The sequence below is a fragment of the Papio anubis genome, chromosome 2 (genome assembly GCF_008728515.1).
Source record: "Papio anubis isolate 15944 chromosome 2, Panubis1.0, whole genome shotgun sequence".
In the NCBI taxonomy this organism is placed as follows: domain Eukaryota; kingdom Metazoa; phylum Chordata; class Mammalia; order Primates; family Cercopithecidae; genus Papio; species Papio anubis.
In genome coordinates this window covers 35,017,224-35,089,312 of record NC_044977.1, presented here as the reverse complement: position 1 = coordinate 35,089,312, position 72,089 = coordinate 35,017,224, and the positions used below count along the sequence as shown (strand labels likewise).

Sequence of the window (72,089 nt, the reverse complement as noted above, 5' to 3'; positions counted from 1 at the left end):
ATGGAAATACTTGTAAAAGAGTATTTCTGTCATTCTTTAGTATTTCTCAGACTATTACCGTGTCTGATTACTAAGGAACAAAAATGTTTATTTTTATAGTTAAGGACATATACATTAATTTTTTTGTACATTGTATTTGCTTTCAACATCAAACTGTTTATGCATCCATGTATGGCAGAAATTGTTGTGCTTTGTATGAATGTTTTTATACTCCTTAAAAAATAATGGATGCAATATCTGTGGTAGCCTGACACTTTAAACAATGTTCCATTGCTCATTTTATTCAACAAATTTCCATTCAGCAGTTCTTACTGGTATCTACAATATATGTCCAGATCAATGAATTTCTATGAGAGATTCAAAAGAAATATAAGACAAAATTCCTTCTCTCGTGAAACTTATAATCTAATATTTACTTTTATAAATAAAGGAGAGATTGAGAGACAGAGTGAGACAGAGAGAGAGAGAGAGTGTGTGTGTGTGTGTGGTGTGTGTGCGTGTGTTAGGGGAGAGAGGGTTGACTTGTAACCCTCCCCCAGGAGTGCAGCTTCAAGTAATAACAGTCTGTATTAGGGCAAGGTGGGTACTGTGGCAAACTGGAGAGCCACTTGCCCCTTCTAATGGCAGTAACAGCTCCTCAACTCCCACCAATGGGGTTACCATTTAGGTCGAGTCTCTAGATGTTCTCTTGTTCAAAGGATGCTGTAAACTGGGACAGTTACATGAAAATTCCCATTTAAAAAATATGCACGGAGTGGGCCCGGCCCGGTGGCTCACACCTGTAATCCCAGCACTTTGGGAAGCCGAGGCAGGCGGATCACCTGAGGGCAGGAGTTTGAGACCAACCTGGTCAACATGGTGAAAACTTGGTCTCTACTAAAAATACAAAAATTTTCTACAGAACTCTCCACCCCAAATCAACAGAATATACATTCTTCTCAGCACCACATCACACTTATTCCAAAATTGACCACATAATTGGAAGTAAAGCACTCCTCAGCAAATGTACAAGAACAGAAATTATAACAAACAGTCTCTCAGACCACAGTGCAATCAAACTAGAACTCAGGACTAAGAAACTCAATCAAAACCGCTCAACTACATGGAAACTGAATAACCTGCTCCTGAATGACTACTGGGTACACAATGAAATGAAGGCAGAAATAAAGATATTCTTTGAAACCAATGAGAACAAAGATACAACATACCAGAATCTCTGGGACACATTTAAAGCAGTGTGTAGAGGGAAATGTATAGCACTAAATGCCCACAAGAGAAAGCAGGAAAGATCTAAAATTGACACTCTAACATCACAATTAAAAGAACTAGAGAAGCAAGAGCAAACACATTCAAAAGCTAGCAGAAGGCAAAAAATAACTAAGATCAGAGCAGAACTGAAGGAGATAGAGACATAAAAAACCCTCCAAAAAATCAATGAATCCAGGAGTTGGTTTTTTGAAAAGATCAACAAAATTCATAGACCGCTAGCAAGACTAATAAAGAAGAAAAGAGAGAAGAATCAAATAGACACAATAAAAAACGATAATGGGGATATCACCACCGACCCCACAGAAATACAAACTACCATCAGAGAATACTATAAACACCTCTATGCAAATAAACTAGAAAATCTAGAAGAAATGGATAATTTCCTGGACACTTACACTCTCCCAAGACTAAACCAGGAAGAAGCTGAATCCCTGAATAGACCAATAGCAGGCTCTGAAATTGAGGCAATAATTAATAGCCTACTAACCAAAAAAAGTCCAGGACCAGATGGATTCGCAGCTGAAGTCTACCAGAGGTACAAGGAGGAGCTGGTACCATTCCTTCTGAAACTATTCCAATCAATAGAAAAAGAGGGAATCCTCCCTAATCATTTTATGAGGCCAACATCATCCTGATAGCAAAGCCTGGCAGAGACACAACAAAAAAAGAGAATTTTAGACCAATATCCCTGATGAACATCGATGCAAAAATCCTCAATAAAATACTGGCAAACCGGATCCAGCAGCACATCAAAAAGCTTATCCACCCTGATCAAGTGGGCTTCATCCCTGGGATGCAAGGCTGGTTCAACATACGCAAATCAATAAACATAATCCAGCATATAAACAGAACCAAAGACAAAAACCACATGATTATCTCAATAGATGCAGAAAAGGCCTTTGACAAAATTCAACAGCCCTTCATGCTGAAAACTCTCAATAAATTCGGTATTGATGGAACGTATCTCAAAATCATAAGAGCTATTTATGAGAAACCCACAGCCAATATCATACTGAATGGGCAAAAACTGGAAAAATTCCCTTTGAAAACTGGCACAAGACAGGGATGCCCTCTCTCACCACTCCTATTCAACATAGTGTTGGAAGTTCTGCTAGGGCAATCAGGCAAGAGAAAGAAATCAATGGTATTAGGAAAAGAAGAAGTCAAATTGTCCCTGTTTGCAGATGACATGATTGTATATTTAGAAAACCCCATTGTCTCAGCCCCAAATCTCCTTAAGCTGATAAGCAACTTCAGCAAAGTCTCAGGATACAAAATTAATGTGCAAAAATCACAAGCATTCTTATACACCAGTAACAGACAGAGAGCCAAATCATGAATGAACTTCCATTCACAATTGCTTCAAAGAGAATAAAATACCTAGGAATCCAACTTACAAGGGATGTAAAGGACCTCTTCAAGGAGAACTACAAACCACTGCTCAGTGAAATAAAAGAGGACACAAGCAAATGGAAGAAAATACCATGCTCATGGATAAGAAGAATCAATATCGTGAAAATGGCCATACACTCCAAGGTAATTTATAGATTCAATGCCATCCCCATCAAGCTACCAATGAATTTCTTCACAGAATTGGAAAAAACTGCTTTAAAGTTCATATGGAACCAAAAAAGAGCCCGCATCTCCAAGACAATCCTACGTCAAAAGAACAAAGCTGGAGGCATCACGCTACCTGACTTCAAACTATACTACAAGGCTACAGTAACCAAAACAGCATGGTACTGGTACCAAAACAGATATATAGACCAATGGAACAGAACAGAGGCCTCAGAAATAATACCACACATCTACAGCCATCTGATCTTTGATAAACCTGAGAAAAACAAGAAATGGGGAAAGGATTCCCTATTTAATAAATGGTGCTGGGATAATTGGCTAGCCATAAGTAGAAAGCTGAAACTGGATCCTTTCCTGACTCCTTATACAAAAATTAATTCAAGATGGATTAGAGACTTAAATGTTAGACCTAATACCATAAAAACCCTAGAAGAACACCTAGGTAATACCATTCAGGACATAGGCATGGGCAAGGACTTCATGTCTAAAACACCAAAAGCAATGGCAACAAAAGCCAAAATTGACAAATGGGATCTCATTAAACTAAAGAGCTTCTGCACAGCAAAAGAAACTACCATCAGAGTGAACAGGCAACCTACAGAATGGGAGAAAATTTTTGCAATCTACTCATCAGACAAAGGGCTAATATCCCGAACCTACAAAGAACTCAAACAAATTTACAAGAAAAAAACAAACAACCCCATCAAAAAGTGGGCAAAGGATATGAATAGACATTTCTCAAAAGAGGACATTCATACAGCCAACAGACACATGAAAAAATGCTCATCATCACTGGCCATCAGAGAAATGCAAATCAAAACCACAATGAGATACCATCTCACACCAGATAGAATGGCAATCATTAAAAAGTCAGGAAACAACAGGTGCTGGAGAGGATGTGGAGAAATAGGAACACTTTTACACTGTTGGTGGGATTGTAAACTAGTTCAACCATTATGGAAAACAGTATGGCGATTCCTCAAGGATCTAGAACTAGATGTACCATATGACCCAGCCATCCCATTACTGGGTATATACCCAATGGATTATGAATCATGCTGCTATAAAGACACATGCATACGTCTGTTTATTGCGGCACTATTCACAACAGCAAAGACTTGGAATCAACCCAAATGTCCATCAGTGACAGATTGGATTAAGAAAATGTGGCACATATACACCATGGAATACTATGCAGCCATAAAAAAGGATGAGTTTGTGTCCTTTGTAGGGACATGGATGCAGCTGGAAACCATCATTCTCAGCAAACTATCACAAGAACAGAAAACCAAACACCGCATGTTCTCACTCATAGGTGGGAACTGAACAATGAAATCACTTGGACTCGGGAAGGGGAACATCACACACCCGGGCCTATCACGGGGAGGGGGGAGGGGGGAGGGATTGCATTGGGAGTTATACCTGATGTAAATGACGAGTTGATGGGTGCTGATGAGTTGATGGTTGCAGCACACCAACATGGCACAAGTATACAAATGTAACAAACCTGCACGTTATGCACATGTACCCTAGAACTTAAAGTATACTTAAAAAAATAAATTAATTAATTAAATTAAATTAAATTAAATTAAATAAATAAATTTGCCCAGCGTGGTGGTGTATGCCTGTAGTAGCAGCTACTCAGGAGGCTGAGGCGGGAGAATCACTTGAACCTGGGAAGGCTGAGGCGGGAGAATCGCTTGAACCTGGGAAGGCTGAGGCGGGAGAATCGCTTGAACCTGGGAAGCAGAGGTTGCAGTGAGCCTATATTACGCCAATTCACTCCAGCCTGGGCAACAAGAGCGAAACTCCGTCTCAAAAGAAAAAAAAAAAAAATACATGGAGGGAAAACAGCCTGGAGCCTGAATTCTGTCCAACGGCAGTTATAACCCTAGTTTTTCCAACATAAATATAAAGGCATCTTGCTCCTCTGGAAATAGGGAGAACCAGACCTATCTTCTTGAAAAAGAAAAATATACTTCTGCATCCTCTCAACTTATAACGAAGGAAATAAGATAGTTAATCAATCAGCATCACTTGGGCATATTGCTATTATTTACTATCACTTTATTAAAATTAATAATTAATAAATTTACTGTAAAAACAGAGCCTGCCTGGCGCGTAGCACTCGATAAACGCTTTTTATTATTCTGCTTGTTGACGATGTTACCCCTCTTTTGGAGTACAAGGGGGCGGAATCGCAACGAGACCCCAGGACCCCGCGTGTGCGCGAGTCGGGGGAGCTGACCTGTGACAAACGTGCAGAGCTCTAGTCCCCAGCCACGCGGAGGCTGCGGGTTCACAGAAGCGCTGCCGCCCCCTGCCGCCGCGTTCACCCTGCAGTCACTGCTGGAAGCCGCACCCCCGGGAAGGGCTGCAAACCCACCCTGCCCCCAACACACCCGCGCTCCCTCTCTGCAGGCCGGTTCCATCCCCGCCCCCAGGTGGCCAAGCAAAGCCGCCTTCTTGCTTCCTCCCGACCCGGCGGCGCCTGCAGCTGCCTGGGGAGGGAGCCCTGCGACAGCGCGAGCGGGTGGGCGGGTTGGCGGGTGGTCCGGGAGGCGCGCGGGCCGCAGGGCAGGAGGAGGCCGCCGGTAGGCGGGCGGGGAGAAGCTCCGCGGCGGGGCCCGAGCGGGCGCGCCCAGCCCTGCCTCTCTCCCTTCTCGAATCACAGACGGCCTGACTCACTCCTTTGTTTCTGGAAAGGATCTATCTGTACTAGCCCGAGGCGGAATTCACCCCGCCCGCACTCATCAGAAATCGTTTGCTTATTCTCTGCGCCCCTCCGTGCTCGCCTGGGACGCGGGCGGAATCCTGACGCAGGCTGTCAGCCGCAGTGACGGGTGACACCGGGTGAGCAGACCTCCGCGCCGCCTTCCCTGCGCGGACTGGCAGCAGGGCGTTCGGCGCGCACCGCTGCCCCCTCGTGGCAGGAGCAAGCATCGCAGCAGCGCCGACCCCACCGCCCACCTGCAGCACGGGGAGCGTCTCTTCTGGGTGTTTTTCAAAGGGAGCATTTTTACAGCTCCATTCAACTACTGGGATTAGGAGATGTGACTCCTAGGTTGATTACTAATGAATAAGAAGGGGTGTGGTCTGTGCGTGTATGTTCGTGTGTGCGTGTATGTTCGTGTGTGCGTGTATGCGTGTGAGAGAGAGAGGGAAGGGAGAACAACTGTAAGAGCATGTTTGTGGTGACAGGATAATGGAGAGGGGAGGAAGGAAGGGGTAAGATGAAAGAGATTAAAAAGCAAGAGAGGCAAAGTGACAGTGACGAGGGAAGAGAGTGACAGGGAAGGATGCAGAAAGAATGCAGGGAGCAACAGTTTGATGGGAAATGGGAGGGGACTTTTGCATGACAGAGAGGGGAGGGTTTGACATCCTTGAGAGGTAAAGTTTCATTTTGGTGAAGTGAACCTTGTGAACATTCCAATATACCTCTCTCCTGTTTTACATCCCATTTTGTTTGGCAGCTGCTAGAAATGAGTTTCCATTTTTCTGTCTTGTTTTAATATTCTCATGTCTCCCACATCACTAAGATCATTAGAGGCAGAAACAATTACGCCATACATCCCCTGCATCTGACAGAACCCTCTGTGCGCGCTGGTTTATTAACTCCAGCCTTGCCCCTCTGCCATTAGCTACATCTGCTTTTGTTATTCTGATCCACGTTTCACCAGCATGCACACACACACTCTCTCCCTCTCTCCACTGACCTCTGTGGGCTCGCTTGTCCTTTGGGAAATAGACCAGTAGCTGCTCAGAATCCAAATGTATGTGACAAACACTCTTGAAAAGGCTTCTGCCACCTACTCATCAACCAACAAGCAAAACAAAGCCCCAACAGCAACAAATAGCCACAAAAAAGGTTCTTCTGGATCGCATCTGTAACTCTTGACCTAATCCTTTCATTTTCCCTAGAAGAACAAAAGAGAGAGAGAGATTTTGCAGGGTCTGTGTTAGGCTATAGCTTGTTATGGTGGCAAAAAGGTTAAAAGGGATTTTCTATACCCCATTCTTAGTTACTATTTTGCCAACATTACCCCACACACAAGTGTGTGTGTGGGGGTCACATTTAGAAAGTCTGGACAGGATGATAAAAATTGTTTTGGCAGAAGATAAATCATTGCATATGGGCGTGGGCAGTAATGCCCAAACTCATTTACCGTAACAAATGGTTTCATGAAAATATTTTGGTCAGTACAGCTTATTTTGGCATACTGAGAGGTGGTTGCCTATCTGTGGGATTGCACAGACAGGATGGACATCTTGTGGGTCAGCATTGCTTAATTCATTCAGAGGGAACTCTCAGGAGAGTGGCCATCCTCGGTGTTTGACCTTCATACTGAGGCATGCCCAGGGATTATTGAGGATAGAAATTCAATTTGGAGATAAACCATTCTTTTGTAATTTTAGTAAATGGATTATGATGCACATAAGCAACAAGAAGAGGAAAATGCATTGGGACTTCCAAATACAAAACCTTTCTCTGACATGGTTATATCAGAGGGGAAGAGTTATAATATTTTTGCCTCAATCAGTTGTTGTGAAGTTCAAAAGAGATAATGTAAGTGGACATGCTTTGCAAACTCAGAGGATGCTCCCTGGAGTAAAGGCAAAACAATGCCATGGAGAAAAAGGATGTTTGCCACAAGTGTTTCCGAACCAATTAACGATGTTATCTCCAAATCATTAAATAATTGTTTAATTATCCTCTTAACATGCGAACATTTACGTTTCACTTCCCTAGTTTCCTTTGTATCCCTCCATTATATGTCTTTCTGCTTGAATCTGTTTAGTGCTTTTGTTTAGGATCCTTCATCAGGGTTTCAGCCAAGGAACCCCTACTCTTAGTTGGGGTTCATTGACGCTGTGACCAAGTTGAGTCTACAGTAGCAGTCAATGAGTGCTGCTCAGTTCCCTGCTCACCTGCTCAGATCCACGCTTGGCTGCTGTGCCCTACAGGGAGCTCATCACAAAGAACTTATATGTGTCTGTGAATCTAGGTCTTTATGGGATGGGGATGGGAATTGCATTTTCTACTGATAGTAGAAATGCAGTGATTATATATATATAATATATATATATCTCATACACATATATGTATACTGCATATATATACACACATATATCCATATATGTATATAAAATCTCACAGTACATATATTCTCCTACCCTGACACACACCTACCAATGTTTCTTACCCCTGCACACAAAATTTATCACTTTATAAGACTCAGTGGTTTGCGTTCATATTTGGAGTGAGAGTAGAATATATGTGTCTGTAGTAACTATCACCGTAGGGTTGAAAAGTGAGAACATTTAACAAAATCTCACATAGAGCTTGCTCTTTGAATTAGTTTGCTAGGACTACCATAACAAAATACCACAGTGCAGCTGCCTTAAACAACAGAAATGTATTTCCCACAGTCCTGTCTGGAGGCTGGAAGTCTAAGATTAAGATGTCAACAGGTTCATTTTCTCCTGAGGCCTCTCTCCCTGGCTTGCAGATGGCCACCTGTTCATGGTGTCCTCACATGGCCTTTCCCTCATGCATGCATATTGCTATGTCTCTTCTTTTCATAAGGACACCAAACAGCATGGATTAGGAACCAGTCTTAATTGATTCATTTAACCTTAATTCCCTCTTTAAAAGGCCCTATCTCCAAATAAGAGTCATAGATTTTGTAAGGTACTAAGGGTTAGGGTTTTGACATACAAATCTGGTGGGACATAATTTACTCCGTAAGATTCTCCAAACATATTCACATGGGCTACTGAGAGTAGTCTTCCAGGTTCCACAGGGATAGAGAAGTCTGTATCAGAAACAGCACTCATATTAGACCCAGAAATCCCAGAGATTGGGTGCTGGAGTTCTATTATTCAGCTGACTGTGTGATCTCGAGTCAGATAGTTAATTTTCTGAGGCTCAATTCACCTTGCCTGTGAAACATGAGCTGTTAGTGTTTTGCCATTATTATTAATTATGATTACATGTAATTATTAGTATTCGGTTGCCTAAGATAGCTGTATGAAGAAGTTCTGTGAAATGATATGTACTGCTTCATTGCACAGCATTTTTATAGTTAATTCTCTGGCAACTTTTCTTAGTGTTTGGGCGACAATGTAGTGTTTAAGAGCAATGTCTGTAAAGGCAACAGATCTGAGTTTGAATTTCAGTCCATTTACTTCTTGTCTTAGTCAATTTTGTTAATGAACAGACATTTTTTGGCTTATTCTTGTGAAGGCTGGGAAGTCCAAGACTGAGGGACTGCACCTGGCAAAGGCCTTCTTGCTGCATCATCCTCCTTTCATAACCAACCCACTCCCACAAAAACTGCACTAATCCATTCAACCTTATGACCTCATCACTACTCATTAGGCCCCACCTCCCAACACTGTTACTTGGGGGATTAAGTTTCCAACACATGCCTTTAGGGGAACAGATTCAAACCATAGCACTTCCTTGGGTAATTATTTAATTTTAAAAGATCCAGTTTTCTTTTGTGTAAAATAGGACCAATAATATAAACAACAGACAGAATTAATATGAAGATTAAGGAAAATAATACAATAAAATGTGAGGGCTTGGGCCCAGCATGGTGGCTCATACCTGTAATCTTAGCACTTTGGGAGGCCAAGGCGGGTGGATCACCTGAGGTCGGGAGTTCAAAACCAGCCTGACCAACGTAGTGAAACCCTGTCTCTACTAAAAATACAAAATTAGTCGGGCATGGTGGCGCATGCCTGTAATCCCCGCACTTTGGGAGTCCAAGGTGAGTGGATCACCTGAAGTCGGAAGTTCGAAACCAGCCTGACCAATATGGCAAAACCCCGTCTGTACTAAAAATACAAAATTAGCCGGGTGTGGTGGCGCGTGCCTGTAATCCCAGCTGCTCGGAGACTGAGGCAGGAGAATCACTTGAATCAGGGAGGCGGAAGTTGCGGTAAGCCGAGATCATGCCATTGTACTCTTGCCTGGGTGACAGAGCAAAACTCCATTTAAAAAAAAAAAAAATGTGAGGGCTTGAAAATAGTTTATCATTATCATTAATTTATTTCTATAAACTCTTTTCCTTTCCTCTTTCCTCTTAGCACAACTGAACTTCCACATGGAGTTCAGTTCTATTCCTGATTTGAGTTTTGTAAATAATCTTTGTGGTATTCTTTTGTGCCAATGACAGCAGTTTATCCTTCATTTGATCTTTTTGCCTCTTCTTCTTTTCCCCCAGCCAGCTTTCAATGGATGGAGCTTTGGCCTTCTGTGAAGATAGGACAAGCATTCATATACTTACTTACTTCCCTTGGCGGATCTCTCATCTCCTTTCCATTAAAGTAATCCCTTGGTATACCACATACTTGAGTCTTAGTCATTTCTTTCAAGATGCAATGGCGACTTGTTGGCATAATTTCATCTCACTTACACATTTTCACACACATTCTTCTCAACCTGAAGTTTGAGTAAGCTGGGTAGAGGACAAAAACAGTATTCGCCTTCAATCACCATGGCGTCCCAGCACCTAGCTCGGTGCCAGCCAAATAATAAGAACCCACAAATATTTGGGTAATGAATGAGTAAATGGGCTGTGTGTTGACAAGAGAGTAGCTGAAACACTAAACCCATTGGTTTTTTAGTGGCAGTTACTAAGTGGGGAGAATTCCAGAGGGAATATTGATGGAGGACAGTGTGAAGCTTAAAAACCAAGGAAACACTGACATGGAGGCAGGTGTGTGTGTGTGTGTGTGTGTGTGTGTGTATGTTTGCGTATGTGTGTGAGAGAGAGAGATGTTGAGAGAGTAGCAGGAAGTGCAGTTCAGAATCAAATAGCTTAAAGGAAAAGGAGGGATAGGGACATCATCCATGTTAAAGGGTTCTGAGAAGCTGCCTTTTGATTCACAGAGGGTGTTCAGAGCCCCATGTTTTAGTGACCCCAGTTCCACCTAGACCCAGCTCTAGGCATAATGTGTTTGGCAAAATGACAGGACAATGAAAGGGTCATTAAAGTACTTTATTTGTATCATGAAAAGATTGACTTACAAGTCTTCATTAAATATTTGCCTTCCTAGACAGACATAAGCTCCATAAAGACAGGAGCTGGCCCGCAGGGAGCAAGTGGACTGGCATGGTACCTGGCCCCTAGCAGTTCCTTCATGAAGATTTCAGAATGACCAAATGAGTGAATGCACAGCACAGGCATCTGTGTATTTGCCCCTCTCCAGGGTCTTTTCCACTATTCACACAGAAAAACGTGTTAACTATTATGAATCAGCCTTGTATCTGTAGCTGCCACACACTTCTCAATGACCTTCCTTTTTCAAGTTGAGTTTTGCACCATGTCAACAAGTAGCAGCTTTCTATCATCAAATTGTTTGTCCAGGGTTATCATCATTACTTTCTTTTCTTGTCCTCAGTACAACACACATGCCCATCTCAAATTAGTTCCATTGTTACTTAGGTAATAATATTTTAGGGTGTCTTTACTTCAGAAAGAATGATGTATTTAGCAAATGTTATAGATATAGGAGGTTTTAAGTGGGACTAAATGCAGCAATTAATGCTAATGAGTCTGCTGTTAGCATGTAATATTCTTGGTGTTATAATCATGCATCACTGAATGTGAAGCCTCAGTTTGTGCAACAGATGCCGATCTTAATGGCTATATTCTCTTCCCATGGATAAGCTAGCTTTAGTTAAATGTACCATTAAGAATAACCATTTAAAATGTTAATGAAAACAGTGATTATAACCACCAAGTTTTTTTTCTTTTTTTAACTTCTGGCTCTCTCACTTTTTATTTTCAAAAGGACTTTGGGAAGGTGAGAAACTTATTGCCTATGTATGTTATTTTAAATAGGGAAAGCCGATACAGTTTCTGTTCACAGCAGCCCTGAGGCTGCATGCCTATGTTATTAACACCAAATGTACTTGGAGACTAACTCTCCTTTGTTCTCATTTGTCATTTCTTCTAAATATTCATTTAGGATGTAAGATAGAATTGGGTAAGTAGGATCCTTGGCAGTCCAACTAGTTGGTAAACAAATATTTTGTCTTCCTGAAAGTATCATTATACTATCACAAATTAAGACTGAAAAGGGAAAAAACACCAGGATGTTGATATTTAAGAATAAATACTTTATCTTTTCAGAACAACAATAAAAAGGCTGGATTAGGCTTTATCGCTGGAAAATGGAGTTTGTGAAACAAAGAAGTAATAGATGCATAGCAAGAGCTCTGTCTCTTTCCACATTGTGTCACTGGTTATAACCTGAGACAGATTCTCCAAGTCTTAGAACATGGATATGCAGTGAGAGTGAGGTTTAGGTAGAGAAGCCTTTGTGTGTTGGGAGTGCCATATGTATTGAATGCCTATGACCCGTGTCTCCCTTTGACTCACTTCTTGGCTGGGCCACATGACTCATTAGGCCTGGTAGGTTCAGGGCAGTGTAGCAGGTGGGGAAGGGCTAAGTGAAGAGGGGCTGACTAGACCTGGGGAGCGTGTTTATAATGAGCTTTTTCAAATGTACAACTCAACTCCCTTGCACCTAGGAAGTGTCTTCATTCAGAAGGAGTTCTCAGTTCTTTCCCTGGGGAGTTGTCCTGATTCTGGGAGTTTTATTTGTTTTGTTTTCCTTTGAGAATTGGCCCAAATATTAATATATCTGGGTAAATCAATGCTACTTCAAGGCTCTGTAATCTCATGATTGTTAATGTAGAGCCTCGGGGTTTATATATTAAGAATAATAAGTGCAGGTAGAGTTAACTGTCTAAGAGCCAGAAAATAGAGAGGAATGTTTGGAGTCCAAGGGTTAATACGATAAAGATTTCTGAATGAGGTCTGTGGTTGCAGCAGCTGAGGTAGTGCTGTATCACTTATTTTTCAGTGACAATTGCCTGGAAGCTTCTGATGACCCTTACTTAGGGCTGCCCAGGGTTGGAACTGCACTATTTCTCTTAACCTGACCAGCATCCTCTCCCACTTCCTGAGTTTCTGATCAAGGTCCATCTCTGATGTTTGTTCCGACTAGTAGACCCATCTTTTTTTGGGCAGGCAGAACCTGAGACAGAGGTTTCTTTGTTTGTTTGTTTGTTTTTGCAATAGGGGGTCTTTGCTGTAAGATTAATTTCTAATTTGATCTAGGAAACCAGGCAGGGGCAGGGTGAGCAGGTAAAATGATAAGGATAGTAAGTAAAGATAACAAGGCTAAGTCAAATTGTTTTACTTCCTGTGATGGTTAATACTGAGTGTCAACTTGATTGGATTGAAAGATACAAAGTGTTGATCCTGGGTGTGTCTGTGAGGGTGTTGCCAAAGGAGATTACCATTTGAGTCAGTGGACTGGGGAAGGCAGACCCGCCCTTTATCTGGGTGGGCACAATCTAATCAGCTGCCAGTGCAGCTGAATATAAGCAGGCAGAAAAATGTGAAAAGAGAGACTAGTCTAGCCTCCCAGGCTACATCTTTCTCCCGTGCTGGATGCTTCCTGACCTTGAACATCAGACTCCAAGTTCTTCAGGTTTGGAACTTGGACTGGCTTTCCTTGCTCTTCAGCCTGCAGATGGCCTATTGTGGGACCTTGTGATCGTGTGAGTTAATAATAAACTTCCTTGTTTTAAAAGCACATGGCAAATCAGTAGCACCTTACATTCTGTGGTAGCACCTGAGAATGGTTGGGTTTGTAAAAGGTGAGTTAGAAGATGTCCCTCAATGAACGTTCTCGGACACAGTCCCCAGTGCTCACCATAGATCCTCAACAGTTTGAAATCCATTGACCAGGACATAGCTTTGACTGATAAAAGGATATCCCAATTGGCCAGTAGCCAGTCTGGAGAACAGTAGAGAATAATTTAGAAAGGAAAGTGAAGAGAAATTCATTTCCTCTTCATACCAACAAACAGTAAGACTTTAGTCTTGGGCTTACAGGCAACCATATTCTCCACGTTTGTGTAATAATTTTCTTTTTAGCAGGTGAGGGAGAGATACACTTTTTGTTTCATAGATTTGGATTCAGGTATCCTCTACAGCTATGGTGAGGTTACAGTGATTGATGATAGAAAAGAATTTCAGGTATAGTGGGTTGGTGTAGTTGGTTGAATTGGATACAACTTAATTCTATATTGACAAATATTTGAAAACTTTTTCCTTTAGAATCACAGACCCATTTTCTTTTGAGCTCTCACATGCTCATTTAGGCGTACTTTAAAATAGATGGATGTAAAGGGAGTATAAAATGGAAGCAGAGCAGAAAGAATTTCTTCTGAGGCACTAATGATAGCAAAGCCTCAAGGTTGTGTTGACTTTGTAACCCTGAAGCTTCTGTGGCTTAAGAGAAATAAAATCTCAGGCCATCTTGGAAAACTTAGAGACTCCAAGTAATTTTTTTATAGATTGGTAATATAAGGTATTGTAGCAGGACGAGCTGCAGACAAGAACCCCTCAGACACCGAATTGTAGAAGGAAAGGGCTTTATTCAGCTGGCAGCATCGGCAGACTCATGTCTCCAAAAACCAAGCTCCCCGAGTGAGCAATTCCTGTTTCTTTTAAGGACTTAAAACTCTAAGGGGGTCTGTGTGAGAGGGTTGTGATCAATTGAGCAAGCAGGCGGTATGTGACTGGAGGCTGCATGCACCTGCACCGGTAATTAGAACGGAACAGAACAGGACAGGGATTTTCACTGTGCTTTTCTATACAATGTCTTTGATCTATAGATTGCATAACCGATTAGGCCAAGGGTGGATCTTTAACTACTAGGCCCAGGGTATGGCGCCGGGCTGTCTGCCTGTCTGCCTTTCATTTCTGCCTTTTAGTTTTTGCTTCTTTTTTTCTTTGGAGGCAGAAATTGGGCATAAGACAATATGAGGGGTGGTCTCCTCCCTTAGTATATGATAAAGAATGGCTGACTTTTGTCCTCAGGTCTTGGGAGATAAGCTGTAATTCCCAAGGATTTTCCAAGTAAAAGTTCTTTTTTTCATTATTCATGTTGAGCTCCTTGGATCACACCTAATAGCGTGTGTCAATAAGATGACTCAGGGTGGGCCGGCCATGGTGGCTCATGCCTGTAATCCCAGCACTTTGGGAGGCTGAGGCAGGTGGATCACGAGGTCAGGAGATGGAGACCATCTTGGCCAACATGGTAAAACCCCCTTCTCTACTAAAATACAAAAAATTAGCCAGGAGTGGTGGCATGTGCCTGTAATCCCAGCTACTCAGGAGGCTGAGGCAGGGGAATTGCTTGAACCTGGGAGGCAGAGGTTGCAGTGAGCTGAGATCACGCCACTGCATTCCAGCCTGGCGACGGAGCAAGACTCTATCTAAATAAAATAAAATAAAATAAATAAAATGACTCAGGGTGGGCCCCTAGATAGTTTATACTAACTCGATGACTCAGGACAGTGGCTGCACATATTAGAAAGACCACCCGTGTAACTCAGTACTGAGGCATTGAATCACATGATATCAGCCTGACCTCTGGGCAGGGGAGGAGACTTGGACATTCAATCAATCATGCCTAGGTAATGAAATCTAGAATCAAAAACAAAAAGTCTAGATGCCTGGTTGGTGATACTGTTTGTTGTCACTTATTAGTGTGCTAGAAGGTTAGTACTTCTTCAGTCCACAGGAAGAGGACAATAGAAACTCCCCCACACTTGGGACTCTCTCAGACCTTACCCTATATGCCTCTCCCTTTGACCGGTTCTGATTTGTATTCTTTGCTATAGTAAGATTGAAATCCTAAGTATAATTCCCTTAGTTCTGTGAGTCATTCTAGCAAATTATTGAATTTAAAGGGTAGTAAGGACCCTGGATTTGAAATGATAGAATGAGAGTGGTTTAAGAACCCCAACCTTGCAGTTGAGGTTTGAAGTGAGAATAGTCTTTGAAGTGAGGCTGTGTCTTTAACTTTGAGTTTGAAAAACTCATTGCAGAAGAACATTTTTAGAGTTTTCTGTTTTTTTGTTTTTGTTTTTTCTTTAATAAAATTCAAAATGTGGAGAGATTGGGCCCTTCATCTGTTTCTTTTGGCCAGAGGGGTCTAGGAATTTTGTTTCTGTTTGAGATCCTTTTCCCATTATTGAAACCCATCATGAGTGCTCATTCTTCCATTCTATCCCCCAGCCACCCCAACTTGGGATTAATTCTCATAGAGGTGTTTCAAATCCACTTTGACTCCTAAGAGTAGAACTTCAGATGCTCCCAGTGACTTCTGATGTATGATTAGCCAATCTCACCTCTTTGGATGATAGATTGCTTATTTCTCATTTTTTTGTGTGTGTGTCCTATGTAATGCAATAGGGATTCTATAGAGATTCAGGAAACATTTCGTGAAGATAATAGCTCTCAGCAGTAAAGAAAACAACCTGCATTTTTGTAAGTAGAAATAATAGGTGGCTGTAGAAGGTACCTTAGTTCCTTCTACTGCTATAGGTAGCATCTCATTAAAACTAACCCTTAAAAATAACCACTACTATGGAGACTTTAAAGAAACAGCATATTTTCTAACATTTTTGGTATCATAACCCAAGGTCGCAGTCAAGTCTAACAAACGTAAGTGTCTTAATACTTTATTTATAGCATTTCAGTGGTAATTTATACTTATTTCTTTTGGTCCCTTAAGGGGGGGGGGGAACACGTTCACAGAACCTCTTTGCTTAGGTGAAGAAAATTCTTGTAAATCCCACATTCGTTTCTGTGACAGAAGACTCATTGTTAGAACGCCTTCAAGTGATTTTTCAGTATTTTTTCTGCCCTTCCCTTACATGATACTCATTATCATAGGCTTCATTTTCTATTTTATTCATGAAAACCTCCAAGAAATAGTGCAGTCAACCACATGATCACTGACTCAGGTCAATGAAGACACATCTCCTTTTCACGTTTATTTCATTTTGTTTGAAGATCACAGAAGAGCAGAGCATTCATACGTGTAAAGTAACAGAAGAGAGAAACAGAATTTAAATACATTTAAAAAGAAAAGAAAAAAAGCATTTTTTAATTTTAATTTTTTTTTTTTTAAACACACACACTGCGCTTTTTATTTCCTTCACAGAGCTAGTACCCAGGGAAAAAAATCCACCCAATAAACAAAAATGAAAATCCTTGAATAAGAAAAAAACCCAAACAAAAAATGGCCATGTGTTTGTTCTGATCTTCAAGGGAAGATCAGTTCATGTCTACAGGGCTGAAAAAAGGAATATATTTATATATATATTTATATGTATATAACACTGTTAATAAGGAGAATTCTAACCAAGAGCAGGATTTATACACCCTTCAGTAGAGCAGTGATAAGGAAGGTGGGGAGCGTTGGGAGATGGGGGAGGGAGTTGGAAGTGTTCTCCTTTGCTTCTCTCCCCCTGAATTTCTTCCCTTTGACCTCCCCACTGCAAGTAAATACTTAGGGAGCAGAACTTGGCCACAGTTCACCAGGATGAACAATTTCCATTCTCTGGTGAAGAGCAAATACCTAGGGAAGTGGGTTCAAAAGAGGCTCCTGGTAGCTTGGGATTGCTGCAGCGTGCCATGAAGCTAGGACTTCCATGGGTTTTCTTCACTTGCAGGAAGCATATTTGTACTGTGCCTGGCTTTACATAGGGAGGGCTTGTGCAGAGAAGAATGTGGCTGTAGAAGTAGATCTAGGAGCACTGCCCAAAAAGAGGTACTTCTGAAATGACCATGAAAACAGGGAGTTTTCCCATGGACAGGTCATTCTCCCACTTAGAGAGAGCTTCATAAGTACTGTAAGCACGTCATATATCCTTACCTACACAAAGTGATGTGATGCTGGGAAGTGATGAACGAACCCTAGTCTTTAGTGCCTGGAAACTCCAATGCCTTCTGTTCTTTCAGACAATAAAATCAAAGGACAACTTTGGATAGATGCTAACCTGAGCCTCTAGGACAGCTTGGGACAAGAGGATCTGTGCTCAAATGCATCCAGAACATGGCACAAGAAAATCATTCCTTATTAATTGCTTGAGAAATCATCCTTTCTGCTTACCCTCTTCTCAGAGAACCTAACTTTCACATTTGGTTTTGGCCTTCACAACAATTCATACTGTCTTCAACTCTGTAACCTCCTAAATTGTGTTTATTTTTGTTTTATTTTCAGCTTGTCTTCTTTAAATAGAACTGACTTGTACTTTTTGAAAACAGTACTTGTTTTCTCTCCATCTATTTGCTTTATTTCATAGCCTATAATTCAAGCTTTGGGAAACTTATCCCATGAGAAATTCCTTCCAAAACAAAATGTATTGTCTTGCCCATTTCTCACAGATCAGCCTTTGAACCTGCCTGGGACCACATGCTTACCGCCATCAGCACAAGCAAAGAGTTTCCAAGGACACACATTTACTGTAATGAGGTACTTGGCCCAGGATGAGAGAAAACTAATGTTTCCTTTCTTATGCACAACGTCCTCATTTGTTACATGCATAATACCCAGTCTGGCTATTTTCCTTCCTATGAAAGATTATTAGAATATAGGTCCACATTTAGGTTTTACAATATTATAAACAAGGAAACAACCCCAGCTATGTCAGTGTCCTTAGTGTAATTTGAATGTGTCCCTTCTCTACACTGCTATGAAGTTTTGATCAGAAGAAATTTACAGACCCAGTCCAGAGTCCCTGTATTCTAGCAGTTTTGGGTTTAGAAATGAAGACAGTAGAATGATAGTTCTGAGAAGTGATGAGAATACAGAGACCAAACGAGAGATAACAAACAGCTGCTATTTACAAACAGTGCTGGGCACAGCACTAAGTGAATATTAAATTCTTATTCAGAATAAAGGTTAGAGTTGAAAGAGATTTTAGAGAGGTCAACCAAATCCCTCACTTTCAGGATGAGAAAAACAAGACTCAGGAAGGTTAAATGACTTGCCAATGTCTCACAGCTTTATTTGTGGCCGAACTTGGGGTTCGAACCCAATTCTCCTGACTCCCAATTCAATACACCTTCTACCCCCCTTTAAGTTGTCATTTATCTTAGATGATGAGGAAGCAGGACCAAGAAGACACTTGGGAGTTGATACAACAGACACATGAGCCCTTAAAACTCCTTCCTCTCTGTTTTTTTTTTTTTTTTTTCTTCCTCTTAGGTAGATTAGTGCATTTAAAGCCTGAAGTTAATTTGACCTAAATTTTTTCTAAGTCTTTGCAGAAAGTTCACTTGTTTCCTGAAATTATCTCCTTGATGATTTTTTATGTAACAGTTGTTCATATTGTAGGAATGATATATATGTCATCCTGTTACACGCATCAGGCACTTCAAAAAGACTCCAAGAGAACATGCCTGAGAGAGATAACTCCCAATTAAAAATGATTCAGTCCCTCATTTGCAATATTCAGGATAAATATGTGGAAACATTAGGCTACCAGATAAAGTAAAGGTAGTTATTTCCTAGGGTGACTCAGCAAGATATTTCTCGAGGATATCACATTTTTTATATCGCACAATTTCTTAGAATCCAGATGGCAAGCTGTCTCACTGCTTTTGTTGAATGGAAAATAAAAACTGAGTAATATTTTGCTCATCAAGGTTTAGGTCACTTCCTTGGAGCTATTTCAATAAGACATCTTAGATGGTGAGAAAGGATTTAAAAAGAAGATATCTGGGAGTGGATACAGCAGGCACATAGCCCTTAAAACCCTTCCCTCTCTTTTTCCCTTTATTTCCTTTGCTTTGGGGTCGGGTGAGACAACTACAGCAACAGTTGGGACAATCTCCACTTAGATCCTGAAAGACCAGAGAGGTGACTTGAGCAGGATATAAACCTTCAACTGTTCCTGTGGGTCTGCTTCCTTTTCTAAGGCAACCTCGTATTTGGAGCTTTAGTCATAATTCTTCCCATTCTGAACTGTGAAACATTTCGGTTTTTATTTATTTTTATTTGATTTTTTTTTTCCTTAAGAATCATAGGATTAGCAGTAGTTGGGCACTGCATGAAAAATGAAGTTTACATAGTTTATATTATGTACATAAACTAGTGATTTACATTGATTTACACATGATTGGTGCCTAATTTATTAATCAGCACGCAGTATGTAAATGTGCTGAAAAGAAATCAAGGTTTAAAATAAGTTTTCCATAATATTCATAAACATTTTCGCTGGTGTAAATGTTAAACCTAAACCCAACGTTAACACCAGCTTCCTTGCCAAGAGAAAAGTGATGTACATTGCTGGGTGAAAACAAATTCTTTCCTAAATTTTGGTTGGCGACATTTGAACAGCATAGCTACATGCAAATGAGAATAGTTTACTTCTTTTCTGCTAGTATGCACATAAATGTAAACTCCATTTTGCATTTAGTGAGATGTTTACAGATATTATGCCAACCATGATGGAAAATTTACATCACTGAGGCAAATGCAGTCTTTGGAGAAGAAATATTCTAAACATTTAAGCAAGGGAGGAGGCTTCCTAAACTGCACTTTTGTTTCTTAATTCAGGGCCTTATCTCACCATTTTTGTGGTATGTTTCACATTTGTCTTCAAAATATTAATAGTTTATGTAGGTCAGATATAGCATTGTACTTTCATTTCTCTTAAAAATTGATACTGGTAACCAAGACTAAATGCAGGCTAAAAGTTTATGAGGATGAAAAGAAAAATGAGGACATGGTTAATCCCGTTATACATGTTTGATAAGCAAATTTCTTTTTGGCAAATAATTACAAAATGGAAAAAGTGGGGTTCTATGTCTTTCTACATGAGCATAGATTTTTTTTTTCTAAACAATCAAATTCAGTACTTTTCTTCCTTTTAAGTTCAAAACATTATTCTTAATTTGTCTTATAATACACACATTATTGTAAATATAACATCTATAAAGATAAGATAAAAAAAACACACACACATATATATTATTGTTTTCCACAAATAATTCGAGCCCTGCAAAGAACAAAATGAAAAATTCAGGGAGACTAGCCAATAGAAACAGTGAAACCACAACCAACTCAGGGATGGAATCTGTGACTCTGGAGGATTCAAGAAGCTCACAACTTGGCAAAGTAATAACTCAAATAATTTCATGCTGAGGAGTTTAGCTTTTGTGTGCAAAGGAGGTAAGTCCATTTTTGAAGGAGAAACAGATTTTTGTTTGGTCCTCCAAGAACGTGAAAATCACGAGTACTTTTACAAGGTCTCTATGAATAGTCCCAGTAGTCTGACTACGTAGTAAAAAAATGCCCATGGCAAGCGAGAAGTCTGTCTGACTTGGAAGAGAAGGCAAAGGTCAATGGGGCAGTCTTTCCTGACAGAAAACACATATGGTTTTCTATAAGCCTTAGTTCTTTTAAGACAGGGGAATTTTATGTCTCAAAACAAGCAAGACTTTTTATCCAACAAGGCAAAACCTTTGCTCAACAATTGCACAGAGCATGATTACAATCCTGCTGTTGTAAAACCCTGGATGGTTCTCGTTCTTCAGGAAGCGCCCTGGGTCAAAGTCATTTCTGTTTTTGTCAACTGAAAGTTGGGTCTAAGGATTTTGTTTTACGAATGGTGGAGTTTTACTTTGTATACAAAGGATATTAAATATATTAGCCACTCAGATTGATGAATTTCACTCCTCTCAGTATATTATTTCCAACCAGTTGGTGCTTTTCAGTGCAGGGTTTCAAGCTTTGATTACCAAGGGACAAGATTCTTGAAGGAATTAATTCCAATATGATTAACTAAATTCCAAGAAGTCTTACGTTGAGACTCAGTGATTTCTTGGTGTCAGTCTTCTGGCCCTACCTTTTCCTGACCTTTCTCTAAACTATATTTTCCTCCATTGTTCACATTGCTTAGGGAACACTTTCAATCCTATGAGATTTCTGGGGACAATGTTTTCTCTGAAACAGGAGCCAGAAGCAAATTTTTAAAATTCCCAGATCCTGCTAGAGATATAGGCAAACACCACATTTAAATATTTGTTTAGTTATGTTTAATATATGGTTCATTATATTAAAACCGAGGGAACAAATGGTGCTGACATGGCAGAGACATTTATTTCAATGGAGAAGTTCCTCTCATGAAACCAAGACCTTGTTCTCATGATAAAGTGGAGACAATAAGCAAGCCAGGTATATAATTAAGGCCTGTGACATGCCATGGGGATCTGTTCCTGAAGCTAATACTAACATCCAACTTCTAACAACATCCAACTTAACTCTTCTACTTTTCTCTTCCTGTATATCTTTAAATTAGCATGCACTTTTCTAAAGCCACACACTTAAGCGTGTGACTGCCTCTTCAATTTATGGGGAATGCTTATTATTAAAGATGATACCCTTTATTCTTGAACTAAGAAGACCAAACTGTTAAGAGAAATACCTGATTGTCAATAAATTGATGCTGCATAGGAATATGGCTCACCTTCCCTATATTTTACTAGCTACCTTCTTGGTTGAGAATTTGTTTTCTCCCCTATGTCAGAATCTGCTATAAACACTCTTAACTATCCCCAAGCTGAATTTTTCCTTGTTTCAAGTCTAAACTGCCAAATCATGAAAGAAGGCTGTGATAAGCTTCTAAAACAAACAATACAATCCCTTAGAAGAAATTAACAATGCTACTTAGATCTTTCTCCCTCCTTCCTTCCTTTTTCCTCCCTCCCTCCCTCCCTCCCTCCTTTCCTTCCTTCCTTCCTTCCTTCCTTCCTTCCTTCCTTCCTTCCTTCCTTCCTTCCTTCCTTCTTTTCCAGTTACAAAGTTTCTCATTTTATATCATGTAACAGCTATTTACAAGGTTCCAACTTAACGACAAACCATATTTGGCTCTACAAGATTACATTCAAATATAATCTCAAAATAATCCTCTGTCCTCTCATGAACTGAACCACTTTCAATGCCTACTATTGTGTAAGTGAGAGCAAGGGTTGCTTTTCTGACAAAGATATCTACATGCAGAGAGCCAGCTCTCTCTGCAAGACATTTCCTAAGAAATCCTTCTGGTGATGTGGTAACACCAAGCTTTGTGGTACTCATAAAATTTCTGTCTAAATTTATTACAAGTTGCCCAGCAATTTTGGTTAAGGACCTAGATCACATTTCAGTGTTAATGTCAAGATGACTCTTACAGATATAAATTTAAATAGATCAGGGAAGGTGAATATCATGCAATTTTTAGCACCCTGGCATAGGATAACAGTGGACCACCATGAACAGTGGTGCTGCAAACACCATCAGTGAAACAGAACAGGGATTATGCAGGCAACCAAATAAAATGTTAACCTAGAACACTGGGAAAAACATCTGCAGAGGAGCATAAGGAGTGGACTGCTTTTCATTATGGCCAATGCTCTGTATTAGAGCTCTGACAGTATCTCCAGAATACGGTAGGAGCCTGGGCATCTGTTGACTTTTTCTGCCTTGCTCACTTTCACTGTGTTTTATCTGAAATAGGAAACAATCTCTGCTCAGGGGAATTCATGGGACAAATGTTATTTGAAGATTAGGGAGGAGGTAAAACAGGGCTGCTTAGGATCTCCAAGTGGTTCATCATTCTTCCACTGGGAGTTGACACTTGGAGACCTTCCTGTTTCTGGGGATTTACTCAACACATGCTGCTCATTTTCACAGCAGAGCAGGGCCCACCCTGTTAAAAGCCAGGAAATATATGAATCCCTCAGACTCATGAAACGAGAGTAAAATCTGAAATTTTCTCTCCTAGGGCACCTCATCCTTATATTGTTTGCTTACCCCATCGATAGTAGGCACTTTCATTTACAGTGATATTCTGAGTGACTCCCCACTCGGTTCTGATGATGGGACTAGGAGGAATATGGGGTCCTGCCCTTGGAAGGGGCACAGCTTGGTTTGAATACACACTGATGCCATGTGACAGCCATGGATGAGAGGAGGACCCTGCTCCTTGCCTCTTTCCCCGCCATCTCCCCCAGCAACTTGTTACAGCCGCATCTCACAATTACAATGCAGGACAGTATCTACAGCACAATGAGTCTATGTACACATGGACCATTCCCTTGGCATGCTTTAGAGAGAGACACACACACACGCTCACACACATGTACACCCACATGAGAGCGAAAGACTTGAGCACACACGCACAGTGGAGAAAATTAAAATGACACTTCCTAGCATTTGCGGCATGACTAGTGCTCCGGGGAGGGAGTGGGGGTGAGGAGAGGTGAGGGAGGAAAGGTGGGTAAAAAGGGAGTATCTAGGGTGGGTGTGGGGGAGATAGAACACACTGGAGGGAGAGGGGATATCTCTAAAGTTGGAGAGATAGTGGAGGAAGGAAAGCCAGAGAAAGGCTCAACATAAGATTCCATTGATAGTCTGAAGTGGCTACAAGTCAGCTCAAATGAAAAACAGAATTAAAAGGTTATGGAAATATAAACACCAAAGGCAAGACCTTATTTTTTTCCCCACAGATGAAAAAAGATGAAGGAAGGAAGGATAAAGTGTGTGTTGGGGGCTTAATATCCATCTGGTTCTTCTCTTATTTTTACAGCATCTGGATGTCCTTAGTGCAGTGTAGTCTTTACACAGCATACATTTGCTTAGTAGATATAAACATATCCTGGTAGAACCTTCTCCATCCTGAATGATACATAAATTTTTAATGATGGACTGTAAAATTATTTTAAATGTTGCATTTTCTTCTTCATTTTCTTATTTCCCCCTTCATGTATAAACACACAAAGTTGTGAAATAAACGGTCTCCCCCCATCTCTCTCTCTCTGTCTCTCTCTCTCTCTGTATTCTGTGTGACGCATTTTTGTGTGTTTTTTAAATTATTTTTAAATTTTTATTCTATTAACATTTGCTGAGAAGGCAGAGCAGAGATGCTGCCAGCAGCCACAGTGGTACGGCCAGACTGATGGATCCATTTATTCCTCTCACCGACCCAGGTCCTGCAGAGCAAAAAAGGAGAGAGAGAGAAAGAGAATGAGTTACATGGGCCCACTCTGAGTTATAGCTGACTGCTGACGGAATCAGAGGTAAGACCTAGCCGGGTACTAGCGTCTCAAAGTAACTGACTTACGTGCAGCCCAAGAAAGGCTCAAAACCTTCCTAAATCCTTCTCCTCCTCAGGCTACAAGTATCCTAAGGGGCATCATGGGCTGAAACATTTCTAAATACAAAATGCTCTTGCCAGATAAGTCCTTAAACTGGCTATCACTAATGTGTCTCATGGTGCAGCAGGCTCCGGTTCACCCAGCCTCCTCCTGTTGGCCCTGCCCTCAGTAGTCCTCTGGTGCCAGCACTCATTAAGGTTCTAAGCATTGGTAAGGGTCCTTCAGCAGTCAGACATGGGTCTTCCGGCCAATTCATCACAGCATCTCCACCAATAAAGCATGGAACCAAACCATGACTCCCTCTGTCCCCGGGGAGAGGCAGCCATTACTTATTTGCTAATGGGGAGGGGAACTGTTTTAAAGTAATGCTTATGGCTAGATGGTACCTTAGCAAGGGATAAAATAAGTCAATACATCTTAAAATCTTAAGAGGCAGCAAAGGATCAACTCCTCCAAACTCTTCATTTGTCACTTTAAAAATCAAAAACAAAAACAAAGACGATAACAACAACAACAAAAATAAACAAACACACCTAGAGAGGTTGAGAGACAAGTCCCAACCATGAGCAGAACTGAGATTTGAACTCACCCAGATTAACCTGGAATGGCAATCCATGTTTCCTGCTGCCATCTTAGTCTTCCCAATGTGGACACAATTTGGGGGATGTGGGTGTGGGTCTGAGAGGGGAAATAGGATGGATAGGCAGCTGGAGAAGGGGCTTGTGTGTTCATAAAAGAGAGGATTGGGGAGGAGGCAATCAGTGGTCTGGCAGAAGAGCTTATCATCTGTGCTTTGCTTGTTCCACTTTTCTCCTTTTGTATAGTTCTGCTCATACTCCATTAAAGCCAAAAAAATAGTATTTTTCACTACAGGGACTTTTGGATTTAAGACTACATACTTAAACAATGATGTTCAAAAGAGAAACTTGTGTGACTGTAATTGTCAGTCACTTTAAAATTTTGAAGGTGCATATGCAGATGGATTATGTGTGAGTGAGTGTGTGTGTGTGTGAAACTATGATGGTTTGCAGGTATGATGGAAGCATCCTCTGGTACGTGAATTTTTCCAAAACTGTTTACAAACATACCCAATCGGAGATAGGATAACAGGGAAAAATGCCAAATTCCATGGTCTCCTAATCTATGCTTTATGTAAATAATAAAAGTAACAACAACAATAAAAACAAAACCAGAAACACTTATACAGCACTTACAACACGATTTTGTCACACCTGCCCTATAAATATAAGCACACAACCATGCTATAAGGTGGATACTATGATGAAACCTGTTTTACAGTGAAATGATCGAGGCACAGGGAGGTTGGATCCACTGTACAAGTTTACACAACTTGCAAGCAGAGGAACTGGGGTTTTTACCCAGGTATCTAGCTCCAGAGTCTTTGCCTGTCACTACTACACAGTAAAGGGGTACCTGTAAGTCTTCGGTCAACATTCAGCAAATTAAACTTGGGTTTGATTAAAATGGCCAGAACAAACAAAAACAAGGAGACAACTATTATCGTTGCAAAGAAGATTTTTGATAGGAGGGTTTTGACTGGAATACCTTCTTGAGAATATTAAAAACATCACCTAATATAAAAATATGAACATATACAAACTTTGATCAGCATACGGTATAAAATGAGCTTTATTACGTGTAAATCTATGGAAACAGAATAGAGATTCGATGAATTAATTATCTAATTTTCTGAATTGTTATAGGATCATATTAGCAAAAGACACCTTAGCTACCTTCAGGTTCATGCATTTATTTCATGAGGAATTAAGTTCAATGAGATGCTGTATCTTGCATGAAAGCACCCGATTAGTAATTGTTGACCGGGGCTTAATTCAAGTGTCTTAAGTCAGCTCAAGGCCTTTCCTAATCTACTTCTATGTCTCCTGCTCCCACCCTTTTTGGACTTTTGGGACCTTCAAGCTTTCTTAGTGGCAACTTCCCCCAGGGCTTTTGGGCTGGTAGGAATGTTACTTTCCTAACCTTTTAGTCTCTCTATGTACACTAGATGGCAAGAGCTCCTTGGCAGGTTTGGTTGTATTTGTGTATTGATGAGGTTTTCAAAACAGAGAAAAACTACACAAAAATTAAAGCCATAGAGGGTTAGGCAAAAAATACTTGTGTTTGCACCAGAGATAGTGTAAAACAAGAGATTTTCAGAAAGAGTCCAATTCTGCTGATTGCCTTAATCTCATTTTTGGTGCAAGGACAGGCTAGATTATCTTGTAGACATCCTGGAGCTGAGTGATATCTTGGCAAGGTTAAGACTAATCTTATCATTTATTTGACGGTGGTAAGTATTCTAGAAAGCCAAAATTCCATTATTGAAAAATATATTACAGAATAAATGAACCTAGATAAACACATTCACATATAACATTCTTGATAATACATGTATACATACACATACACACAAAGTATATATGTTATATACTTATATATACACATGATATGCACACATATTATTGATCTTTTACAAATAATTCAGAATTAACTGCTATTTTCACATGCTATTCTACGTTATAATGGGGAATCCCAGTATAACTATGTTAATAATCTTTAATTTTATCTTTTATATTATTATATACAGTCATGTGCTACATTATATTTCAGTCAAAGATGAATCATGTATACAAAGCCTATAAAGTTATAGCACTGCATTTTTACTATACCTTTGCTATGTCTAGATAAGTTTATATACACAAATACTTACCATTGCCCATAGTATTCGGTATAGTAACAATGCTTACAGGTTTTTAGCCTGGGAGTAGGCTATACCACATACACTAGGTGTGTAGTAAGCTATACCATGAAGGTTTGTGTAAGTATATTCTATGATGCTCACAAGAATGAATTCACATAATACTGCATTTCTCAGAATGTATCCCAGTCATTAACTGATGTACAAGTATATTTGAAACTTACTTTGTGCATCAGTTAAAGATATCTTCATCTCTATCAATTATTATTTATTAAGTGCTCTCATATAGCTATTCAGTCTACTTATATGACTTACTCCTTTCATAATTGGGTTTGAGAGTAAATAAATAGGCTTAAAAATACAAGGGTAAATGGGTGGTAGTTGGGAAATCATCACAAGTGTGTATGCAATTATAGATATATGTGACTGCATAGGAGACTACTTCAGTTAATGGCTATTTCAGGGAAGAATAATCAGCAAAATCATTAATTATGTTTTACTTCAGAGTTATGAAATTTCTGCTTATTTGTGGAAATGCAAATGATAAATCTTATTTCCCACGCCAGATGGCCAAGCTCAGCAAGTGCTTTCATATACTGACAGATAAAATGAAAGCAAGAGTCTGCAAACATAAATTAGCCTTAAGAATAGATGGGCAAATAGAACCACAATTCAAAAATTTGCGACGTGTTTTTCATATAACAGACAAAAATCATATTTTAGTCTCTAACCACATTGTATATGCGTGTTATATATGTGCACACCCACTAATATATGTGGTATCTGGTAAACATTTAGTAAATTGCATTATTACTAATCCAAATGCAGAAGTTTGGATTACAGAAAGAGATGAAATACCAACCTGAATCAAAGGCATTGATTTGTGAATTGGGTCAAGGTTTTAAATGTTGACTTTAAGGAGCAAAATTCAGCTGCAGCAGGACTGCAAATCGTAAGTCAACATGCCAGGTCAAGGTTCTCAACCCCAAGGTGGATTAAGTGAGATTCTGTGTCCAGGTGAATGCTGGATTGCACTTTCCCATAACAATGAAAGGGAATTTGTGATTAAGGGCAAGATTGATAAAACATTCTGAAATTGAGGGATATGAGAATTTTTCGGCAAGTCTCTAGACTATAAATTTCATTCAGGATCTGGAGCCAATTGATTTGTCTTTCAGTAAAATCTCAAGGAAAGGACCAGATGATTTTTCAACACCTATTTAAGAAAGCGTATGCTTAGAGACACTTTGTAATTCAAATCTGGTCAACAGTTTTCTGTTGCTCCTCCTGAGAGCCCATTTCTTGGATTTAGGACTAAATTCATTCAAAGGGGTTGTTAATTATGCTCTCAGTGATCCTTGGGTATTCCTTTCAGCCACTAAGAAATCATAGATAAATCATAATTTTATTCCAGTTCGTAGTTCAGCCATACGAGAAAAAAAAGCTAGAGGAGTTAAAGTTTGAATTCTCTCAGAATTATTAAGGGCTGATTGAGTGACTGAAAATAGAACAAAATTGTAAACAATTTGTAAAACACTTGTTTAACAAAGGAGAACACGAATCTACAAAGTCTCCTAAGAATCTGCCTCCCGTAACATCTAGCGCAGCCGACTAAGGCATGCTCGCATCCTGGGAAGACATATTTAAAAGGAAGCCTGATAAAATTGACTTTGGTGCCACCTACTGTCCATTTTCTGCCAGTACAGCTTCCTCTGGGTGAATGAGGATTAAAGCTCAGACTGCAGCAAATTAGAGGAGAGGAAATACGGTAGTCCTCCCTTAACAGTGGCTTTGTTTTCCGCCGTTTCACTTACCTGAGGTACATACAGTATAATAAGATATTCAGAGAGACAGAGAAAGAGAGAGATAACGTTCACATAACTTTTATTACAGTATATTGTTAGAATTGTTTTATTGTTATTGTAGTTAATCCCTTACTGGGCCTAATTTATAAATTAAACTTCATCATAGGTATGTATATGAAAACACATAGTGTGTATAGGTAGGGTTCTGTACTATCTGCAGTTTCAGATATCCACTGGGGTCCTGAGGCCATATCCCCTGAGGATAAGGGGGAACTACTATGTCGATGTTTTCTTTGAGTAATGGGTCTTAAAATCAATACAATGTGAGCTCTTCCTACATTTTCTTTAGCTCTTTATGCATTTTCTCTACTCTCTATAAAGTGAGATTTTGGTAACACTCTCACAGTAAAGTCAGAATCATCACATCTTTTTCATCAACACAGCAGCAAGTATTTTGGCATACAATTTTTTAAAATTTTAGTCTAATACGTAGAACTTCTGGTGACACTGGCAGTTTATCTTGTCTTTGAAATTAAAAAAAAAAAGCTATGCCCTATTTCTTCAACCACATATCAAATCCATAATGTATCACATATAATACTAGCCACTTAAGATTAAAACATAATTGGTAATCGTGGCATTGGGAAGTAAAGAAGGGCTCAAAGGGACAATATTTTATGCCTTCTTGAAGGCCTCAAATGATCCTGTTTCCGAGTATATATTCATGGCCGCCTCTTCCCTGTTGCCTTCAGGGAGGACCTTGTAGCACTGACCATAAACACGGTGCTGGCCCTTTCTTGGGAGTAAGCAACAAAGTGTCCATAATCTCTGTGGCTCTTGATCACGGGTGGACATAAGTTCCACAAGAATAGGTTTCCACAATTGAGAGTGATCTTGGTTGTCTCACCCCTCTGACACTCACAGAGGAAGATGCCTTCATATGAGACAATTATAATCATGTAGGTGACCTTCAGGAAGTGAAGAGGGTGGGTTCTGGCCACATAGGTGCCTCTGTGGCTCTGGTCTGGAGATAGACACTGTTAGGGACTATGATTTATTGGACTTGTAAAGACAGCACCTCAGAATTAGTAACTACTTGCATTTTAGGGTCTGTTTTATGAAGTCAACAAGTGAATGTAAATTAGGCTCTGCATCTCTTCTGAGAGCCCTGTCACTGGGCAATGAGCATTTCCAAAATTGCAGCTCTGTCAGAATGAACCATGAATACTTAAGAAAGGGAAGGTAGGAACAGGGAGTAGGGGAAAGCGTAACTTGCTCTGTTTCAGGGATTTAAAAATAAATTACTGTCAAGAGCAATGTAAGGGTCATGGGTTTGATCAGGAACTATTTGTAAATGAAAAAGTTCACAATTTGGAAAAAATAATGCCAGTTGTGTTAAGGAAATCGTTATCACAAATTATTCCACTGAAACTCAAGTATATAAGACAACAATATATTGCTGTGAAACCTTAATTTTGACATATGGAAGGTAACCAAAAATAAGAACCATACCTTTTTGCTTGAAGTGCACGGTGGTACCAATTTCTAAAATAAGGAACATTAAGCAAAACAAAAACAAATAAAAAATCTTTATCAATTAAGAAGAAACACAAAGGTAGTCTGATACTCTCCACTGAAAGGAGAATAAGAGAAAAGGAGGAAAGAACATTTTAATAGGAAAGAATATTGGTAGAGACAGAAAGAAAGGCAAATGGAAAGAGATTGTTTTATTGGAACAGATATTGTGCAGTTGGAGGTGGCAAAAATAATTTGCAGCTTCAAATACCTTGTATGCATGTAGACAGGTTCAAGAACTCTGAGTATGGAATGTAAAGGTACTCTTGACTGCAACTCAGTGGAACAATAGAATGTGTCTGATCCATAACCTCGTCCTACCATTTTGCAGTGGTTTATTCCACTCAAGCCAACTGGCCGTCCTGCTCTTCTTCCAACAGATCAAATCTATTCCAACTTAAAACCTTCACAGTCGCTTTTCATTTGCTTGGAATATTCTTCCCCTAGATCTTTGTATTGATCACTTAGTCACTTCCTTCAGATTTCTGCCTAAATGACACCAACTTGCAAAGGACTCCTCTCACCATCTTGTTAAAAATAGCATTTTCTGTTATTTTCTCTATTCCTTTACCCTGCTTTACTAATATACATAGCACTTACCTCTAACCTGACATCATGTTATGTGTATACTTTTTGCCTGTTTATAGTTTATCTTCTCCATTAGAATATACGCGCCACGAGGGCAGCAACTGTGTATGCCTTCTCAAATAATGTATCCCTAGTGCTTAGATTACAGCTTGGCAGGTAGTGGATATTCAATAAATATTTGTTTAATTTATAAATAAGTCTCAGGGTCGGAAGAGCTCAGGTAGGTTAAATATTTGGTTTCTCTTTTAAGTATCTTTATCAAGTAAACCACAATGCTCTTAGGTCTTTAGAAGCAAGCATGTCAAATTTCTATAGGATACCACTTTGAAGCTCAGGAACAACTTAGTGGGTGCTCAGATAGAAGAGCCCAAACTGCTGGTGGAATACAGAACCTGTCCTTTGTCCTTGAAGCCCATCACTTCCAGTTATTTCTATTTAACAAATGCAACATGCTGCAAGTCCATACAGAAAGATGGAGTAAGAATTCTCCTCTCCTAGCAGAAGCCAGCACTCACCCTGGAAGTGAAGCCAGGTTCTATTAATACATGAAACAATAGTCTCCAGCTGTTGTCTCTAGTCGTTCTGTATATGTCTCATCATCTAACCACTGCTGTTTTAAGTTGTATATTAAACATACTGCCACTTGCTTCCTTTCATAATACCAGCTTTGACATCTTTTCTTTTGGATCTACATATTGCATTAAAAAATATTGAAAGGCAGTGTGGAGAATGTGTTCATGAAAACATGAGGAAACTGAGGCCCAAAGAGGTCATTTGCAAAGTGAGAGGCAAAGCTGAGACTGAAATTTAGGGCTCCCACTTCTCTAGACAGAACCTAGCCCATTATTCCACAATACCCCTTCAGCAGTTTTTGTGAAAGCAATGCCTGTATGACTCAAGAGGTATCACTGGGACATTTAAATGATTCAATACTGGCTGGAAAGGCACGACTTTTGTGCAAAGTGCAACTTTCCTTCTTTCTTGCATTAAGCCTCATAGCTTATTATGATAAGAATTTTTAAGAACCCCTTAAGGCTACAGAGCGATGCTCTTTCCTAAAAGAGGCCTCAATCCTCAATGAGGCCATCCTCAGTTAAAGAACACTAAGTTTCTGGTACACAGGCTTCATGGGAATGATTTCAAGCGATTGTTCAGAAATCCAGACAGGTAGGAAGCCCAGTGATTCTGCTGAAAGCTTTCTCTTACCCTCTGTTTGTGTCAGTTTCATCATCTCTAAAATGAGTTTTACATGCGCCTTATAAATTTGTGCTCTGAATTAAATCAATTAATCTACATACTATACTTACAATGGTGCCAGACACACAATAAATGCTCAATAAATGAAAGTTGTCAATTTTGTGGTAAAATCCTTTCTACACAATTTTAGTGGATTTTACACAATATTAGTGCAATTTTAGTGGAGAGAGAAAAATATATCTTAACAAGTAAGTAATGGCATTACAAGTCCAAATAATTTATATATATACATAATTGCAACAACATGATGAACAAACACTGGGATATTGTAGCACAAAAAAGGTGATCGGAGGCCGGGTGTGGCTCACGCCTGTAATCCCTGCACTTCGGGAGGCTGAGGAAGGTGGATCACCTGAGGTTGGGAGTTTGAGGCCAGCCTGGCCAGCATAGTGAAACCCCGTCTCTACTAAATTAGCCTGGCGTGGTGGCACGCACCTGTAATCCCAGCTACTTGGGAAACTGAGGCAGGGGAATCACTTGAACCGGGGAGTCGGAGATTGCAGTGAGCCGAGATCAGGCCCTTGCACTCCAGTCTGGGCAACAGAGCGAGACTCCATCTCAAAAAAAAAAAAAAAAAAAGTAGCCGGGCTCAGTGGCTCATGCCTGTAATCCCAGCATTTTTGGAGGCCAAGGTGGGCGGATCACGAGGTCAGGAGTTCGACCAACACGGTGAAACCCCGTCTCTACTAAAAATACAAAAAATTAGCTGGGTGTGGTGGTGCATGTCTGTAATCCCAGCTACTCGGGAAGCTGAAGCAGGAGAATCACTTGAACCTGGGTGGGGGTGGAGGTTGCAGTGAGATGGCACCATTGCACTCCAGCCTGGCGACAGAGTCAGACTCTGTCAAAAAAAAAAAAAAAAAAAAAAAGTGACAGGAAAGCAGATTGATTAGAGTACATTTTGATCAGGAAAAGTCTAGCAATGTGCCTGCATTAACCTATCACTGGCCTAGGTGTGGGTAAGAATCCACATGTTCTAATGGATTCTAATGGATCTCTTAGGAAACAGATTCTCCCCTATGAATCAACTAGAGACAGTTGATTGCAAGAAGCATATAAAAAACATTCCCAAATATTCTCTGTGAAGCTAATATCAGAAAAATTCAGATATCAAATATACATTTGCTTGAAATATCTTTAAAAAGCAAAATAAGTTGCCAGTTAAATGTTAAGTACTCCTCCCTATGCCTGTAATAAATCAACTTCTTTGTGGAATCCTAAAGATCTTAACACTTGGAATTCCATTTTTCTTTAGGAAAAGGGAACGGAATGCTTATTTTGGACTATTATTTCCTAACCACCACCTTCTGTAGGAGCAGAACAGTCTGAGCACATTTTTGAAAATGTGGTTATGTGTTGCCATCTTGTGGTAATACTAAGACATGCTCCTATGTGCTGTCCAAATAAATCACCTTTGTCCACGAGGTGGCAATAATGAGAGAAATAAACACTTTTTTTTTTTTTCCAGTGTCAGGCCAGGCATGAAATATTACTCTTCAAGAGGGGACTTTTCTGTCGTTATAGACAGAATTCTTTTTGCATTTAACACCTAAACATTATTGTTGCTTTTCTAGTGAAAATGCAATCTCATGTTTGTGAATCAAACTGCATTGCCAGGGATATAATTTTTACAGAGATTTCCAGGGCACTGTGCTTAGAACATAACCTGGAACCTATGATTTTTATGCCTTTCAGGAAAACTTCTAACTACATATTAATCTTGCTTCAGCAAATACACTTAACAAGTGTTAAGTGTGGCAGTGAAGGTACAAGGCATAATAGAGAAAGGTAAATCGACTGAAGCAATGCAAAACACAACACTGGGGGATTCTAGTATAGAGAATGTACTAGGCTTTCTCTTAAGAGCCTTACCATCATATGCTTAGATCTTAGCTCCTGATGAGGTAGTAGAAGGCGGCAGTGGGGAAATAATTTAATATTAGGAAAGGCGAGTGCCTTGAGACATTTATTTAAGCTAATCTGTCCTTGATTTTTGACTTTCGGATTCATTACACCCAGCCACATTAGCCTGCACCATTAAAAACATTGATTCAAGCTCTCTTATTGGCATAGACAATATATCTGCCTTGTTCCCTACTGTATCCTCAGCTTGGTATTTCTCTAGCACAGAAGAAGGATCCAGTAGATATGCTGAACAAATACCTGAATGCCTAAAGAAATAAGTGAATGAGAGACTGAATGAATCAATTAATACCTCAAGTGTTACCCTAGTTAAGATTCTAGAGAGGGGAGATTCTATTTTCTTTTTAGAACCGCAGTGTCCGAACCCACGGTGAGATTATTGTTGGGAATTCACAGTTATTTGAAGAGCCACATGGGGACAAGAGGTCCTTGTATTATTTCCCAAATCCTGGCAGGTAGAACATTTTTTGGAGGGCTGAGTTTTATTTTCAAATACCTTCATGACTAATAAAAATGTAAACCTTAACAAATAAAACTCCAAGTTTCTTTTGAAGATATATTCTTCCTCTTACCCTTTACTATAATCTCTTACTCTTATCTCTCACTATGTGACATGATTTTTTTTTCTGTTTCTCTGTCTCTCTTTCTCCCCTTCCCTCCATCCACATCCCTGAAAAAATTCAAGTGAGTGTTGCAAAGATGAAAGATGCTCCATTGGAAACTACAGTTTATAGTTCGGGAACTCCCTCATTATCTTAGGAAATCTTCATATCTTTATGTGTGGAAAATTTTGGCATTTTGCTTTCTTTGAGTTCTATCTGGGAGATGAAGTGAGGGTACAACACATTTATAAGGAAAAGAATTGACATTTAGTACTTTGAATCTTGACTTTGGACAACTTTTCTCCAATCCTCTACTCATAAGAGTTCATTCACATTCGCATGTAGGTAACATAGAGTTTGGGGAGTTTATATTGTTTGCACAGTTGTTCTAATTCTAGGGTATTTACTTGAACACAAATGTCTTAGTTTTCAACCTGCTGCAGCCATTTGTAAAAGAAAACATTATCTCTATGTGTGTGACGTAAGTCTTTCTATAAGGCCAACCCTCTGATGTGCTGCAGGTTTTGAAAATGACATAAGAATAATTAATGGCACTTTAAAAATTCTGGGCCAGAGTTAGTAAGAGTGTGTCTTTGCAGAAGTGGGACAGGAAAAGGTCCAAATTCAATAGGGATTTTATTCTCCAGTTCCTGGAAATTGCAGAAAGGGGTAGGGTTAAAATTATTAAGAAATGTAATAAAAGCGCCGGGCGCGGTGGCTCAAGCCTGTAATCCCAGCACTTTGGGAGGCCGAGACGGGCGGATTACGAGGCCAGGAGATCGAGACCATCCTGGCTAACACGTGAAACCCCGTCTCTACTAAAAAAATACAAAAAAACTAGCCGGGCGAGGTGGCGGGCGCCTGTAGTCCCAGCTACTCGGGAGGCTGAGGCAGGAGAATGGCGTGAACCCGGGAGGCGGAGCTTGCAGTGAGCTGAGATCCGGCCACTGTACTCCAGCCCGGGCAACAGAGTGAGACTCCGTCTCAAAAAAAAAAAAGAAATGTAATAAAAGAAACAGAAGAGGAGGTCGCACCTGCTACTGCTTCCTCACTGACGCCAAGGACCTGAGGCATCACATTTGTAAGATTCTGCCATGGAAATTTATGGATTTTGCCCTCTGACCTTTGTTTATTTATTTATTTATTGGCCACCATTTTGAAAAATAAAACCTTTATAATTATAGTGGCTTAAAGGGGGGCAATTTTTATTAATTCAATTTTCAAGTCACACTTTGAAAGCTATCAATGTCTTTCTCACAGATTTCTTCACTCAGAGGCTTTAGGGACTAGCAGCTTGTACTTACAAATATTATTTTTTTCTTTTGCCATAGAAAAGTATTTGTCTTGTGATTCCTATTTGAATTATTAGAGCTTTTGATTTTCTCCCATGTATGATATTCATGTTGTATAAACCTCAACGCCTAATATTTCTAGAATAATGTTTTCTGAGATCAGAGTATTCATTCTGGGTCTAGTGAAGTGGGAAAAGAGTCAAAATAGAGAAATGGATCTGAATCCCAACCTTAAGATTCTTCCTATTTTCTTTTCTTTCTTTTTTTTTTTTTTGAGACAGAGTTTCGCTCTTTTTGCCCAGGCTGGAGTGCAATGGCACAATCTCTGCTCACCGCAAACTCCATCTCCTAGGTTCAAGCGACTCTCCTGCCTCAGCCTCCCGAGTAGTAACAGGCATACACCACCACGCCTAGCTACTTTTGTATTTTCAGTAGAGACGGAGTTTCTCCATGTTGGTCAGGCTGGTCTCAAACTCCCGACCTCAGGTGATCTGCCTGCCTTGGCTTCCCAAAGAGCTGGGATTACAGGTGTGAGCCAACATCCCCGGCCTTCCTATTTTCTTAGTTAATAGGTGGACCATTGTCCTCATGACTAAGAGAATATATCAAACCAGCTGAGAAAACTAAGCAAGCTTAGCATGTCATCAATATTCGAGAAAGGAAGTTGGCCTCCCTTAGCCAGATTTGGGCCAGCAAGGAATGCTACACTTTACTTTCAAATAGCGCTAAAGGCTTTTCTTCTTTATAGTTGTCTGTGACTGGAAATGGACTTCAGTTTGATGCTCTGTCAGAGTAAATAATGACATAGGCATGAGTAGACAGTACCAGAATACTGCAGCCCTAGACAAATGGTGTTAATTCTTCACTGAATGAATAAATGAAACCAAACTAAAATGATGCTGGTATAATTTCTTGTTAAAAAATGTGAATAAAATATTTGGGCCTCACTTCTTATATCAAATATTCTATAGTGAATAGAATGTGAAAAATAGATTAAATTGTCATTGCATTAAAAAGAACACATCTATTAAATGGACAATATTAATATGACAACTTGGAGAGAGAACAGATGAGCCCCCACATCTGAAAGGAGGACCCTTACTGGGGATCCTGGAGGTGCATGAAGGAAATCCCTTGTGAGTCAAGATTTGACTTAGACCTGAAAGCACTTTGGGTGTGCACATCACTGTGGAGAGCACCCTGGCCCAGGTAGGAGGGTGGCTCCTGGGCCTGCCTCTGCTATAACCTTGAACAAGTAACAGAAACATGCCCAGCTTCTGAGAGCATGGAAAATAGAAGACTTTTTAGGTTTTAAACTTCAACATTCTGTAGTACACTGGCAGCTCAAACATTCAGACAAAACATTTGTTTATATTGCATTAATGGTGTTATCTCTAAGGATAGGGATAACACATGAGCTTTATTTTCTTCATTATAGTTTCATATTTTTCAAATTCTTCCATAATGAGAATGCATAACATTTATCATCAGAATAGAAAACTATTTATAAAAACAAATCAATGCATTCTTTTTTAAAAAAACCTTTAAATGTGGAGAAAAGGAATTAATCACTTTCTGATTATTTGGCATTGGCATTGGGTGAACCCAATGTGAGATTATTGTTGGGAATTCACAACATTACAAGGAGAATAAAATTTTTTCTCCATTTTTCAGTTGGGAGATACCATATAGTAAAGCAAAAGAGAAGCTAAGATGGGTGAGTCCTAATTTCCAAAGCAACATGGTCTTAACAGTATGAAATGGCAATGCAATAAAAAAAAGTTATCATCCAGGTTGATGAGGTCCTACTGACCAGAGGCTTGATATACTAGGTAATTGTCCTATAAAGTAAGTATAGGTATATGATTTGACTTTAACCATTATGGGCTTTGCTCAGTGGTGATACGGATTGTTACAGAAAGAGCAGTCTCACTAAACACTCTCAACATAAAGAAAATACTTTCTTAAGTCTCTTGCACTAAGTCAGCTTTCTTACATTTTGAAAGTTTCTTATTTAGCCTGAGAGGTTTAGTGTTTAATAATCAATGAATTAAATGTTCCAGAATGCCAAAGAGGCTAAGTTTAATAAAGGGGTTTCTCTGGGCTATGCCACCTGAAAATATGTATAAGATTAGAAATCCCAGAAGTAAATTTATTTGGATCAGCTGTCAGTAAGGTACTCAGGACTACACATGCAGCTTCTGTCTTAAAGAAGAAACAGGTTTCTCTGCTCTTGTGCCTAAAACGCACCTTGGCACTTGTCTATGGGTGCAACCTGGCCCTTTGACCTTTGTAATTAAGAGACCAGCCAACTCATTTAATAAAGAACTATATTCCAGGCCAGTTGCTGCAGCTCACACCTGTAATCCCAGCACTTTGGGAGGCCAAGGCGTGTGGATCACGAGGTCAGGAGTTTGAGACCAGCCTGGCCAACATGGTGAAAACCCGTCTGTACTAAAGATACAAAAAATTAGCTGGGCATGGTGGCGGGCGCCTGTAATCCCAGCTACTCGGGAGGCTGAGGCAGGAGAATCACTTGAACCCAGGAGGCAGAGGTTGCAGTGAGCAGAGATTGCACCATTGAGTCATTGCACTCCAGTCTGGGTGACAGGGCGAGACACTGTCTCAAAAAAAAAAAAAAAAAAGAACTAGCTTCCGGACCAAAATCTACTCAGTTGTTTATTCTACTTAGTTGTTGAAACATAAAATAGATTATATATGTCTTATTTGTGTTTAAAAACATAAACTTTATGTGTACTCTAAAGCCTTTTGTACTTTCATGTATCTGATTTGGTAAGAAAGAGTAAAACTACAGGTTCGGATAGGTCTCCAGAGATTTACACTCTTTCTGGTCTTACTCCTCACTTTCTATTTTCCAGCCCCAAATTGTGAATTTCTGATTTATTTTAGAATGCATTTTACATTCAAAATCCTAAGGCATGCAAGACCATCTTTAATCAATGTAATATGCATTTTGATTTTGTATGTGTTAAAATCAAAACCATTCAAATACCATGAAACGAGGTAACTGGCCTGCGGAATTTGAATGCAAAGATAACAAGTGAGTTTGTGAGATTTCCCAGGGTTTTTAAAGCTCCTGGAAATAAGGAGATAAGGGATTAAAAAATGTTGGTATGCTCTGAGTCACCCTTGGACCTACCTCTATTGCACTAACCACCGCAGTGCAGAACTTGGTAAATGTAGTTCTGCTTTGGACTACTTCCAGCAACATTATTCCTTGCAGTTCCAGAATGCTTCAATAACAAGTTTGGTTATCTGTAACTCCTGCTATGTCAGTGACTCCAAATATAACATTATAACCAGGTTCTTGTGCAACTCTCTGAAAATACTGATGACTCCTTACAACCTATTTCTACAACTAAAAATAAAAACCTACCATCAAACCTCCTTACTGAAAGGCTGCAAGTTTTCTCTAGACATTCTGCTAGATAACAGGCTGTCAGTATCCTCCAGAAAGCTTAACCTAAATACTGCTACCTGCCACACAGTACATAATATCAATGTGTGTCTATACAATTAAGCCCACAAGTGCTCTTCCTGGTCCTGAGTGCAATACAGGTGAAAATGCCCAATCTCTAATCTTTATTTGTATTTTTCTAGAAATTATCTTTTTTTAAAAAAACTTGATATATTCATATAAGGTATAAAGATCAAATCAGGGTAATTGGGATATCCATCACCTTAAATATTTACATTTTCTTTTTGCTAGAAATATTTGAAGTATTCTAGCTATTCTGAAATGTACATACATTGTTGTTAATTATAGAAATTCCTCACCTTTAACTCCACTAGGTTTATCATGTTTATTTCTTTTTGTAAACAGGCCAGACGGAAGAGAGAATAAACTATTAGGTAAAAACTATTATTTTTCTAGATTTAAAAAATGTATTAGGCTTTATAGTGGATCCCTGTGAGTTAAGTTCTTTCTGGATTCTGGACCTTTGCAGGTACTGGGTTGTCCTTCTCTTCCCCCGCTTCTCCTCTTTCTGTCTTTTAAACTTCACTTTGACCCGGAAGTCTTCCCTGACCAGCCCAGACTAGCTAATGTGCCCTCAAACACCTCACAGTTATCTTTACATGGACTTAAAGTTTACTGTGGTTGCTTAGTTCATTAAGTGCTTCTTCTCCATTTGATCTGTAAATCCTCTTAGTGCAGAAGCTGTACCTGCTTCATTCTCCTTTGTCATCCCCAAAACCCAGCTCAGAGTAAATACTAAGATATTTCTTTGAGTAAATGAATGATGTCATCAAGATATTGAGCATGTTATGTTAACTTGATCTGTGCCAAAAAATGAGTTTTAACTGCCTATCAAGAATGAAACCTCTTTCTTGTGCTCCTAATGATTAGAAATCATAATGAAAAGAAAACGTGACCTCTAAGAGAAATTCTACAAAGCAAAGGCAAGAGCAAGTGGAGAGTACCTCTAAATACAGAACAAAAAATCCTACTATTTATGAGTTAGAATGGGAAGATTGATCCCCCAACGGAAGACCAGTGTCTCCAATGAATGGGATAATTCCGTCTTTTTGTTGTTGTTTTCTTTTAGCACTGCTGCACTTAACAGCTGTCAGCGATAAACTTACCTGTGTTCTGGAACTCAAGGGAGAAAAAGAAAACACATTTCCCAAGTTACTCTAGCTTGCAATTCAACGGAGAAGTGCAAGTTACTGCTTGGTTTCATTTTGTTTGGTTTGTTTTGTTTCTAGCTATTTCTGCTCTCCAAACATCCCCAGCTTCCAACTCATACAAAACCCACACGTATAGTTGAAAAACCATTGTAGAATGGCCAAGCAAGTTTCCAACATAAAACATGGCTGGGAATGCTTGCTGCTGGGTGAGCTAAAGAGCATAGGATGGTAAACAGAATGGACACTCAGCCAAGGTATGGCTACCTTCTACTGCTTTTTTTTTCCTACAGGATGCTACTATTGCCCCCAAATGTCTTTTTAGGCTTTTTAGGCAGTTTAAAAAAGTCATGCTGAGATTCCGAGGTTTAGAAGGTGGGTGCTTAAGTCAGAATCTGTATTGCGAGTATGGGGCAGATAAAAAGTAGAATGAACTATTAGCTGTAATTGACAGTAAAGATACTATGTTAGTGGTAATGTCTGGGTGCTAATCATACATACGTGTTACAGACATGTGGGAAGCATTTTCTTTTACAATCAGCTCAGTGATAAGCGAAACTGTAGAGTAAACTATGGCAGTGCTTGGCTCCCCAGGGTCCAATTAGGAAGCATGATAAATGACTTGTAAGGTCTCTCCCCCACTGATCTGTGGTGGATATAAGCTGACATTCTCTGTGGAGTCCTAGTGAGTAGTCTGCCTACTCCCATCATACATCTCAGTACGTAGGAAAACCTTAAATTGGAATTCCAAACGCATTATGCCATGCTGTGTTCTTACTTGGCAGGTGTGTTTCTTCACAGCAGTATACAAGGGGAGGTGTAAGGTGGGATCTCGTACAATGATTTTTTTTTCCCCATAAAGGTGCTTGTTTAGTTTAATAGCTACAAATAAGTTGTGATGATGAAAGAATATCATGAGGCTGGAATGACTGTATAAGGGAAATTGTTACTAAGCTTAATTTGTATCTTGCCTCTTCAGAAGTTGATGCTTTCTCCAGATAGATGGGATAATGGCTTTGTGGTGCTTGCATGGCTAGTAATCAGTGTTTAGAAGTGAATGTCAATACTATCAAAACATTTTCTTTGGTTTTGTTTGAAAGACGTCAAAGAGAACATGCATAGGTAATGCCTGGTAAATACAGTGGAAAATGTAGAGAAAGGAGCCAAGGAACAGATTAAAATTAAGGTTTATACTTTTTGGGTTATGATAAGACATTTTTCAGGGGCTGGGACTATCTTGATGATTTAATACTTAGAGGAGTTTTTTTGCTGTTTTTTTTTTTTGTTTGTTTTCTTTATGTACTATCACTTTTTAAAAAAGACTCTCGCTCCATAGAGTCTCTGTACCCAGAACTCAGTTCCCAAAGGAAGGACTTCCTTCCTGTCTACACACAGCGATGTTTCTCACAGTTGACTGCTATGCTCATGTTAACTGGCACGTGAGGCAGACTCGAGAGCAAGCAGTGCCGCTGTGCACTCTGAAGACCAGAGGAGCCTATGTCAGTTTTCTGTCCATCAAGATCCTGGTCTTCTCACCGGTGCTTTGGGGCAGCATGCCAACATTTTCTGCTGCAAATCTCATTGAGCTCCTCTTAGGCAGCTTTATTCCTTTTAATTAAAAAGACAAGACTGCCAATTACTTAAACCTAATCCCCAAATGTAACTGTTACTTTGAAATATTTTTTTTCTATAAAGCTCATAGAAGAGCAATATTTCTGTCAAATTAAAATTTAGTGGAAGCTTGGATTTTTTTTTTTTTTTTAAATACTCATTTTCAAATCCCTGCTGGCTCTAGACATCTAAATAGCACAGCAAGGCATTAAGGACAGGGAGATCACCAGGAAAGGCTGACTGGTACAGGCAGATCCAGAGTCGAAAAGCAGGAAAAGGCATTAGGAAGGAGTTCTAGGACTAAACATTCTCCTATCTTTAAATTGACTCTGTAGGATTTTTAGTCATTTAGCTTGAAGCTAAATGTAAATTTTGAGAGAAATAACACTTCCAAGCTCTTGTTGAACATTTAAATAATGGTGTGAATAAATTTTGGATTTATTCTTGATAGAAACTTTTAGCAGGGGAGAGAACAACAGTTTAGGAAACAGAGTAGAAGGAAGAGTAAAGAGGTGGGGGAGATAAGACATAGAAATGGGGAGAAAACTTCACCTATTACACGGTGTCAAAATCATTGGATTGATGAGTGAACTATTGATTCCACATGAAATATTGGTACAATTATCCCACTTGAGTCTCTAACCACTAAAGCAAATCAGAAGGAAATCAGACTATTGTTCCCATAAAGGAGCCAGGGAATGAGGTATGAAGGTCAATTCAATAATTTTCATGTGTATTAATCAGAGTCAATCACTTTGTTGTAAATTGGTGCTGACATGGCTGCCTAAATTCTATTTGTAGAAACAAAATCCTTGTTTCTGCCAGCCAGTGGGAAGGAGAGAAGTATCTAAAAAGGGAAATCCTTCCTAGGGCATACTTTATACCCTTGACCAGCAAAAACGGCAGGTCTTTTAGGCTGATGGTTTGGCAGTCTTGTGGTAGTATGTATAAAGGGCATCCACTGGGCCGGGCGCGGTGGCTCAAGCCTGTAATCCCAGCACTTTGGGAGGCGAGACAGGCCGGATCCGCGAGGTCAGGAGATGAGACCATCCTGGCCCCAACGGTGAAACCCGTCTCTATTAAGAAATACAAAAAACTAGCCCGGTGAGGTGGTGAGCCTGTAGTCCCAGCTATTCAGGAGGCTGAGGCAGGAAGAATAAGCTGGAGCCAGGAGGCGGAGCTTGCAGTGAGCTGAGAATCCAGCCACTGCACTCCAGCCCTGAGTGACAGAAGCGAGACTCGTCTCAAAAAAAAGGGCATCCACTGAAAGTGTGTGAGTGTCTATGTGTGTGCCACACAACAAGGGACTGTGCAATTTTGCAGCTCTTCTTAAATGTAATATTATGATATTGGTAACAAAACAGTGAAAAATATTTTTTATTTGGCCTTAGGATGCTTCTACATTAAAACTTTAGCAGTGTGGGGATTTCAGAAATCCTTAGAATCCGTAACACATCAAAATATAATAAGAGCACGTTGAACTTATATCTAGCTTACGTCCATGTAATATGATATGACCCTTTTGCAATATCAATTAGCGCAAAAATTATAAGACACATGTGTATCCGAATACGATTATTTTAAATTCAATATGCCTTCTTTCTAGGAACTTGAAGCTCTCTTTTGTATATTATTTAAAATACCACTTTGAGCTTGTAGGCATGAAAAGTATAATTTCTTTCCCATTTCACAGTTGGAAACACTGAATTACAGGAACAATGCTAGTAATTATCCATGATTAATAGAGGTGTATATGTAAATCAACCTGAATAAGTGTGTGAAATTAGATGTGCCGATGCCAGATAGCTCTGCTCATGTTTTTAAAAGATGAATGCTTTCATATAAATCTGTGTAAGTTGGGCATAAGTGTGTGCTCACTGTGCTAAGCATATTTGAAAATAGATTTTGTAAAACTGTGTAGACAAAGTAACTGAGTGTTATAAGCATTGTAATACATAAAACAAATTACATGAACATTTAAAATTCATTGGAAAGATGCATATCTAATGAACATGAATGTATACATAAGGGTGATTATTAATATACTATAGATTTGTTTATGTGCCTGGGTGCAATAAGGGGTAGGTTGAAATTTAGGTGTCCTTTGATCATTAAAAAGTGTGGGAGAAAGTTGCACGTCTCTTTCTCAGGGTTTTGGGAGTTAATATAGGCAAAAGCCCTTAAAACTCTAATGGTACATTAGAAGGCCATTATGTATGTTAACTATTGTTATTATTATCATTACCATTATTAAACAAAGAAAAATACTGTTGTATTAAGGAGCTGAAAAGAAGCTTTTTCTTTTTAATACTAAGGATGGTATTCTACAGAAAATAAATGAAACTGGAAATTATTCAGTGATCTTCACAGCATGGGATATGTTCAAAATTTTTCTCCCATTTTACCTTTCATCTTTTTGGAATTTGATTTCAAGAACCTATTACTGGGAATGCCAGGTGAGGGCAGGTGTACCCACTCCTCTGACTGTAGCTAGGATATAGCTGTTCTGATGCCAGGCCTGCCTGTAGGAACATCAGTCTCCCTTAGGGAGAAGACATGCCAGGCCGACTTCAGATTTCTGCAAGCCTCGCTTGTTTGTGGTTTGGATTTTAATTTCTTTCGAAACTTTAATTTTTGGAGGGGGGGTTTGTTTTGTTTTCTGAAAAAGCTTTGGACAGCTGTATTAATCATGCAAACCCAGCCATGTGCAATGCATTTTATCAATGGAAAAACAGGGATGGAATGGCAAGCAGCTGTGAACAAACCCGGTGCCATGCCTGAACCTGGAAGATAATCTCAACATTTCCCAAACCCACTTGCCACACGGGGTTAGTGAATGGAAAGGCTGTTCACTTGGGAGAAATAATCAGATGGGAGGCAAACAAGTGAGACACATTCCAGAATTTGTTTTGTTTTGTTTCAAAGTGGCAGTGATCAGAAAGGGATAGGCTGATTGAGTCCAGAGAGCCCCACGCTCAAGGGAATTTTTCGCTTGAGAGTTACATAAACAAAAACGTTGTTTGCCCTTGTCCTTGCCCCTTGTTTCACTTCTTTTTAATTTTCTGAGGCGGTTTCAACACTTCATTCTGAACCTATGGTCCTCAATGTGAGAGTGTCTCTGGGTGCACTTCCATTATGAAGAAGAGCTAGGCACAAGTAAACTGATGGGGAGAAATGTTATCATTGCTCAGTACCCAGAAACCTCAGGAAACAATGTCAACCTCACAAAGTGAGAAAAGTTCCCCCAGACATTGAGAGCTGACTCTTTCCTCATTTTGCAAATCAGTGGACTTTCTGCAGCAATATAGTCGGAGGTATTTATGCAAATTTATGCAATTCAGGACTCATTTCAGAATAAAGCTAAATTAAAATTAATGGAAGAAAACACCTATCAGAAACAAATCAAGGATAAAACACTATTTTATTTACATGTTTTAAACGAAGGAGCAGGGAAGCAACTGGTTTTATATTTTGTTTTGTTTTTGGCAGATGGGGGAAGGACATTCGGAAATTTCTGATTGGCCACAGCCAATGTAAATTACCCGTTGGTGGAATTCCAGTATTATTATTATCACTGCAGAAAATCAAGCAATATGATGAAGGAAACCCAAGGGAAATGCATTTGATTTATTGAGCCTTGTTTTTGTTTAATCACAGCTTGAAGGGGTTTAGGACTGCATTCCTGCTGCGACTCTGCTGTGCATCCCCAGTCAGCTTGATGAGCCATGTAGAGTGGGGATAGGAGGGAAGATCCTCCAATGAGAGATATTAACAATAAAGCAGCTGAAATGAAACATATATCTTTGTGAGGTTGGAAATTAGGAAAGAAAGTTCTCCTTTTTATAATGGGAACGCAGAAAAAAATCTTTGTAACTTTTGAAACACCCACTTTCAAAACACCTTAAGGAAATTAATTGTCTTAAAAATTTTAGGCTATTTTACATCAACCAATTTCTAAGAGACAATTGATATTTTAGGAATGAAATTTAAGAGTTCACAAAGATGGTGACAATATATGATATTCAATTAAATGAAGATACCTTGCATTATAGCTACGACCACAGTGAGGCATGCTTCTCATAGATATTTGGGTACTTAATTGGCACCATAAAAAGGCTTAAGCATCCTATTGTTAGTATTTCTTTCAATGGGAAGCTGCATTTCACTTGGGTTAACCTCGATTGGAAAGACGAGAAGAACAGTGATTCAATCCCTAGGAAGTTACAGTCCTTGTAAAGAACAGAAAACTTAAGAGGGGACTATCTTTGTATAGCAAACTCTCACACCAGCCATCCCAAGTCTTAATGAACAGCTTTTCAATTTCCACTAGCAGAGGACCAAAGTATTAGTATAAGATAAACTATATTCTCTAAAAACTATTGGATCTAAGAAAGCTAACTACAGTCTACCTACAATGTAAAATCAAACTAGGGTCATTCTCCAATCAACAGTTCAGTTTGTGGGAAATATGAAGTTCAACAAAATCCCTTGTGCTCCATCCCTAGTCCAGACTGTTTTTCAGTATCTGACAGCTGCCCTTTGTGAACGGTGTCTGGCTTCACTTTGTTTAAAGTTACATATATCATAATGCGTGATCAGATAAATATTTGAGTTGGTGGCTGCAGAACTGCTCTCACAAAGGATAACTAGAGTCACAGTGATACTATACAAAGCTCATCTCAGATGGGGCATGACCTCTTTGAAAATGCTATCCAATGGTACAAATGCATATGTGTGTGTTTTTCATATCAGGACATTTGCAAGATGGCAACATGATAAAGTGGTGTCAATCTCTGCAGCAACACTAGAACATAAATGTGTTAAAATAATTGTGGCATGTCAGGAATTCAAAATGGGATATTTTCCATTAACAGTAAGTATCATGTCGAGTCTAAAAAACAGGCACATTTTAACAGTCTTATTTTTAGTGGCTGGGATTAGAAACAGATTTCATTGTTTTAGGGAAGTTTTTTTTTGTTTTTGTTGTTTTTTTTTAATTCAACAGTTCTAAGCTTTCACACTAAAAATAGTTTGTCCTCTTTTAAAAATTTGATAATAACCCTTATTAAGCTGTCTTGTTGATCCTTGAAACCTTGCAATCCTTAGTTCAAAAATAATTAAAATACATTTGCATATGTGAATGCATATACATGCAAAACATTGCATTATTGACACTGAATATCTACACACAAGTTTGCAAGAATTTATAGTTTGGACAAATGTTAATGAAACATGATTCATCTTCAAACTTATAAAACAGCAGCCTTCTACCTTTAATTCTGAGCACATTGCCTTTATAGTGTGTATGATAATCTTGCTTAATTGGATTTATTTTTTCCACGCTAGGCCCCGCATGGCCTAGTTTCTGTTTTTTCTCAGGTCTTTGAGTGCTATTTGCAAATCACTTTTCTGGAATTTAATTTCAATGGTAGGTTGGTTTCATTTCAGATTTTTTATATTGTTTTAATTTTATTTGCCAATTTCCCTTTAAATAGCCTTAAGCTAGAAAGTTGTGCCTGCACCTTGCATCTAAATACGATGTAGGAGGCAAAATTTAATTTAAGTGCATAGAAAGTTTATGAAAAGGAATTCAGAATGATTATCTTGTTTTTTCATTTGAGTTTTCTAAGACAGGTATATTTAAAAGGACAGAAAAAAACCCATGAATTGGCCATGATTTTAAGAAAAGATAACATCTTTGTTATAATCCGGTTGAGTTGGTTAACCTTTAGCAGCATATACATTAATTTTTACAAGTAATACCAATGACTTCAGATTTGGATTGTATAGACTTTCAACCATGAGGGTAGTCAGTCAGAGAATCGGTATTTTTGTGGCTAGAGAATTTAACTGGCTGTGTCCCAAATAGATGAGTTCCTAGTTACTTGTAATAAATATTGACTGTAGGAAAAAATTGCTCGCTGAGTTTAGCATTGCCTTCACAGCTACTGACCCGTTTGAAGATGAGTCAGAGTTTGAAGATGAGTCGGGTAATAGTCTTGTTCCATGTCTATTCAACTGGTGTTGGAAGCAACTAATTGGCTTTTCTAAAAAGGTTTAAGGGAAAAAAATGATTTACACTGTATGTGAATTTTATGAATGTGTTTTCCCCGCTTTGTGTGTTTTGCATGTTAAAGATGATGGAGAATGACCCAGGAAGAGAGCTACAGTGATAAAAATCATACTGACCTTGTATGGGGTGGGGGATTGTGGGTAAAACACGTTCTAAAGGGGAAAAAATAGTAATCATCATGGAGATTTTAAATATTATATATATATATTTTTTTCTCATGTTTAGTTATTCAAACAATTATACAACAGACGAATTTCCATGCTTACAGGATCATATCTCTCATAAAACATTTCTCTGTACTTTCTATTAACATTAAACTATCAAAGAAATTTATTAACAAAATTAAAAATGCAGAGCATTTAAAAAGTTTAGCTAGTGTAGGAGGACAACATCAGATTGTGGCAATCCTACATACAGAATCCTACTGGAAAAAATCCACCATCAAGATTTGAGATCTTTTAGAGAGTTGAAGTTGAGGGTGGGTTTATAATCGTGATCAAATTCAAGTGATACATCTTGGTCTTGGTTCTCGTCTCTTTAGCCCATGACATGAACGTGTGTCAGCTACAGATTTCTTTCCTCTCTCTAAGCCCTATAGTTCACATCAGTTTTAGCCAAGCATTTGAAGAATTTACTGTGGGCAATATTAGCTCAACATTTCCCTCAGGTTTTTACTTCCACATTACTGATACCAGTATAGGAGTAATGTCAAGGTAGTACATTTCTTAGCATGATATAATTTTATTTTTAGTCTATTCCTTAATTCCCCCTCTTTTTATAATACAATCTTACCTGAAATTTGATCAACCAATCAAATTTGCTTGGTGATACATCCTGTTGAGTATAATAAGAAGTGCTTTTCTTTTGAACACTGAGGTCTTAGCTTAAAAGTATCTGATAGTCCCATACATAAGCTACTGACCATAAATAGAATGTAGTGACAGAGTTCAGAATTTAGGGTGGCCTTCATTTATCTCATGAAAGACCTAAGCTTAAATCCTTTTCTGAGGCTCTTTCAGAAATATAGAATGGAATATTAGGGATAGGATGTATTGTTTGCTAACTCCAAAATTATGTGATAGTGTAACATAATTATCACACACTTTTCTGTGTTTCTCCTAGCAGCTTGATTAAATAAAGACTAATGGAAAATGAAAATCAACAAAAATCAAAACCACAATGAGAAAAGCATATGTGCATATTCAAATCTGATAGCCTATCATCTTGTGCCATATGCTTAAAAAGAGTAGATTTTACCTGGACTTTGGGCACTGGATACATCTGGACACTGAGAAAACTCAGTCTCCTTGCAGAGTCAGCTTTTCTCTAACTTGGCTGAAGTTGTCACTTAAATATGAAAGTTTCCTAAGTCCATTGAGATGAAGCAGGTCAACAGCAACAACTAACAATTGTATGTTAGTTACACAAGTGTCAAGTAGAAAAATGGTTTAAGCCTCCACTGGTTATTTGGTATTAAGTTTCCAGCTTTGCAAATAAATAGCTAAACTGCTTTTAGCATTTATGTAGCAGTTGGAGACCACTGTCCCATATTATACTCTTTCTACTGAATTTTATTTTTATTATTACTATTATTATTCAGACTGTTTAAATGACTCCATTTAATATTTTCTCATCATGCTGTTCACAGCTGGGAAAATGCACTCTGCCCTTATTTCCACATGACCATTTATATTGCTAAAGCATCTCACCCACCCTCCTTTCAGTGCCTTTCAACTGCTTCTCAGCTTATTATCACCGTCTTAGCTCCACCTTGTTATCATCGTCTTAGGCTTATCACGCCCCATTAGTTATTCTCATTCTCTTAATTCCATCCTATTCACGTATCTTTCCTTAGATGCTTCTCTTTCCCAGTTTTCATTCTTATTCTTTGCGCATTTTTCTGCTGCTGTTTTATACTTCATGCTAGGGTTTGCAGGATCCTGTAAGAGTGTAATGTGAAGTAAATACCACTTTATAAGGAAAAAGAAATTTTCCAACTTTTGATTTTCAAAACTAAGGGTGGGCAGAACCCTTGGTGCTATGCACTTCTCCTTTGGCTGCTGCTACTTGAGGAGGATAACATGCTTAGCAGCTGATTGGGAGACAGTGGGAACAGAACTATAAGGTTGGCCCTAGTACTATATGATATGGCTCTTAGCAAGGTCTCTTAACTCTGAGCTTTGGTTTCTTACCTGCTAAGTGGGTGGGCGAGGGGAGGAGAAATGTATCCACAGAGAACTCATTTAAGGAGTTTGCATCTAGTGTTTCAAACTACATGTCGGTAAATAGCAGCTCAAGCTGTTTTATTGTGTGGCATCTTAAAGTAGCTGGTTAAAACGCTTTGCCAAATCTTCACTCTGTTAACCAGGTTAGAGTGCAGTGGCCTGATCTTGGCTCACTGCCTTCTGCCTCCCAGGCTCAAGCAATCCCCCCACTTCAGCCTCCTGAGTAGGTGGGACCACGGGTGCACACCACCATACCTGGATAATTTTTTGTATTTTTGGTAGAGATGGGGTTTTGCCATGTTGCCCAGGCTGGTCTCGAACTCCTGAACTCAAGAAATCCACCCCCCTCAGCCTCAGCTGGGATTACGGGCTTGAGCCACTGTGCTTGGCCTAGGCTTTGCCAAGTCTTGACTGGTATCATCAAATGCTGTATGTTTAAACAGCAAGTCTTTCCGATAACAAAATACTTTTTAAAGAAAACGGGGAGGCCCTCATTATAAAGACACCCTCTAGGGCTGGATTACTCTGGTAGTACTTGAAATGTAGTCAACTACGGCTTTACAACTTAATGATATTTTAAAGTTTAAAAAGAAAATTAAAAACACCTCCTACACATGGATGCAGCAAAGCCCAGTGTAGATTTTTTTTTTTTTTTGTATTTTTATTCTTTTGTACTCAAAAGCCTCAAAAGACCTTTATAATCCATACATTTCTCTAAGGCACAAGGTAATCAATCAGTGGGATTGTTCTTTAATGTGTGGGAAAATTCTCCTCCTTATTCTCCTCCTAGACCAAACGCTGACTACTAGGCTGGAATATTCACTGAGAACGTCAACATGCCAAAGAGAAGCCAATCATCGAACTAACCTGGTGGTAGCAGGCTATTGGGGGTTAATGAAAACGGAAGTGGGAGGCAACACAAGCAGTGCCCTTGGGTGGGAAGGGATGGAGCAGTATAAAGACAGTGGAAAGACCTCGTTGAGTGAAAAAAGGAGAAAAACAAATAGATTCTGCTCACCTCCTAACTTACAAGATATATCTCCTAGTATTTATGCCCACACACACCAATGCAGATAATGTGTTGATTTAGGGCCTGGACTCTCGAAATAGACTACCTGAATTTAAATCTCAAGCTCAGCCTTACTTAGTTGCACTGGTCACTTAACTTTTCTATGTAATGGAGAAACACAAGTACACAGTAGGGTTGTTGTGATGCGTGCCTGTAGTCCTAGCTGCTCAGGAGGCTGAAGTGGGAAGATTGCTTTAGCTCAGGACTTCTGGGCTGTAGTGTGCTATGCTGATTGGGTGTCTGCACTAAATTTCACAAGGTGGCCTCCCAGAAGTCGGGGACCAACAGGTTGCTTAAGGAGGGTCGAACTGGCCCAAGTCAGAAATGCAGCAGATCAAAACTCCTATGCTCATCAGCAGTGGAATCGTGCCTATGAATAGCCACTGCACTCCAGCCTGGGCAACATAGCAAGACCCGTTTCTGACACAAAAATATAATTTTTAAAAATCAGATCATGCATGTGAAACATTTAGCACAGTGCATACTGCAGAGTACATTGCACTCACTTAATAAGAAGTGACAACATTTAAATTATCACCCATCACCCTTTCTTCCTTCATGTCGGTTATTTTAAATCTAACTCAACAAGAGCATGAAACAAGATACACCTATCACCTTTGGGGGTGAATTTTAGTTATCAGTCTGGAAACACAGTCTGTAGAGTTACTTATGCAGATGATGGAACTTGTCTTGGCATCACTTGAAGTCCAAGTTTTCATCCATGTCATACATATCCCCCTGTCTGACAAAGACTAGGGAGCCGAATCCTTGCCCATACATTGTGCCATTGGATTAATGTATTCAAAACGTTAGAAAAGGTAATGCTTAGCCCAAGGATGAAGAAAAAGATATACAGGGCATTACTTGGTTATACCGACTGAGGTAGTGTGGATCTTTGACAGACACGGTGCTAGAATGTGTGGAGAACTAGATGAATGAGAAAGGAATGCTTCCACCAGCTTGGGGAAAAATTACTATGAATGCAATGTATTCTTACACTCTCATTCCATGGCTTTGACCCCTCTGGAGATCAGTATTTGAATAGAGAGTGGGGAAGTATATGTATGCATGTGACCGCAAGTTGACACTGTGTGAAAAGTCAGCTCATCACTGTGGTGGATACGACTGAAAATGCGCTGACACACCAATGAAGATGAATAATCGCTAACTCTTCAGGGGCTCTGGCTCTGGGTCTCTACCTGCTGCTGCCGCTGGCTGGCAGAGGCTCACCAGCTGCCTGTTATTCTCTGGACTGGCTTGGTCAGCAGAGCACCCCACTGCCCACACAGTGCTTCCATCAGGGTTGCGGCCACAGACACCTGCCCCCGAGCATTTCTCCCCTCCTGACTCTGTTCTGTGGAAAATTACCTCTGCTGACACTCACACAGTGTCTTCCTTTCCCCATTAATCCCATTTATTTGAACGTAAGTAGCAGACAATTGACCCACACATGTACTGTTATTTTTTTCCCCTCCCTTCCTCCCTCCCTCCCTCCCTCCCTTCCTTCCTTCCTTCCTTCCTTCCTTCCTTCCTTCCTTCCTTCCTTCCTTCCTTCCTTCCTTCCTTCCTTCCTTCTTTCCTTTCTTTTATCTCCCTCCCTCTCTTTTTCTTTCTTTTCTTTTAGAACTCTGTGAAATACAAGGTTCTAACTATGCAGGTTGTAACAATGGACCTCCCAAAACTAACTGGTGGTGGGTGGGTGGGTGGGTGGAGGGACTGCCAGTCCTGCTACAAAAGAAGGAGAGCTTCTCCCCCAAAATGTTTGTTCTTAGGCCTTGGATCTAAGAAATAGTGCAATAGATTTGACAATATTCTGCAATTCGAATAGTTCCTTTTTACCTCAAAGCCTAATGATCTTTCATATTCTATTTTTCAGTAAGGATTATACCTCCTAACTTTCCCGTAAAAGTGGGACATCCATTCTAAACCAAATGCTGATGCATGTGGTGCCTCTGCATGCTGCCAAAGACACAACTATGGTAGTGCCTATGAGGGACCACCAGGAAGTACTACATCATTAATCACTGCACCACAAAATCCTCAAATGTATAATGGAGGGTGACTTCTACTAAATCATAAAGGGCAGTGTGATAGGATACACTTGTCTGATTATTCCCTGATTTTCAGCTTACAAACAGAAACTCTGTAAGATTTTTGACATTTCTCAATTTTACTGGGTTAAGGGCATTGGTATTGTAGGGCTTGATGTTACCTTCCATGAACTCTAGCAGGATCTCATTGCCTTTGACCTAGTCTATGCTCACTTTCCCTCCTCCCTCAAGTATTCCATCCTTCCAGCCTCTTTCCCTTTCCTCTCTCTCAGGCTATAGGCGATATTTTATTTATTATTTGAAATATATCATTAGCATAGTTCTTAGTCTAGGTTAAATAGAAAGAAAATATACTTTAATGCAAATGTATAATTGCTCGCTTTCTGTAACTCATCCAGTTGTTCTACCTTCTCTTCACTAATCTCTAAACAATCTTCTTTTTAAGTTTTTAAGTGTATGTTGTTCTACTTAGCCAGGTCAACTTAGATTTGGTAAATCTTAAATTCCCAGTTGAGGCTGGTTTCCCCCGGCTACCATTTATGGAATCCTTAATGTTAGGAATGAATCAGGTAACTACAGTTCTTAAGAAGTATATTCTCAAATGTCTTAGGGATATTGATGTCTCTAGTTGTGGCAAAGAATACTGATGTTTGCTCTTTGGAGACAAGTAAACATGTTGTGAATTTTAAATTTCGTGTGGAGGTAGCATTTGTATAACTGTATCTCATCAAACTGTCACAGACTGAAGTCAATGAGAGTTATGAATGAGAAACTAAAGGCCAAAGTTAGAGTCATTTGTGGTTGTTGCTTTTATAAATGGAGTTGGATCTTGAACAGTTTTAAAATGGCTTTAACACTACATTTCAAGAGAACTCTCTCTTAAGTTGATTTTTTCCTAAAAATATTTTTTTTTCTCGAAGGCTCATCTAAATGGAATATAGCAAGATAGAAAGATTTCTTCTGGTCATAATATTTCCAGTTTTTCCAATAGAATCTGTGCAGGAAAAAAAAACAACTTAGTGGTTTGTTATTCCAAAATAATAACAGTACTTTTTTTGGACTTTTCCCTTTAGTCCAAATGAACTTTCTGATTCAGCATGAGCTAACTTTTTGATTTGTTTTGCTTATTCTGATAAATGTGTCTGTATTCCAAACGTTATCATTTTCTTGTGACTCCATTTAGCCTCCTTCTGTTTCTCAGAGGGTGTCTTCTTCTGTGCTCATAGTCACCTGCCCAGCAAAGCTGGGAGTGAGAGACTTCACTCTAACTTGCTGCTAAAGAGCAGGACTCCAAGGTGGGGTCTCCTATTAACATCAGTGACTTTAGAATGACTGCGCCTTCCTTGGTCTACTTTCAGGGTCTTCTCTGGTCTTCAGAAATGTTCCTCTTTCCTACCATTCCATCTCTGTTCCAAAAATATATCAGAAAAGTAATGTCTCTTACTATCATACAGAAAACTTTCTGCAACCATTTTTCCTCCTTTAGATTTTACGTTTGAATCATTTATTCCACCCTTCCTCTTGTGTTGTTAAAAATGTACTTTCTTTTTCCAGCCTCTCCCTTCTCTCAGCACCTTATCTATTCTCACTGAATATTTCTTCCTCAATCACTCTTATCACTGCCTTCAGAACACACACACACACACACACACACACACACACACTGTTATCCATTTCCAGGCTTTTACATCACCTCTGCTTCTTAAAGGACCACTGCCAAAGAGACTTGTGTTCTCTGAATATTATTTCAGCTTAACCAGGAAAGAACAAAACAAAACAAAACAAAAAAACAAAAACTAAGGAAAACAAACAACAAGGCCGTTATCAGAAGTAAGAAAGACTATAGAGAGAAGTTGCTCCATTTGTAAATCTCTCCTATGCACAGGGACTGAGAACCTTGCATTTTTGTTTCAGTGCATAGATCCTTATTTGTGTTTAAGGGAACCTTTAATAGATAAGGGAATGGTTTTCACGTTTTTCATGTGAAAAGTCAATTTAATTCCACCAAGTTGGGCCCTGCTTTGGCATACTTACTGAAAAGGACTAGGCTGGCATTGGTGACCCCCAGCTTGTTGGCAGCCACGCAGGTGTAGTTGCCATAGTGCTCCTCAGTGACATTGGTCACCGTCAGGGAAGACTGGCCCTCCGTGCTCTTAATCTCAAGACCATTGGCACTATTTATCCTAAGAGTTCAAAAACAGAAGAATAGAAAGGAACACTGGTGAAGGTTTTAGCTTAGGAATTCTTTCCCCATCCTGACACTGCAGGAAAAGGAGAGAAAGGAAGTAGCTAGGATTTGTGGTTCCATGCCCAATTCCTATTTTAATTGTGCAATGCCATATTATCAGAATCAACGTCCATCAACAGAGAAAACTAGGGAATGGGTTTGAGTTTCTGTTATAGGCAAGAAAGACAAGCAGGTGAAAGCTACCCATTGAACTGTTTTTATATTTTACCTGACTGCTTTTGGGCTTCAGCTTAAGAGCTACAGGCCCCAAAGAATTTGGTAAGAGATATTAAAAAGGAACAGTGTGAGAATATAGTTCTACACAATTACAACGGGCTTGGCTTTGGCTTTGTTGTGGGGCTTCCGGTGTCCCCAGGCCCATGCAGTGGAGTCACGGGGGATGGTAGGTTTGGCACATACCTAGTGTCATCCCGGTACCACTCAAAGTCAGGTGCAGGCACTGCCGAGGCCTCACATTTGAGTGAAGCTTGTCGTCCTGTGGTGGCTTCATTGCTCTTGGATTCTGTGATAGTGGGAGGATCTGTAGGAAGGACAGGCACACGAGTTTATATGAGGGTCGGGGTGCTTAGAATTTCTATTCAGGAAGGAATGAAGAAGGACAATCTGATTAGAGAGAGGCAGGAAGGGAGCCATCTTAAAGCTCTATTTGTATGAATTATATGATCAGCTGAATGGGGTTGATCACCAAAAAACTAAATAAAAATAAGAGATAATTAATGAAAACATAGACTTGGTTTACTTAAATGAGACACTTAGCAGGGTTTTATGGAAATGGAATCTAGAATTTCTTTATCCCTCCTCCAATAGGTCATGGTATACAATTATAGATTATAAATATTTGTATAGCTTTTTCTTTTTATAAATGAAGCAATGATACCAAAGGACTTAGGAATCTCAACATATAGTTTGACCATTTTTTCTTTTTCTTCTTGTCATTATAGTTTGAGATGGCCTTGAGGAGTCTGATGAAAATAATAGCCAGCTAAAGCCTTTCCAACGCAAGTTTGGTCTGATACTGTTGCAGGATTCACAAATAAACAAACAAACAAAACTAATATTAGGTGATTACCTTCTTTTCTTTAATGTGTTCCCTTATCATCACAACCCAGGTAAATTTAGCTTTTATGTGTGGGGGTATGGTTTAAAGCCTATCCTGGTACATAGAAGACTTACTGGTATATCAGCCTTCTATTCTCTCTGGCAGCTGGGCACTTGATTTTTATGCCCAGGAATGGGCCTACAAAACTATCACAGGCTTTAAATCAGCTGGGAAACACACTTGACACTCTAATTTTCCATGACTCATTCAAACAGTCCTACATGGATGGAAAGAGTGTTTGCATGTCCACTTCACTGTGTTAGGATTGTAGACTCAGCCTCCTGCACCGGATGATGCTGTGTTTGTGCAGGTTATGGACCTTCAAGGAGAGGCCTTTCCTGTCCAAAGGTTGTTTGCCAGAAAATGGCAACTTGGCTATGTACACATGGGAAAAACAGACCCAGACACTCTGTTTAGACTCTGTAGAGGAAAAAGCTCATTTAGGAAAATTAGTAAAGTGAACGTTAGTGGGTAAACTCATTTAAACCCTGCCCTTCGGCACCTGGTCTGTCTTCCTTGTTTCTGATTTTTTTTAATGCTAAAAAACTATTGCCTAAGTTTTCTACCTACAGAAGACTGTAATTCTCTGAGTTTAAAAGCGTGTACGAGAAAGCATCTGATTTGTCTTCAATTTCCTTCTTGATTTTACTTTTCCATAAGCTTAGACATTTTTAAATCACTGTCAGAGTTAGAGCACATTTGAATAAACACTTGTATGTAAACAGGCATGCTAAATGGGGTTTTGTTGTTTTACTGCTGCTGGTATTGTTTTGCTTTAGACTTACTGCCTTATTTCCCTATACGCACTAAATGGGAAGATGCTGTCGTAAAACGAAACCTGGATTGGAAACTAGGAGTCCTGGGATTTAGTTTGAGTTTGGCTGTTTGGACTTCCCATCACACATTCTCTTTCTGGGCCTTGGTTTTATTACCTATAAAATGAGGGGATCCTATTTTAATGATGTATAGCATCTTTTCCAACTGTAAACTATCCCAATTCTAGTTAAAACTGCTCATTCTTTACAAATGGGTGGTTGGCATCATTATGATCCAAGCGTATTTTCAAACCCTTAACTAATTTAACTCTTAAATTGCTAACTTTCCCAATTACTCATTTATCTATTCCATGGTTTAAGAACCAGAATTAGCAGTCGAGAAGAGGAAATCTGAGGTCTGATTTTGACTCTACTCTTAAACAGATCTGTGGTCTGGGAAAACATCTGTACCAGTTTGAGCCTTTTTCTTTTTTATCTTTTTAAAAAAGAAGCTAGCTTCTAAAATTGGTTATATAGATCATTAGAGCACATCAGTTCAAAGGATAATGCAATAGTAGTAGTGGTGCTGTGGGGAGATATTAATAAAGGACACAGAATAGAGGTTCTGGGCTTGGATTTAAAGTCTGGTAGACATGAGCTCAAATCCAGGCTCTGTTCCTCCTTGTCCTTCCTCATTTGAGAGTTTAATACTTTGCCCATAGTCATATTGCTTCCGTTTCCTCACTTATAAAATGTTAGGGCTGGGCATGATGACTTATGCCTGTAATCCTAGCACTCTGGGAGGCCCAACCAGGTGGATCACTTGAGGTCAGGAGTTTGAGACCAGCCTGGCCAACATAGCAAAACCCCATCTCTACCAAAATACAAACAACTAGCTGGGTATGGTGGTGTGTACCTGTAGTCCTAGCTACTCGGGAACCTACAGCACAAGAATTGCCTGAGCCCAGGAGATGGAGGTTGCAGTGAGCAGAGATTGAGCCACTGCACTCCAGCCTGGGCGACACAGCAAGACTCTGTCTCAAAAACTAAAAAAAATGATGGAACCCAAGGCAGGGAAGTACATTTGAAGGCTGAGAGATAGTAGGCTTCAGAACTGATGAGATTAGAAATGGATTTCATAAGGGTGAGGAAAAGAAGCAGTGTTGAAAAGGCAACACTGTGATTTCTGACTTGGGCATCTGGGTAACGCCATCCACTGAGATAAGATTCATAAGGAAAGAAATAGACGACCGGCAGTAGAATACTCAATACACATTACTTTCCAGTCCTCATTTCTTCTCACTGTATTGTGTCCTTAAGCTGCCAATGACTCCATCATCTGTAGCACAGTGGCCCATTGACATTGACTGAAGATAATTTTGCTTACGAATTTTGTTTGTTCAATTTCCCAATTTGTAAAATAAAATTTAACCACTGTTTGTGAGTTTCTGGAGCCACATGGTTATAACTGCCAACTGGTGACTATTTACCCTTCATCTCCTACCACTTCAGGACCCAGGGGAAATAAATGATTTTTCTGATTGAAAAATTTGGGAAGAAGAAACTGGGCCTGTTTGACTCATCTATTTCCTTTCTCCCTTTTGGGACCAAGCTTCTGGCCGGTAGCAGAGGTTCTCCTCTGTTTCTCTATGACAGAAGTCTTACTTGGGCTCTCTCCTTTCTGCTTTCATGTGGGCAGGCCCATCCCATCCCAGGGCTGCCATGATTGGGGAGGTAAGTCGACCACACTAACCTATTATCTCTAGCCACCTTGATCTCTAAAAATGGGAACATTTAGGTCTCCTGACCACTCTTTTCCTTACTTGTCAATTTGTTTGGAATCTGAATTACTAAGCAGTAAGCTATTTATTAGCCCTTCAGAGACCCCAGCATGGGGAAGCTGGCAGTAAACTAGGATTGAGCACTTACAAGTGCATTAATCTAGTCAGTTACAAAGGCCAGCTACTTGCTTCTCTCTTTGAAAACTTAGGAATTTTCTTGTGCCAGGGTAAATATATGAATACTGATAAATATACAAAGAGCTCATTGTTTCTAATATTTTTCAAATGACACCATGGTGCAAGTTTATTTTTTCATGGCTTATTGAAATGAACATTTCAAAATTCATTTGTAATGAATTCTGCATAGGTGAGGCTAAGAAAGACTATTACAAATCATACTGCAGCATGCCTTGTGTAGTTAAAATAATAGATGTCCTTATTCAAAATACGGTTATAATAAAAATGTGGCTTCATAAAAATGCTGCACAGAGAGGTCCATTGTTATTCTTTATATGACTTTGGAATAGCTTACAATTGTCAAAGGACTCTTCCAGTTTATATTAATTCAAAATTCCATGTTCTGAAAATATTAATAGGGCCTTTCTTCTTCTGACATCACCAATAACAAGACTCTTTCAATCAGAATGAATAGGGAAACAAAACAGAGGCCTAGGAAATAAAATATCATTCATTTAATCTTACTAATATTGGGAATATTCATATAAAAGAATATTCTGAATAGGAAATTTAATGTATAGTCATTTACTGCATGTCAGCACTCTACTAGGTTTTAGATATCCTCTTTATCCAAACAATTAGCCCTAGGAGGTAAATATGATTAACCCCATTTTATGAAAGAGAAGACAAGCTTACAGAGGGTTACTAAGTTGTCCAAATTCACATGGTCAGTATTTGATGGACCATGGATTTAACCCCAGGTCTGTCATGCTCTGAAACTCATGTTCTGAACCTCTCTGCTCTGGTACATCTATTTGAATGAATTCTTTTGAAGAACAATGAATTTCTAACAGGAAAAAAAATACCATCAGGGGAGGGAGCAGGCCGGTAGATGGAAAGATAAATGCTGCATATTTCTATTATTTATAGGGTACCAACAATGGCACAACATGCGGTGACACAGTGGATATAAACTTGTATTAGGAGTCAGGAAATGCAGATGCAATCTCTGCTAGTGCCACTTAACTCGTTACCATGGGACACAATGCTCCCTTGCAGCCCCTCACCTAGGAATACAGACAATGATGCCTGTCTGTCTATCTCACGGGTTTTATGTAAATATCAGATGAAGTCATTAAAATGAGAGCACTTTAAACACCTAAAGTGATTACATGTATTATTTTATAGTATTATCCACTTGGTATCATGGATAAAGAAAGAACTTTGGAGTTAGACCTGGGTTTGAGTTCCAAGTCCACTACTCACAAAAGCTGTTTGATTTTGTGTCAGAGCATGCTTACGCTCACTGAGCTTTGTTTTCGTCCTCTCTACGTGGGGATGATATAGATCATCTCCCATGGGTAGTGTGCAGCGGTGTAAAAAGCAGCAGAGGCAGAGGGTGTAGGCAATAAAAAACACATTATCTGAGAGAATTTAGAAATGATAATAAGACTGATTTAGAGTTGTTTTTTTTTTTTTTAAGTCACCATGTGCCAGTAATATTAAACAATGCCAGTGATAAAGTAAATACTTCTCACTGGGGCAGACCAGGCCCAATATACCCTCCCATTTGGTTGGTGATATGGTTTGGCTGTGTTCCTACCCAAAATCTCATCTCAAATTGTAATTCCCCATAATCCCCATGCGTCAAGGAAAAGACCAGGTGGAGGTAATTGAATCATGAGGGCAGTTCCCCCATGCTGTTCTCATGATAGTGAATGAGTTCTCATGAGATCTGATGGTTTTATAAAGGTTTGGTGGTTTCTCCTGCACTCATTCCCTTTCCTGCCGCCTTGTGAAGAATGTGCCTTGTTTCCCCTTTGTTTTCTACCATGATTGTAAGTTTCCTGACGCCTCCTCAGCCATGTGGAACTGTGAGTCAATTAAACCTCTTTCCTTTCTAAATATAGTTGGCCACTGTTGGTGTGAAGATTACAGTGAATTGATATGAAATCTCTAGGAGAGTCCGGGTACTCTGAAGGCACTTAGAAAATTATAGTTCCTGTCCATGTTGCAAAATTATAATGAAACATTGTAGTACTCTGTGTTGTCACTGAATATTTCCTCTGAAGACTTCATAATCGATTCATAAGTATTAGGATATATCTTTACCATTACCTACCCAAAGGCAAGAATAAACTAAAGATGAGCATGGAGACTGAATAGGTGTAACTATGAAAAGCTAGAGAAGCTGGCCAGTCTGGTTCCATGTTAAACAGTTATTTTTCTGGCCAAGGCGGGCAGATCTCTTAAAATCAAGAGTTTGAGATCAGCCTGGTCAACACAGTGAATCCCCGTCTCTACTAAAAATACAAAAATTAGTCGGGTGTGGTGGCATGTGCCTGTAATCCCAGCTACTTTGGAGGCTGAGGCACAAGAATTGCTTGAACCCGGGAGGCAGAGGTTGCACTTAGCTGAGATTGGGCCACTGCACTCCAGCCTGGGCAACAGGGTGAGACCTTGCCTCAAAAACAAACAAACAAACAAACAAAAAAGTTATTTTCCTAATGTTTTCTCATTAGGTGATTTTTGAATCAAATCACTGAAGATACCAGTTAAAATATATATACATTATCTTGAGGTCTCTCCAGCCCAATTGTGTATTTTGTGACAACCTTTGCTTCCTCTAAATAAATGGCTCTCAAATGTAAGGCAAGCTCACATTTAAAAATGTCAGCTCCCCAAGTGCCCCAGCATGGGTGTTGATTGAGTTGATTAGCTCTGGACACCAGGGTGGAGGCAGAAACGAATTCAGAGAGAGAGAGACAAATAAAGGGAAAAGGAGTTGTGAGGATGACAATGTGAACCTATTTGGAGAGAGACCTGTGGGAAAGTGGAAGGTGGGAACATCAGCTGGTCAATGGGGCGGGGACAGGCTTGAGAGCTGGGAGCAACTTTTGAGAAAAAATTCTCCAGGAATAGGAAAGGAGTCCAGTATTGCAAGAGTCTAGATAAAATTAACAGTTTGTATTTGTTAAACATTTACTAGGTGCTAGATACTATTCTAGGTGTACTGGGCACTAGGATGAGACAAACTCAAAAATAGTTACATTTAATGCACTGTGAGAACTGAAATTGAGGAACTGCACCTAGAACCTGCAATGAAAGAACAGACTGTCCCTAGGACTGGTATCTGAAAGAAATTAACAGTTACTTTGTTGGGTAAGATACAGAAACCTGGAAGTCCTGTCTGTTGTCTAATTTATACTAAGCTTATTCAGTTGAAGAGATTTTGAGCCAACATTTTAGCTCTCTGTAAATTCCAGGACCTCCTACCACTTAGAAAATAGATTTTGCATATAAAAGTGGCTATGTGTAATGCTGTATGCCTACTGCAGAGAAGTGCTATCCAAAAGAAGTAAAAAGGAGAGACCATAGAATCCAGCTTGTGAGCTCAATAGGAGAGACTGTTAGTCTCTCTTCTTTACTGCTCTAGTCTCTCAGTGCCCTGCAACAAACATCTGTTAACAACTGAGTAAATGAGTCAATGAAGTGCTGGTGGAAGAAAGTTAACAGCCCTGAGATTTTTTTCTTTCTTGTAGTGGTAGTACTCAGGGTCTGTTCATTACAATAATCTATTTGGCCAGTAGTTATCTTAACCATCCTGATCCCCTGACCTAATTCCAAAGCCTGTGTTTTGAAAAGGAAACAGAATCGGTTTAAATAATAAATTTCATGGCCAGCAGGATTAGATGAAGTGATAGAGGTGATCCTGGGCATTTCTCTGTATGCAAGAGTGTTGCTAGGCAGACTTGGTTCCATAATTCAATCTGAGAGACTTCATCTACTTCACACAACTATATTTAAGTTGGATGAATTGTTTGAACAGGACAAGTGCTGTGATGACTAGTTTTGATATAATAAAAACACAGCTCATGAGGTTTTGGTAAAAGGTGATTCCAAAGGAAATTGATAAAATATTTTTCCAGATTTGTGACCATATTATTTGCAAAATTTGGAGAAATGTTAAGAGGGCACAGTTTATCTGTGAGTTTTTCACCTACTTATTCAATACACATTTACTGAGCAATTTTTATAAAGTCAGGCACATGTTAGGTCCTGCTCGTTAGGACATACTGGATGTGTGAGTAAACTCATTATAGTTTTCCATGTAATTTGTTATGAGGTATCTTTTTAGAATCTCAGGTTTCTGTCCATATTCTGTGGTTCACTCATCATTAGCAAAAGCTCACATTTTCATAAAAGTCTTTTCTTGAAAATTGTAAGTATTTTCTTCTGCTTTAAATTACACTTTGGGGACAGTCAAGAAGAAGCAATGTCAGACTAATTGCACCAATAATAATAGGACCCAGGCGGCTAGCTTTGATCTTGGGAACCATCTGCAATCCAGACCACTTTGATGTTTCACACAATGGAAGCATAAATATTTTCTATGTACACCATGATTGGACTTTCACAAATCTAATTAAGATGAAGGTCAATTAAGAGAAAATGAAATCTTAACTCCAAAATTCAGGGAAGAGATGGAAGATGATGGCATGGTTGTGTGTACATAAAAGAAGCTAACCTAATTATAAACTTATACAAACAGCCAGAGAAGTTTCCTTTCATGTGACATAAAGGTCCTAAAGCATTTTATAACATTGCGATCGTTAATGTGTCTTTGAAACACACCCAGCACTAGAAAAGAATAGTAATAACTGGCATTTCAAAACTCTATTACTAAAAAATTTGAAAACAGCTAGGGATAGAAGCACTTCAGAACTCATGAAATGCAGCCCCTTGCTTCTTGGAAATGAGTGCCATAAACTATAGCAGAGTCATTTGTATCTATTGGATTCCTCTAGGTTTGGTGTGAAAGAGATTTTGCTGCTTGTTTCAGAAGTCTGCAAGGCTGGAGCAAGGCCACAGGTAATGGTGCATCCCAGCGCAGGCTGCGTAAACTTTAGCAAGTTTCCTCAGCTCTCCAAGTCTCAGTTTCCAAATTTCTAAAGTAAGACTAATGATGCTTATCTCATAGGTTTAAAATGGCTGTGGGGATTAAACAACAAATGTAAATCAATCAATCAATCTCTCTCTCTCTCTCTCTCTCTTTATTTTGAGACAGAGTTTCACTCTTGTTGCCCATGCTGGAGTGCAGTGGCAGTCTCGGCTCACTGAACCCTCCACCTCCTGGGTTCAAGTGATTCTTCTGCCTCAGCCTCCTGAGTAGCTGGGATTGTAGACACCTGCCACCACACCTGGCTAATTTTTGTATTTTTAGTAGAGACAGGGTTTCATCATGTTGGCCAGGCTGGTCTCAAACTCCTGACCTCAGGTTCCACCCGCCTCGGCCTCCCCAAGTGTTGGGATTACAGGGGTGAGCCACTGTGCCCGACCAATATAAATCTCTTAACTCAATGCTGCACATAGTAGGTATGTGGAACTGAAAATTCCTTATCTTCCTCGTGAGAGTGTGGGCTTCAGAATCAAATGGACCTGAGTCTGAATCCCTTTTCTTACATTTACTTTCTGTGTCATTTTGAAGGGGCAGTTTTACCTCCTTGGGCTGCAGTTTTTCAAACTCTAAAATGGTCTCAATTATATCTACCTTGCTGGGGTTGTTGAGTAGAAAAGAGAATTTATATAAAAAACCTGGTACATAGGAAGACATGAGATGACAGAAAGTACTCATCACAGCCTAAAGGATACTTTCAAATATGGGTTAAGATGTTTGTACATGTATGTCTGTGTGCCTATGTGTGTGTATGTAGGATGTGTGTGCATTCAATGCATAGAAGGGAAGAACTGTCAAAGCTTCCCTTTGTCCCTGCCACTAGCCACAGTTGTGTGATGTGGGGACTTGAATTTGAGTGATGTAGAGTCAGTGCTAACTGAACAGGGTAAACGAATTCTCTTTATTCCTCTGCTGGGTGACACACATCATATAGATCCTCCCTCCGCCCACCCTCTTTTGAACTACATCTAAGAATCCTTTCATCCGAGAAGTTCAAAGTATGCCCACTTACCTATGCATCTTAGTGAAATCTTCCTTTCTAATGCCCATACTTTGGGACAAATAGGTAACGGAAATTAACTTATCAGACATTCCTGTTAGCCATCAGGGACACATGGTATCTGACCACAGTGGCTCTAATTTGTTCCCAAGGCCAATTATTTAAATAGCGGAGGATAAAATATAATCTTGAGGCATTCCCTCCTGACAAACAATGCGTTAAGATGGAAATTCCAGTTAAACCAGATACAAATTGCTGTTTTTTCTTAAGTAGTATGACCTTGATTTCCACGAAGACCAGCATAGTGACCGCCAGCAATGTTAGTGCTGTCTGATCATGTTTTCTTAATCCTGCAGTGTGAGTAAAAAAGGGTATTGTTAAATGTGTTATGGATTACATTTAGAGTTGATTTATCAAATTCAAAGGCCAAGTCCTGCCCTTGGATGTGTTCAATGTATAAATGTGCATTCCTGGCCAGAGGAGCATCTGCTTGAAGTACAATGCTCTTTTGCTAATGGAGTCTTTAGAGCTCACTGGAGGTAGAGGTGCACCCTGGGCACCTAGTACCTGCTGGCTCCTGCTGTACTCACAGTTCACAGTGACCTTGACTTGTTTGACATCCGCTGAGGAGACCTCGTTGGCAGCTTTGCACTCATATTTGCCTGACTGCTCCCTGGTGATGCCGAGGATCTCCAGGTATTCTTCTTCTCCTTCAAATTCCCTTCCTGAAAAACAGAGGTTTTCATGATTCTTTTTTAAAGTCTGAAATAGGCAGCAGATCCTCTCATTATTCTTTTTAAAAGCAATAAATCCATATTTCTTTTCAATGATTTGACAATGTACTTTGTCTGACATCAGATTCCACAGAAGCAGACCTCAAGATAAAAAGTCTTGTGAAAGTGATTGAGTAGAAAATGCTCTCAGGAAAAACCAGAAAGAAAATGGGAAAATGGGACTTGGAAGAGAAAGAAGTCAAGCAAGGGTGCAATGTCAAGCTAAGTCCCACAGAGAGCAACTGTGGCTCAGTCTTTCAGGGAGGCCTGGGGACAGCTCATGTCCCACTTCAAAATGATTCTCATCATGAGGCTGGGAGCTGGGGTGTTTATAGGTGCAGGCACTCACCAGTCACTGGTTAAGGGTTTGGAACAAAGTGGGAGCTGGCAGGAGGTACATGCAAATCATAAAGTGCTCTGAGGGGCTATGGCACCAACATCATCTGTCACACCACGTTGCAAAGCACTCTTTTTTTGTTGTGCAAGGCACTCTTTACACCAACGTTGTTATTAGACAAAGTGGCTTCCTTTTGAGAAGCCACCACTCTTCTCCAGATTCTGTTAAATTCTGTTCATAAGGATTGTATGCTAGACTGTCTTGACAGTTGTGTTCTATATCAAACTACATCATCATAGAGGCTTTTAGGCCATGGGCCAGATCCATGAGAATGTGCTGCTGATGGTGTGTTTGTGATGGACTGTGTCATCTGGGGTTTGGGGTAGGGAGTTAAATATCACTGGCTTAAAAGTTTGGATTAGGAATAGGGAGGTCCTGTTTGGAAAAATCTACATAGTTGAGTGTGTGCATTTTAGTAAAGTAATCTCAACTAAGGAAACCTTGTTTAAATTCCCCTATGTGGAGTATAATTGATTAAACTATTTTCTTCCTGAAGAGATGGAGAGAGAAATAAGGAAGAAGTGGAGGGGGAGAAAAATGAAAAGAAGAAAGAGAAGGTGATGAGGAAATGAGATTGGGCAGCAGGAAGCGCTTAGCCAGAGCTTGGCCAGAAAGGCCCAAGGACTTCAACTCGAGCTAAATTGAACCCCCTTACCCCCAAATTTCAAAACTCCACTGTTACACGAGTTAGGATAGAGCAGCTGGGAAGGGTGTTAAAGAACACAGTCCTGCAACCATGATGCTCCTGGTCACTCCACACTAAATGGTACCGGTCATTAGCTCTGCTCAAATGCCACAAGCTGTTTTCCTTTTCTGGAAAGTCCCCGATGACCAAATCAACATAACAGACAGTTAGCAAGGAGACAAATTTACTCTAAATATGTCAGTTAAACCTGTTAACTAGGCTCCCAACAGAACATGGGGCTTCTTTGCTAACATTCTATAACACAACTCTCTGGATATTCCAAGCTTCAAGTCTTCTCTCAATTGTCAATATCACTAGTTTTGAGGAAACTATACAATCTTGATTTAAAAAACAGGCAAGAGTAATATACCATTATTTGGTTCTGAAGTTCTGCACATTATCTAGCATATGCTTCTACTGAGAATTTTTTTTTTATAAGAGGTTAATTTTTTCCTGTCTACGTTTTTCTCTTCTTCCTTGCTAAAATTTAAAGCAAGTACTTAAATCTGATTTTACATGTTACAGAAGTAGAATGTAGTAGGGAAGAAAAAGTAATCTCAGCAAGGTAACTGGCCACTTTTCTGGATTAATTGGGCAGGATTTGGGATTGAAGGGGTAAAAAAGATCTTTCCTGCATATTGTTTCTATGGACTAAGTGTCATGCCAACTATTTGAAGCTAAGACTCTTCTAGCTGAACATAAATACCCTGAAGGCTAATGGCAACTTTGACAATTAGTTTTTTATTTAGCAGGCAGAAATAGGTGTAAGCTCATTGAAAACCTAGAATGCAGAGGTGGAATAGAAAGTAAGATAGCATTATTTATTTTGAGCATAATGGTAAATTGTAATGAGAAAATAGTTAATAGTAATTTTAGAATGTTTTAGTATTTCTTCCCATCTTGCATATCACCCACCCATAACCTTAATCTTAGTTGGGGACAGAGCTGTCAGTAGAAGGAGAGAACAAGGATAATCTTAGAGATGGTTGGCAACACTGAATTCTTTCCAATTCCCATGAAATACCTAGAAATGGTGGATTATGGGTCCCTACTTTGCTTTTTGAATTTCTAAAACAAAAAGAAAAACAAAACAGTTGCAGGAGAGAGAAAGATTATTTTTAGCTGCACCAACTAAAGCCCTACCGATTCTGGAAGATGGCACCTATGAGAGTAAGTACTAAGATGAATGAGAGAAAATAAAACAATATTGATTGTGTTTGGGGCCTGGCATTCTTACGTTACCAATATAAATATTAATAATCTCGTTTGTTCTTGATAAGCAGATAACAAAACATGTCCTTATCAGATAAACTTTCAATCTCATGTCTCTAGAATTTCCCCTAAACTACCTGAGGATAAAAGGAGAGTTTTCCCTTAAGAGACCCACATGGGAGGCAGAGACACTATTTTTGCTTCTCCTGTGATAGCTCTCCTCCTCTCCAATGGCAGCCTCTGTCTCTAGCACATGATGTGCATAGCTGTCTCAATAAAGTGGGAGCAGGCTCAAGGTGCAAACCAACTACAGGCAGAGGAAACTGCACTGTATTCCATCATCCAACCAATCTCATCCAACAATTCTCTTGCTCCTTTCTTTCTTTTTCCCTGATGTGTCCGTTCTCATGAGAGCAAATTTTCTCCAGTTCTTTCAGTTCTGACTGGCTGCTCTCAACCCAAGAGTCCTGCCAGTATTTCTTTTCATTCTCTCAACCTTAAGAAGACTCTCAGGCCAGAAACTGAATTTAAAACATTGAGAGACATCCCTGGGCCCTCCCTCTTGTCATGCTTCCTTTCCCTATCCCCTGGATCCTCCAGTTGAAACTCTTGCATTCCCTGGCCCTTCCTGATTAGTCTGTTCTAGTCACACCCAGGAGACTTTTCCCATAATGCATTATCTCTATTGCTTCACTTGAGAATTTCTTACCAATTCACAGAAATTTAACAGGAAATGGGAGCTTTTCTGTTGCTGGAAAGCCAAAGCTCCAGATTGTAAGCGCCGCAGGGACCATGCCTTACTCATAATATCCTCATGAACTAGCACAGGGTTTGACTCAGATTAGTCACTCAATAAATGTTTGTTGAGTTAGCTCGCTACAGACTCAATGCTTGTGTTTCTCCAAAATTCATATGTTGAAACTTAATCCTCAAAGTGATGATGGTATTTGGAAGTATACCTCTTTGGAGGTGATTGGGTCAGGAAGATGGAGGCTTCATGAATGAGATTAGTGCACTTATAAAAGAAGCTGCAGGCTGGGTATGGTGACTTATGCCTGTAACCCTAGCACTTTGGGAGGCCGAGGCGGGTGGGTCACTTGAGGTCAAGAGTTCGAAACGAGCCTGGCCAACATGGTGAAACCTCGTTTCTACTAAAAATACAAAAAAATTAGCTGGGCGTGGTGGCATATGCCTGTGATCCCAGCTATTTGGGAGGCTGAGGCAGGAGAATTGCTTCAACCCAGGAGGCGCAGGTTGCAGTGAGCTGAGATTGAGCCACTGTACTCCAGCCTGGGCGACAGAGCAAGACTCCATCTCAAAAAAAAAAAAAAAAAAAAAAAAAAAAAAAAGAAAAGAAAACAGAAACTCCAGAGTTCCTTCGCCTCTTCTGTCATGTAAGGACACAGAGAAAAGACAGCTGTCTCTGAATCAGGAATTGGGCCCTCATCACACAGCAAATTTGCTGGCACCTTGATCTTGGACTTCCCAAGCTCTGAAACTGTGAGAAATACATTTCAGTTGTTTATAAGCTACCCAGTCTATGGTATTTTTGTTATAGTAACCTGAATGGACTGAGCTAAATCCAAACTGAGTTAAGAAACTCAAAGAGATTCTAGAGTTATTGTCAGCACTTCATGTAGTTTAAGAGATAGAGCTAAGTATTGAAAAGTGGCTAAGTATTTCTGTCAGAGAAGTTGGCATAAAACTCCACTGCCTTTTAATGATCCTAATAAGAGTTCTCTTTTACTGGGGAAGAAAGGGTGTGCTGAGTACTCTGTTGCTGAATGACTGCACGGGGGCATATCTGGCCATGTCCCAAGGAATTATCTGCCATGGCGAGTTATCGTTTTGGAAACCAACAGAAATCCCTGTGGACACAGGCACGATACAATCTCAGCAAGTGCCATTTCTTGTTTTAAGGCATGGAATATACCACCTGAATCTTGAGTCACAAAATTCTAAAATGCACTCAGATTCTCCTGTTCCTTTCTTTCCCTTTGTCCCCATGTGCCTGTCCCCAAGAGGGTAACTTTTCTCCATTTCTTTCAGTTCGCCCTGACTGGCTACTCTCAACCCCAGGGTCCTGCCAATATTGTCTTTTATTCTCTCAACCTTAAAAAGACCCTCAGGCCAGAAACAGACACAAAACCTACTGTTCTCTGGTAGACGGGTTCTATGGCCACAATTTGGGTCGTTCTCTTGTTCCTATTATTTTTTGTCCTTACAGAAATGTTTACTTGAAATGCAAATTTCAGTATTTTGGTATTTTAAACATCTCAACCAATTTCCACAAGCCTGCTCACATTGCTGAGTGTTATATTTATTCTGGGATCTAATGTTTAGTTTAAATCTCCCTTTGCTTAATGTGTTTTTGTGTCTCCTGGCAATATTCAGCTACCAGGCTAAATAACTTCTCATCCTCCTCAGTGTATGCACCTTTTAAACTCTTGCACATAATTAGCATATCCCTTCTTAGTCACTGTTTACTGAAGTTGTACATATTAGTTCTTTTAATATTTCTTCATAAGTCAGAAAGAAGGGCCTGGAGCTAATGGCAAGAGAAAAGTGTTCTCTCCTATGTTCCCCAATGTGGAGGCAAATCAGCCAGGAATAACACCAATTAAAGTAAGCCAGGTGCTGCCTTCTGAGTACAGTGCCTTCAGAGTCCCATACTTCAGTGAACCCTGAAGTTC

General features: G+C 39.6%; 1 protein-coding gene across 2 annotated transcripts; it reads right to left on the bottom strand.

The window, feature by feature from the left end:
- Positions 1-16,689: 16,689 nt before the first annotated feature.
- On the bottom strand, positions 16,690-70,459 carry LSAMP (limbic system associated membrane protein). Of its 2 annotated transcripts, XM_031663029.1 has the most exons (6): positions 66,920-70,459; positions 56,960-57,080; positions 56,347-56,495; positions 49,084-49,119; positions 30,912-30,944; positions 16,690-24,710 (listed from the first exon to the last, which is right to left on the bottom strand). In XM_031663029.1, the coding sequence occupies exons 1-6, from the start codon at positions 67,182-67,184 to the stop codon at positions 24,613-24,615; spliced, it is 702 nt and encodes a 233-aa protein (XP_031518889.1). In that variant the 5' UTR covers positions 67,185-70,459; the 3' UTR covers positions 16,690-24,612. The 2 variants fall into 2 exon arrangements, with proteins under 2 accessions (XP_031518889.1, XP_031518890.1); XM_031663030.1 differs by lacking the exons at positions 30,912-30,944; positions 49,084-49,119 and having other exon boundaries at positions 66,920-70,455.
- Between the last annotated feature and the right edge of the window lie 1,630 nt (positions 70,460-72,089).

Coding starts and splice junctions, on each gene's coding strand:
- LSAMP (XM_031663029.1), bottom strand. CDS start 67,184: ATGTCAGACAAAGTACATTGTCAAATCATTGAAAAGAAATATGGATTT. Junction 57,081..66,919: donor AGTCAAGGTCACTGTGAACT/GTGAGTACAGCA, acceptor TCCTTCCTACAG/ATCCTCCCACTATCACAGAA. Junction 49,120..56,346: donor TGCCAGCCTAGTCCTTTTCA/GTAAGTATGCCA, acceptor TTTCCCCTTTAG/AACGTGTTTTACCCACAATC.